The 72,089-nt window shown below is 39.1% G+C and overlaps 1 pseudogene; it reads right to left on the bottom strand.

The window, feature by feature from the left end:
- Positions 1 to 44,264: 44,264 nt before the first annotated feature.
- LOC142178155 (uncharacterized) lies at positions 44,265 to 63,763 on the bottom strand (annotated as a pseudogene).
- Positions 63,764 to 72,089: the final 8,326 nt, after the last annotated feature.

Genomic DNA, 72,089 nt, shown 5'->3' with positions numbered 1-72,089 from the left:
TGGGTAGTTTAGCATACTTGAAGGCATATCAAAGGCCATTGGCCAAAGAAGTTCATCGATTGGCTAGTTTGGGAGGTCGTCTTGCGGACTCTCGTGAAGGAGGGGTGATTGTACAAAATAGGGTTGAATCATCACTTATTGTGGAAGTTAAGGAGAAATAGTACAACGATCCATTATTGGCATAACTAAAAGTGGGGATTCATAAATATAAGACCATGGCCTTTTCTCTTGGCATGAATGATGTTCACGGTCGAAGCCAAGACTTGGCTCTCCATTGTCTGTGCTCGAGTCATGCCTTCTCGTAATGAGACAAAGGTTACACTTGAGAAGGCAAGGGTGATTTGCGTGATTATAGTGGGCACAACAGTATATGTGGGACAGCTTATTGTTGATGAGATAGCAGAGGTTGTTGCGGAAAGGACTAGGAGTTTATTCTTTCCCTCCTTGATCACTCATTTATGCTATGAGGCGGGGGTGGAGAGGAGGCCTACAGAGAAAGAAAAGAACCCCGAGAAGGTCATTCATCCATTGCTGAGAAAGGGAGCTAGGAATGCACAAAAGAAAAGAAAGATTGATGTCTCATCTCGCTCATTTGGCCAGTTTCCTGACACCATTACTGAGATGCTTGATTCTCCCGCAGATGCCACAGGGACTTGTACTGCTATTGTACCACTTGAGCAGGGACCTCTCACACTCAGGTACATCTCTCACCAGGTCTATGGCATGGAGACACAGGTCCGCCAGCTTGTAGCTGGTCTCACTTTTGGACCGTCTTGAGAGAGCACATCTATAGGTCCACCTGTCCAAGGAAAGGTTCCATCTTTGACAGATATTATTAAGGAGAAGCAAGCCATTAAAGCCAAATTCGGTAAGATTGAGCGGAGGTAGCTGAAGCAGAGAGAACATGAAAAGAAGAAGAGCAAGTTCTTGACAAAAATGAGGAGCACACTGAGGAAATTTTGTGGATCAGATGACGATGACGAGAATGATTTGGAGCTCATAGTTCCCAGTACCTCTATCTCGGAGTGATGCATTTTCAGGGATCACCTATTTCATTTTATCTTGTTTTTTTTAGTTTTATTGAGGACAATGCAACACTTTAGGTTAGGGGTTGCTCTTTTACATGTGATGATGTATGTGGAGCATGACTATTTTTTGAAAACTTGGGTAGATTGGTTAACGTTTGTAGTTTATTAGTGATATTTTGTAGTTTATTTCTAGCATGTTAGCAATAGTTTTTATTTTCTTATTTTTTTTCTTGATTTACTTGTAGTAGTATAAATTAAACTCCATGGTTTTTCTTTTTCCCTCGGTTGTTTTCCAAGAAAATAATTTGTGTCTAACCGGGTGACTTTTTCCTATGATGAATGGCGTGACAACTTTCTTAAGGGATTAGTCTTGTCAGTTTTTCTCTTTTTAGGTAATTGTTTTTTTAAAGTTAGTTCAGTAGCTAGTAGTGAATAAATTAGTTATTGGGTGTGATCTTTTTTGTCTATAAACCAACGTGTGGCTTGTTTGGTACCAACATGATTTAAACTTTGGCATATGAAGTCTTGATCTTTAAAATGAAAAATGAATGAAGTGATAATCCTTGTTGTGACTTTTAGGTTTTATTTTTGGCTCTTTGATTCATTAAATAGTGTTTTAGTCTATATATGATTTTCTTTGGGTTCATTAGTTTTAATTAGATTTTGGATTTATATGTCACTCGAGTTTGCATGTGCCATGTGTGCTGAGATTTGTTGTGAGTTCCTTTGCATTATTTGTAGTCTAGAACTTGCCCGGAATGTGCTTCAAGGAGAAATCCTAGACTAACTTGGTTTGAAAAATGATGTTAGGCCTTCCTTGGACCGTTATTATGCCTTAAATTTCCTACCCTTGCATATTTTCCCTAGTCAACCCCTTTTGAGCCTTTAAACTTTTTCTTTGGCAACCATATTACAAGCTTTAACCCTTCGTTCTTTATTGATCTATCTTTTGGCATCCTACCTCCCTAAGTACTTTGAAAGTGTAAACATAGGCTAAAAGCCTAAGTTTGGGGGTGAAGGTTGGAAAATTTGTGATGTGAAAGTTGCTTAAAAGGTGAAAGGTAATATAAAAATAAATAGTGAAACCTTCCTTGGTTTTTGAAAAAACAAATAAGTAAGAAAGAAGAAAAGAGAAGGAAAAATAAGGAGTTGTGAATAAAGAAAAGATTAGGTGTGGAATGAAAAGTGAAGAAAGGATGGAATATCTTTTTGAAGGAAGTGTGCTTTAATTGTTGCAAATTGTTGTGCTTAGGGAGGTTTTGAGTCACTCTTATCCAAATTGTGCCCTACCTTAACAAAAAAACCTACATTACAATCCTTTAAGTCCTACTTGATTTTGAACCAGGTGTGTCTACGTTAGTGGAGAAATACATGAACGGCAAGCCTATGGCACTACTTATATACATTTGAATATCTTTGTGTGTGTGTGTGTGTGTGAGAGAGAGAGAGAGAGAGAGAGAGTTAATTCCTTCCATTCGATACCCCATTTGTGTTTAAATTGCAATTTATAAGTTGGGATTCTCTCTTAAGTGTGAGGTCACATGAAGATTTGTGTTGTGAACTTAATCCAATCTCCAATTGGGAGGAATGAACAAAAGAAAATTATTTGTGATAATGAGGCAAATTTTGAAGCTTTAGTATCATGACTTGGTTACTACTTTGATGGTGTTTGAGCACTTGAATTGAAATGAAATTTGTGAGAAGTAGTTGGCAATTCATATGTTTAGGATTAATTGTTGGTACCAACCAAAGTCACTAGATTGTGTTTAATTTGAACCTTTTTGACTTGATATGATGTTTGGTATGCCATTGAGCTTAATTGATGATTTTATTTAAGGATGTTCTTAGTTTTTGAATTGCTTGAGGACAAGCAATAGTTTAAGTTTGGGGGTTTGATCAGTTGGTATTTTACCAACTAATCTCTTCTTGATACTTAAGCTTTTGTATGATTTTATTGAGAAACTAAGGCATTTATTGAGGTTTATTGGCATATTTAAGGTATCAAGTGATTTAGAGAAGATACGGAAGAAATCAAGACAAAATGAGCTAAAATGAGAAAAAGGGACTACTGCCAGTTAATGCTCTTCGCGATCGCGAAGATTCGCACGTGATCGCGTAGTCCAAGAAAATTCACATCGCGAACGCGGGGCAGTTTCTACGAATGCAAGGAAGAAAGCAGAACAGTGGCTGTGAAGTGTCATACGTGAACACAATGTTTCATTTGCGATCGCAGTTCTTTGCAGGATTACTCTTCGCGATCGCAATCTTATTTTCGCAAACGCGATTCAGCAGTCTGGGCTGTTTTGGTATTTCACGTTTTTTTACCCCCAAACCATTTAATATACGACCTAGCTCATTTGTAAAATATCTTTGGCCGATCTCTGAACATCTTTGGCTTATTTTTCAGTCTCATGACTAGAGAAGACAAGTATTGTAGCTAGGGTTCTTGCACACACACTTGTGTTTTGAAGATTTGAAGCTTTTGGTTGAGAGTTTCTTACCCATTTATGTTCATTTCTTCATTTTATTTCTTTGTATTGTATATCTAAGTATGTAATATTTTTTCTAACACTTTAATCGTGTTTATGGGAATATTCATATTTAAAGTGTGAATTAAATATCTTGTTGTGCTTATATATTGAACGATTTTTATTTATTATGAAGTGAGTTATTGTTTCTTTAATTATTCTTGTTCTTTAATGTTTCCAAAAAGATTAGCTAACCCTAGGAACCGCCCATTAACTTCGAATTAATTTTGGAAAAGATAGTTTGGAGTTGGAAAATATTAATTAATAAGAACTTGAGACGTTAACCCTTACTTTATAGATTCTACCTAGGGATAGGATTGAACTACTTGTAGCCATTTTCGGGTGTGCTTAATCTCTTAATTTTTTTAGGGATAATTCAATTAGGAAGTCTGGTTAGTCTTTGGAAGAAACTAATAAAGAATTATTACCCAAGGCTAATTAACATAAACTCGCTCATATTTGTAAAATCGTGAAATACATTAGATCGTTACTTGAGTGTAATTTTCATTGCATCCATGCTTGTAGCCATTGATCATTTTACTTTATTTATAGGTTAGTTTATATTTTCGCATAATAAGTATTTTTAGATAAACATTTCTCTAAAACTCCTTTCTAAGCGTTTGGCTCAGCATAATAAGTGATAATTCACTTACACGCCTAATCGCCTACATATTGTGTTTGTGGGATTCAACCCCGACTCATGTTGGGTATATTATATTGCATGCGACCATATCTATTTACTTTTTAGTAGTGGATTTGGACGTCATCACCCTCTCAAGGCAGTTGTGAGTCTCTTCGGTGGCATCTCTATAGGTAAAACATTTTGTTAGAAGATTGAATTCTTATAACATAGTTGTATCACACGATCTAGAGAAGAAGGAAGGACAACCATCCTATAATGCCTTGTAGCCTCATGTTCATAAGTATGGCAGGCAACATACTCCTGAAAAAGACTCTACTAGACACGGCTTGTAGACACTCTAGGACAGAACTGCTCTAATACCATGTTTATCAAGACCCAGCCTAGGGCTACGACGGATAATCGAAAAGTGTCCATCATCACTAAACCTGCTGATAATCTACTAATCATGAATATAAATTGATAAACTGAATATACATAAGCATAGCTGATAAGAACTGTACAGTCTGGAAAGCCGACAAGGCTAACACAAGCTGGCATATAAAAACATACCAACTACACTGGTGCATAGCTATAGGCCTCTAGGAGTGCTGAACTGAACGAGTACTGGATGGGAGAGGGCCCCGCCATACCCAAACTAGATGATTGTACACATACCAAAGGATAAACAACTCTGGGAGTAAGCGGAGTGACTTCAATAGCTGGTGGATGGCCTACTGATGTGGCTCAAGCGTTGATCTATCTTTTCCAGCACGACATGAAATGCAGTGCCCCATAAGGGACGTGAGTATGATACGTAGAAGGTATGTAGGGTGGAAAGTATATGTAAAGCATACTAAAGTATGAGTGTAAGCTAAAAAATTGAATATAAGTTGAAAGCTAAAAAAGAGTCTGAACTAGCAGCTGATCTAGAACTGAACCAAAGTTTAAGCTAAAACTCTGCTAAAACTGAATTACTATCTGAACTGATACTTGTCTGGTGATATGGGATATCCCCCCCCCCCAAATCAGGTAATTGTACATCTGAATAGCCTCATGTATAGTCAAGCAATGCATTGTAGCTATATACATATATAGTATATAACATGCCTAAGTGGTGTTATGGGCTATATCCTCCCAGTAGGTAAATATATAATTAATAGGCCTGGCTGGTGTTATGGGCTATCTCCCCCATCATATATTCAATAAACCTCTCTAGTGTTATGGTCTATATCCCCCTAGCATAATCAATGTAAACATGTATGAGGCATAACACACGTTGCAGCATCGTATGGACTCAAGCGATCATGAAGGAAACTATAAACGGAATCACAAACGTAATCTGACACTCGTCATCCATAAGTTGGACGGAGGATCCTATCCCTATTTTTGGGAGAAAGTGAGTATGTACATTAGATACTAAGGCTAATTAAATCATTAGAATCCCTCTATAATCAATTTAGAACCAAGGAACTCAAAATTTGTCCAACTCATCGAATTTTCAAAAACTTCAGTAGAGTTTTCCCTAAAACTGGTTGATCGCCAAAATAACAACATGCACCATAATGTAAAAAGGAATGGATACCCAGACAAGATAATAACATCAAACTAGAGGAGATCAAGTTATCCACAATAGTGTCAAACGATCGACAAAATAGAATTATTAACATAATATCGGCTCATAGTGGCTAACTTATGACATGAAAGTCTAAATATGATTTAGGAATAACTTAAGAATAAACACATGATAATTAAGCTTTTATAATCTTAAATGAAGCTATTAGGATTATATGGGGGTAAGGTATACATAAAAATATTAAAGGAACGGAACAAATGGAAGTCCTTTTGGTTTTTGTTGTGTTTTGAAGTTCCAACCTAAACTAGTTTCTTTCATACTTCACATATGAAATACATGATGAAATTTCACTTGAAAAACTCTTAAAAGATCATGAAGAATTGCTAGAACATAGCTAAACCAAATCTTGCCGAAAACGAAATGAAAACCCTATATACGTCTTGTGTTCTTGTTTCCAAACCTTGTTCCCTTTGATCCACACACATCTTTATGCTTTTATAGATAAAATACAGAGGTAAAAACCTTGCTTAGCCACAAAGCTCTTTCCAAAACTCGAGTTAAAAGGATAAAGGAGTATGGCAAAGTCTTACCTATGTCCTAAGGATCGCGTTGATGTGTTCGCTTCTTTATTTTGACTCGCGGATGATGGACTTACTTCAAAGCCCTAAGGATTTTATTGGAGAGCTATGGAAGCTATTCTTGTGCATCCATTTTCTGTAAAAATGAGGAAAAATAAGACAAATTCTTCTACTTATAGTAAGGTTAAAAAGTCAACCATATGTGTGCTTCACCGGCCCTTCTTCCGACGCTCATATCTCTTTATGCAGACGTCATATGAACGAATGGACAAGATCTTTGGAAACTAAATTTCAAGACCTTAAATTTGGTATATAATGTGTCCCCAAAAAACTTCATATAACAGAAGAAATTAATTGCTCAAAAATCATCGTTACGAGGCAAATTCTTAGTCGAATTTTCTGCAACTTAAATCCGATTTTTCTTTAAACTTCATATTCTATATCCAAACATCATATATAGTCATATTATGAATTTAAACTCATTTAAATCATGCTTTGCATGTAATTTAAAAAATATACGACATCACTAAAGTACAAGGTGTAACAAGGACAACTTCTTTTAGCATGACTTATCATTTCGTTATAACATTAATGTTATCATCAGACACTTAAAGACTAGAACATAGATTTTTTTTACATAACCATGCTAGATACATGAGATAGGAACATGGCTTGAACTTTAAAAGTATGTATATCTCGGTGTGAAGCATAGCAGAGAAAATATACATGAATCATAAGGTATGAATAAGATGTTGACTCTTAGGTTATGAACATAGAACATTGAGTTCGAGCCTATGCGTAACATGAATACATCAAATCTGAATACAATACTTTTGAGATAAGTACCACGGGGTACCTGAAAGGAATTCCTTTTGGAATTGGAACATAACATTGCTTAGACCTTATCTTACTCATTCTAAACATTGTATACGGTGAAAATCGAGCCCACCCAATTTTTCTATCTGACAGGCACCGGGGAACTCCATCGAAGGTCGGCCCCGTAGTGGATGAGACCAAGGTACGAGGATAAGGTACCAAGTTCGGGATTCGAGGTACCTGTCGAGATCGAGGACAGCAGCGATCGAGATCGAATGAGACAGACATCGAGCAAGATCGAAGATAACATAATAACGGAAAGGCAAAATATTTGTGACTGGTCAAAGATCATAGCGAAAATTTTGGAACGGATCAAATTAGGAACGTTTAATTAGCTAATCATGGGATTTTCTTCTGTAATTAGAGTTATACCATTAGTAGAATTCCTCTACTATATAAAGGGGAGTATTAACCATTTGTAAGATACATTGTTCTAACATAAAAAGCCAATATAACGCTCTCTCTTTAGCTTATACTCACTTGTTCATCAGCTTGATTTATTTTTAACTATTTTGGTATCAATCAGTTCGAGGGAACCCTAGCTCGAGGGTTGAATTTCATTTTAACACTGGTTCGCTTTACTTTATAGTTCATTTCTGTTATTAATCTTCATATTTATCAATTGGTATTAAGTGAAATCACGTATCCTTAGAACCTCATTATAAGTTTAATTGTTATCCAATTTAAAGGGTAAACAATTTGGCGCCCACCATGGGGCTAAGGATAATAGTGATTGCTTAATACTGATTCTAATAACACACGTTGCTTTACACTTGTTCTCGTAAGAATCTTTATTTTCAGGATAAACATGTCAAACTCACAAGTAATGCCTACACATGGTGACAACGACCTCGGATTTCACGGGAAAAATGACAATATAGCCGCCCTAAAAATCGAGGTGCCTAAGGCTGACCTCGAGGAAGCACCAATTGCAAATCCCGTCGATGTCAGATCACATGTCGCACTAAATGCAAATTTGGGCGTGGATCCCGAAGGTAGCATACGCAGGGGAAGTTCAATCAGGTGGTCGGGGTACGCAGGGCGGAGAAGATGGTGGAGTTAGCCTCCAATTGATATTCGAAATGTTACAGGTTCAACACCCTCTTCACAGACGGTGCCTCGAATGTGAAGGGGTCTGGGCTAGGCATCGTTTTGATGCCGCCCACGGGTAATGCAATTAGACAAGCTATCAAAACTTCCATGTTAACTAATAATGAGGCCGAGTATGAGGCCATGATTGTAGGTTTTGAGCTAGCTAAAGGTTTGGGAGTAGAGGTTATCGAGGCCAAACTACAGGTGACTCTACATCGTTTTAAAGAATGGACCCTACAGCATGTGCCTCGAGAAGAAAACAGCGAGGCCGATGCCCTTACAAATTTGGGGTCATCAGTCGAAGACAACGAGATTAGCTCGGGAACTGTCGTATAACTTTCAAGGTCGGTAATCGAAGAAGGCCACGCCGAAATCAACTCCACAAGTCTGACCTGGAATTGGAGGAACAAATATATCGAGTACCTAAAGAACAGGAGGCTTCCTCCGGATCCTAAGGAATCAAGGACTCTACGTATGAAGGTCACACGATTCACATTGGCCGAAGATGGAACACTATATAGAAGGACGTTCGATGGACCATTGGCAATATGTTTGGGACCAGGAGATACCGACTATGTCCTACGAGAAATCCATGAGGGCACCTACAAAAATCATTCTGGTGCTGAATCATTGGTTCACAAAGTCATCAAAGCAGGATTCTATTGGGCCGATATAGAAAAAGATACAAAAGAGTTTGTTCGAAAGTGTGACAAATGTCAAAGGTATACGCTGATGATTCACCAACCTGGAGAGCAACTTCACTCAGTCTTATCCCCATGGACATTCATGAAATGGAGAATGGATATCGTCAGCCATCTACCATCAACCCCAGGTAAAGCTAAATTTATTTTGTTTATGACTAACTATTTCTCTAAGTGGGTTGAAGCACAGGCTTTCGAGAAAATTAGAGAGAAAGAAGTCATAGACTTTATCTGGGACCACATTCTATGAATTTCATTATCAAATCTATGAATTTCAAAATAGAAATTGGGGGTTTTGGATATAACTTAGGAATTTCTTAAAATTGAGATTTAGACCTCGAATTGCGGTCGGATTTCAAAACAAATCACATATACGGGCTCAGGCGTGAATGGGTCATCGGAATTCGATCCTAATCTCAAATTTTGACCACGTGAGCTCGGGTTGACCTTTTGTTGACATTTTCAATTTAGTTAAAGATTAAACATTTTTCATTCGTGAGTAATTTCTAAAGATTGGTTTGAATTATTTGAACTAGATTTGACTGGTTTGGAGGCTTTGAATATGAGGGTTATTTCATGCAAATTCGTTGATTTCCTTGCGATTTACCTTGATACTTAGAATGTGAACTTAACTTGGTGGTTTCGTTCCTTACTTCGGAAAGAGGTTACTCGGTGATTCTTTACTTGTTGTTTTTTCTTGTAGTCCCTTTTACATGTCCCTATCCCGTTGTCATATTTGATTCTTTATATTTTATTTTATTATTTTCTGGTATATAACTGCACAGGTTTTTAGTAGGTATCCTATCTTAGCCTCGTCACTACCTCATCGGGGTTAGGCTCGACACTTACTGAGTACATTGGGTTGGTTGTACTTATACTACACTTCTGCACTTCTTGTGCAGATCCGGATATTTGTACCGGCAGAGTCTCGAGAGTGTCACGACCCAAAACTATGTGACCGGCACCCTGCATAGTACCTAATCCGGGTGGACCAACCCGTACAAGAATACCCAACTATATGCCTAATAGATGCATGTAGAAGTCATTTGGAAAACACAATCATTTTAAATGATTAAGACCATACATTAAACATAATCTTTAAATCCATCATCTTCAATATTTGAAAATACATAAAGATAAACATATTCCTTTTATACATGTAATATGAATAACTCTCAGTTACAACCAAAAATAATGATAATTGTCTGTGGAATATCTATGACACAAGAATAGAATAAATACTTGGGACAAATCCCAACTAGAAGAAAGTAAGATCAACATGATAGCTACCACGAAATAGAAGTAGTGCCTCACTATATACCTTGAAAATAGAGTCATCCTAGCCTCATCCGCTCATCACATACCACATCTCATCCTGAAAATATGTAAAGAAAATAGGACCCTGGAGAGGGGATCCTGAGGGCTGAGTACACCATCATGGTACTCAATAAGTGTCATAGACTCTCTCTAACTCGAGTTCCTGGGATAAATCTTTACAAAACATATGCAACCAACATTTTATATGAAGTGATAAACCATTACACAAGTTCATACTCTTTAGCATTTTAAATAAAAAGACTAGTAAAATTTAAATCATGATACAAACTTTTAAATTATTTATATCAACCCATGATTCTAATAAAATCATGCAAAATTATTTTAACTTCATTAAATAATTAAGATCACAAAATAGCACAAAATAGCACCTCTCAAGGAGGATACTCTACCGTAGTCTATACCATAAAGTGGCCATCTACGCCTACACCGGCACGTATAGTTTTATGACGACGAATATAATATATCTAAAGCCAATGTTGGTGAACACAAGTAACTCCCAAAACATTTGATACTCCAAAAATAGATCCACAGCTAAATAGCCTCAAAGTATATATGTTATCAAATCATGACATTTATAGTCAATCCAAATCATTTGAATAAAATCTAATAAGGTCTTTCCTCATTTCATATTAAGCAATTAACAAAATGATCTTTCAATCCTTAAATATGTAACAAGTGCTACTTCGAAATATAAAGATTTAGAAATATTACATTTCTCATTTTATAAAACAAAGGTAACAATAGAACTCAAAAGCTTAATACATTTATCATCAACATAAGTTTTTAATAAAACTTATAATATTTACCTCAAACATCATTTGCTAACAAGTTTTTGAAAACAAGATTTTACAAAACAACATGACACCATTCCATAAGCCGCACGATGCAAAGACCATGGTAAAATCCCTCCCCACTTGTCCCAACGATTGCGGATGCACATTTATGAACAATCTCATGTATCAAGTCAAAATATGTGTTTAGAGAAAATCCCTCAAGTAGAGTAAGTTTTAATCAACTTACCTCAACTTCAAGTTCCAAAATAGTATTATAAGGCTCCAATTCATTTAGAACTCTCAAACGTCACCAACAATCCAATATCTACATAACAACTCATATTCATCAACGACATGTTACGATAAAACCAACTAACTTGTATGTCCAACTTTACAAGTCTAGTAAAAATCGATATTCCCACCGTAGAAGTTGGTTCTTGAGTTTTTAACTCTATATCTCTTATTGCATACCCAACAATACGATATTCAATAATTGAATTGCTCACAAGATTATAAAGAATATCATTTAACTCATTTTCACCAAATCGAGACTATTCATCGTCTCTACCCACTAGTCAATCATATTCACAATACCCATCTCTAGGTTTCATCTCCCAACTCAACCAAACTATAATATTAAATCCAAATCACCTTCTATATACTTATTTATACACAATAGATGAATATTGAGTAGTGGGATTACCTCTTGAAGACAAATCTTGAAAATGTCCATTTTTGAGTCCTTGGAGGATTTGGAATAATCTAACAAATTCTATGGTTGAATCTTGTTACTAGTGGTGTTAATCAACTTGAATTATCCTAAAACTTGGATAAAAACTCACCTTATATGATCTAAAGTTAAGCCTTGGTCGAAATCCTCTTCAAAATCCCTAAAGAACACCCAAAATTTGGCTCCAAATTATCTCTCCCCGACCTAGGGGGTATATATAACCTTCCCAGGTGCGCTTCCGCATCTGGGACTTAAACGCGCATTTGGGTGCACACTTTGGGCAGTCGACTTCTTCAGATGTGCTGCCGCGCAGTCGGGCGCGCATCGGACAGTGCTCAGTAAATTGGTCATGTGTGACCTTAGGCACCTTCTTTCTGGTAACAATTTCAACTTGTTCCAAAGTACTTTACCCCACTTCTAAATGTCCTTATATCCTTTCAAACCATTTCCAGCACATGCCCATATATCCAAATGGATTTATCCATAATCGTAGTTATTGTTAGCTTATAAATAATACGATTAGTGCTTAATGACCTTCTAATGAGGCCTTTAACATTTGAAAAATTTTTGGGGCGCTACATTCTCCCCCACTTAAGATCATTAAATCCCCAAAGAACACCCAAAATTTGACCCCAAATTATCTCTCCCCGACCTTGGGGGTATATATAACCTTCCCAGGTTCGCTTCCGCATCTGGGACTTAAACGCGCATCTGGGTGCACACTTCGGGCAGTCGACTTCTTCAGATGCGCTGCCGCGCAGTCGGGCGCGCATCGGACAGTGCTCAGTAAATTGGTCATGTGTGACCTTAGGCACCTTCTTTCTGGTAACAATTTCAACTTGTTCCAAAGTACTTTACCCCACTTCTAAATGTCCTTATATCCCTTCAAACCATTTCCAGCACATGTCCATATATCCAAATGGATTTATCCATAATCGTAGTTATTGTTAGCTTATAAATAATATGATTCGTGCTTAATGACCTTCTAATGAGGCCTTTAACATTTGAAAAATTTTTGGGGCGCTACATTCTCCCCCACTTAAGATCATTCGTCCTTGAATGACATTTCATGATTGTGTTCTAGTCCAAAATCTAATACGTAAGCCCTATTTTACTTCCCAATCCTTAAGGCCTTAACATTTGACTAACTCTCTAAATTTCTAAAAATTTCAGCAGAGTTTCCTTTGTTTTTAGGCCTATCCAAAAAATTTAACCTGCCACCGAGCCACCAGAATACAACACAACAAGCCCCACACGGATCTATACATTATAGATATGCCTTAAATTCCTCCATGGGGCCTCATATGCCTCAATACAACTAAATAGCCACTCTCGGCATCACAATGATGAAATATACTACGATGAGGCAAGTCCAGCCACCATTAACAATAATGAATCAACCAACAACAACAACCCAGTATAATCCCACTAGTGGGGTCTGAGGAGGGTAGTGTGTACGCATACCATACCCCTACCCTGGGGTAGAGAGGCTATTTCCGATAGACCCTCGGCTCCCTCCCTCCAAGAACTCCCCAACTTGCTCTTGGGGTGACTTGAACTCACAACCTCTTGGTTGGAAGTGGATGGTGCTCACCACTAGAGCAACCCACTCTTGTCAAATAATAATGAATCAACCATACAAATAAAATGCTTTGATTCTCAATTCATAAGCAATGTAAATAGATTACTTACTCAATCCATAAAACTAATACATAATATTCATCGAACTTAAAATTTCTTGGAAATAGTCATACATGTAGTCGCAAACATGTATAAACTTTGAATTTTCAACTTATTGGCCACCCAAGTGGCCTCCTCAACGTCATGACCATGTCACAAAATCATATTGAAGCAATATCTTTAGTTCCCAACATACAACCTTGAATATCAAGAATCTCAACCGGTTCTTTCTTGTAAGTCAAACCATCATTCACAATATAGGAACATCCATACCAAGCATAAAATGGAATTATCTCTAAAGTTATTATCTCATATTCAACAAGAATCACACTTGTCCTATCATCAACATATTTTCGTAGTTAGGTAAATAGAAGATTTAATATACTAAAGGTAGTGACAATGTAAACTCATTTGCTTACCCCTGCTCTTTTTAGAAACCTCACACACCTCAAAGGAGTATGCTTTAACATCTGAGCCCCATTACACCTTTTTACGATTCTCTTTTAAGGATACCACGTCATATCTCTTACACCCACGTTGTAGGTAACGTCCATCCAAATAACGGCTTTTATACTTGAGATATTACATATATTTTTTCTTTCTACATCCATATTAAACTGTGAATTCACTATAATACTGAAAGTGATATTACATAACCCATTCTCTATTTTCCAGATTTTGATGAATTCATACTTGAGAATTTGATGTTATGGCGAGGATCCTATTTTATTTCACATAAGAAAATTTTTAACATAATACCCCCATAGTACATGTGTTATTCTCTGACACATTCATCCATTCGAGACTCTTGCGACTCACAATCATCCGAATCTATCTAAAATATTCCTTTATTCTTCCGAGAGCCTAACATTATATTATCTTTTCTTGATCATATTGTCACGACCCCAATTCCCCACCGAAGGATGTCATGATGGCATATAGTCTCTAAGACTAGGTAAGCCTAACATGCATGAAGAAATAGCGGAAATGATAATAGATTCTTCAAATTTAAATCATCTAGCTATCATAAAAGATCTGAACAATACCGTTGACAATAACTCCCAAAATCTGGTGAGACTGAGTCATAAGCTCAACACGAATATACCGTAAAATCCCCAATACATCATTGTCTAAATAATGAGTAAGTAGTGAAAAAACAAGGACAGAGGGCGACTTCGAGGCCTGCGAGCATCAAACAGGTATACCTTGAAGTCTCCGAGATGTATAGCCAAATCACTGATGCCTAGCCTGATATGAGGTACCTGGATCTATATAAAAAGATATGCAGAAGCGTAGTATGGGTATACCACATCGGTACTCAGTAAGTATCAAGCCTAACCTCGGTAAAGTAGTGATGAGGCTAGGTCAAGACCCCTACTAGGATAAGAAAAAGAAGCTGAACAAGTATAATACTGTCTAAGAATGGAAACGAGGAAAAATGAGGCACTGAAGAAATACAACAAGACATACCACAACTGAATTTAAAGCAATAAATGCAACAAGGAAGAAAGACATAATAAGAACATCAAGAAAACAATATGGATAGATACAAGTGAGATAAATGAGAGATAACAACAAGAATCACAACCAAGGTACCGCCTCGTAATCTCATTGCACAATCACAATCACAATCACAATCTTTCATTATACCGCCGCGTGAGCCTTTCATTTAGATAGTTTTGAAAATAATTTTTTCGAGATAGCTACATGCACTTTAGCGCATCTTATGTCGCCGCGTGGCTTCAAGTAATTCCCTTACTAGCAACACGCACATAAATCCCACCTTATGCCACCGCATGCACATTAATATGTATCCTTATACCGTCGCATGCGCATCAATATCATAACATAATCACAACTCGCACCACAAGTGTCCATATGCCACAACTTGCCAAAAGAATCAACAATACCAATGTTTCCACAACAAATAGCCCATGACTCAACCACAATGTATACAAGAGTCTCAACAATAGCAAACTGAAAGTGAATAGCTCAACAAGAATGGTATTTAAACAATAAACAACTTTGTTTCAATGTGATCACGACTTTTACAACTTCAACACCAATAACTCAGCAAGAAGCTATTTGATGAAAACAACAACTTTAAGTAAATAATTCAACAATTAAAGAAATAACAGAAAATAAGGAAGACAATAACTTCAATTAAATAGTATAAGAGCAAATAACAAGTAAAAGGTAGAACAAGTGTTAACAATGTCAAATAAGGCATGTGAGAGGAGATTAATACATGTAAGGGTAGACTGACAATGAAAAAAATAACCTGCTATGACAATTCAATTAAAGGCATGAAAAGAGTGCAAATATCCTAAACCAGTCAAATACGACATATAGCTCGTGTACCCACTCGTCACTTTGCGTACACGGCATTTACATATCACAAATAGCACAATCAACCCAAATTCTAAGGGGTAGTTCTCCCACACAAAGTTAGGCAAGATACTTACCTCAAACATAAGCCTTTTCCGCGAATATTCAACTTCGGACGGCTCGAATCTACCCAAAATAATTTTATACCATAAATACAACTATAGGAAACTATTCCGGATAATAAAGTTGTAATCTTTAAGGAAAATCAAAAGGTCAACCAAAAGGTCTACCCCGGGCAACGTACAAAATCCGAACACCCATTCAATAACGAGTCCAACCATACTGAAATTATCCAAATCCGACCTCAAATCGATCTTTAAATCCTCAATTTATAGTTTAGGAAGTTTTCACAAAATTCCCCAATTGTTTCAACTCAAAACACAAATTATATGATAAAAACAATGATGGATTCATGTAATATAATCAAATCCGAGTCAAAAATATTTACCCCGATCAACTCCTTGAAAATCCTCTCCAAAATCGCCCAAAACCAAGCTCTCTAACTCAAAAGATGAAAAGCACACGCGATCGCGTAGAACAAACTCCACCAGCTCACAAAAGACCCTACGCGATCGCGTGACTACAGACGCGAACGCGATGGAAGAACATCCCAAGGCTTCGCTATCGCAACCAACTCTACGTGAACGCGATGAATAACGCGTGCCATCCCACAGACCCTCCTTCCTCCTATGCGAACGCGATCCCCCACACGCGTTCGCGATGCACAACCGCCCAACCTTCCGCGAACGCAACCAAACCTTCGCAAACGCAAAGAGCAAAGATCGTCTTCCAGCAAATACCCTACGTGATCGCGTCCTATTCTCCGTGATCGCGAAGAAGGAAACCATAAGCTATGAAACCAGCAATCTCAACACATGCATAAATGGTTCGAACTCAATCCGAAACACACTCGGGACCCCCGTTACCCCATCCGAACATACCAACAAGTCCTAAAATATTATATGAACTCGCTCGAAGCCTTAAATAACATCAAACAATACCAAAACCACAAATCGCACATCGATTCTAGCCTAATAAACTAATGAACTTACAACTTCTAAAACTAATGTTGAAACATACCAAACCATCTCCAATTGACCTCAAATTTTGCACACAAATCATAAATGACACAACGGACCTATTCCAACTTTCAAAATTGGAATCCAACCCCGATATCAATAAAGTCAACTCTCGATCAAACTTCTCAATCTTCCAAACCTTCAACTTTCCAACTTTCGCCAATTCAAGCAAAAACAACCTACGAACCTCCAAATCAATATCCGTACTAAGTCCAAAATCATCATACGAAAATGATAGAACCATCAAAACTCCAATCTGGGGTCGTCTACATAAAAGTCAAACTCTGGTCTACTCTTTCAACTTAAGCTTCCAACTTTGGGACTAAGTGTCCTAATTCATTCCGAACCTCACCCGAAACCAAACCAACTACCCCGACAAGTCATATAACCATAATATAACATAGAGGAGGCAATAAATATGCAAATGGGGATAAAATACTCAAAACGACCAGCCGGGTTATTACACATATCAATAACACACAGTTTATTTCACTGCATTCACAATAATTGCAACTAGATTGCCTTCAAATCCTATAGATAATTCATCATAACTAATAAGTCCACTTCGTGGAAAGTTATCCAGTCTCCACTATTATGAAGCTCGTGAAATGCCCTAGCTATTGATTTCTGAACGTCGATGTCATTTCTCCCGTTCTCTTACTTTAAGAATTTTCTTTTTATAATCATCATAATAACACCAACCATAGACCTTCAATGCTTGGTCATTAACGTGATCCTGATGATATTTACATCCTTTAAGGATTGCTACTCCCTTCCAACATCGTGCCCTTCTTCTTCTTTTTTAAGTGACCACGTCTTAATTTACATAACTCATTCCTTGATTAGGAATATACTTTGAAAATATTTCCCTATTTCATCTCGCACTAAGTGTGCACACATGACACTTTCATGTTTAACTCTCGAAACTGGTGTTCACATACTCAACTCAGGTTCATACCCGACCCAAACTTCTAGGACATCATTCGAACCATTCGTTCGTTCATTAATAGCTTGTTTGAAAAATAACGTTCCACCTTTTTAACTTCCATAACAAAATATCGTACCTCTTCCACTTACAACAAATTTGTAACCTTGGTACAACCTCTCTTGTTCTTCTTGTACTTTGTCTTCTCTAGAAAAATATTTAACAAATTCAACTTGCCCCCCTTTTTTCTCCTTCGGGTATGTAATATCTCTCTTTTACAACCCATTACCTTATGGTAAAAATCCATGCCCGACTCTCCCCCAATTAGGAGTAAGTCCATTCTAAAGCCTTTGCGTATTGTCTATAGACTTTATAAAGTCTTTTTACGGTAAGTAAACTTGTCTTGACCACTTACATGCCCACCTAGATGTTAGGGATCATTTATTTCTAAACCATGAATCTCATCTCACAATTTCCACTTCCGAAAAAACTTGATTACACTTGTTTTACCTTCTAATTCCGATAATAGAATGAAATTGATATGCTCATCTGAGCTCACTTGGTTCTTTTCCTGTTTAAGTACCATGATGTTCCCTAACAATAACTTATGTTGCCAAGTGTCATCTTCCTCTGCTCTTACAACAGTAATAAGATTAACACGTTATTCATCTATATCCATACAATCTGTGTAACCATCTTAACGTCATGCTCCTTAGTCCATGCTCAAATATACTTTCGGTAAGTACAACTCTATTGCGCTTTTCATCAGTCCATACTCACATATTTTCTACAAGTACCACTCTTTTATGCCTCTGAGTCCATGCCCAAATATGACATCGGCAAGTACGAATCCTTGGTGCCCTTGATTCCATGCTCAACCATCTGAACAAATACAACCCTTCACGATAAATTCGTATATCATCTTCGTGAAAAATTTTATAGTGAATCATGTTTTCACAATAATAAATGCAAGCAACTCACCATTTATCTTTATATGCCACATAAATTTTTGAACCACATCCACGTATGCATTCTCGGGGCATACCCCTACTATCCATAAAATTTAATATGTAGTTACACCATGAGGATATTCGCATCTTATAAGATACCCTTAGCCTCATTCCCTTTTAGGATGCATGAGATATTGCTACATATGATTGAACCACTTGAATTTCTTTGACTCCTGAAATGTATCATTATTGTTCTCCATCTCTTTAACCTTAAGTCATTCCTGTAATATTTACAACCCATCAAAAGCATTTACTTAGCCTCGTACATCATCGAACACATTCAACCTCTTTGCACATTTAACCAATATTCAAGCGCTCTATTGACATACTTAAGAGAGTTTTAGGGCATACTCTCAAAACTTCATCTTTCACGAATATATTAACGTTAAAATGATATATTCCCCATCTAGACAAGTTAAGTGTTGTCCTTCCATGACGGCTTTTCTCTCTAAACAATCTATGTTACTCCTTTAATCTCTGAGTTAATGCCTCTTGTACACTTTGTACTTTGGCATGTATTTCACTTATCCATTTAGGCGTCTTTACATTGTTCACATGTATATCTATACTCGTTATTGATAATTTATGTCATCCAAGTTACCTTGAGCATTTGAAAAAGTACTTTAATACTCTACACATGTCGTTTGCTAACTCATGTGGTATGATAGTGATTACAACCTGTCATATCAAGTATTCATCAAATTATTATTATCAGAATATGCTCATGATCATGCCTTTACTGTCTCAATCATGCCTCCTTTCTATTAGTCATACTAACGCTTATTATATAGGCTTTGATGACTCACACTCCTTTACCAACAAAGTCTATATCACCTTTCGATGCTCGTTACAAAAATCTTAAAATACAAACATCTTTAGTCAACACATGACTATCTTATTCTATCATCTGAACTTTAGCAATTTCATGCACTACTCATCCTTCACCTCTGGTGGTCATCAGTGTGACTATACACCCTTGCATTGAGCAATTTATACATATCCCCTGGCCATATCTTCTTAAGATGCCCTTATTTGTTTCTATAGCACTAACATTCTTTGATTCCGGATATCAAAATGATATTTCCTTCTCACCTTTCATTAGACATGTCATTAGCTCTGGGCTAATATTTTCAATCAATGATTGTCCCATTTGGGATGCACACTCTTTCTTTCATTCATAACCATAACCTCTATATTCACGTTGTAGACTACCAACATTTTCTTACTACCCCTCCAGTAGCTAGTTTCATTACTTGAATCTCAAGCCTTATGCTTAGCATTCTCCTTTGCTAATCTCGTCTGAATTTCGATACAGATTGAAAAATCTCTTCTTGCTTTAAGATTTAACGCACGATCTAGAGTAAGAATAAAGGAATAAGATAATACTACAATGTCCATGTTCCCTTCCCGATATGGGTGTAGTGCACATCACACCGATAAGGAAAACTTTACTAGACACGATTCCATAGACTTCCTAGAACTCGAATTAGAACCTAGTGCTCTGATACCAAGTTTGTATCTACCCAAAACTACGTAACTGACACCCGGCATACTACCTAATCTAGGTGGACCAACCCGTATAAGAATACCCATCTATATGCCTAATAGATGCATGCAGAAGTCATTTTGAAAACACAATCATTTTAAATGATTAACACCATACATGAAACTTAATACTTAAATCCACCATTTTCAATATATGAAAATATATAAAGATAACAATATTCCTTTCATACATGTGATATGAATAACTCTCAGTTACAACCCAAAATTTGATAATTGTGTATGGAATCTCGATGACAGAATGATAGAATAAATACATGGGACAAATCCCAACCAGAAGAAAGTAAGATCAACATAACAACTACCACGTAATAGAAGTAGTGCCTCACTGTATACCTTAAAAATAGAGTCATCCTAACCTCATCCGCTCATTATATGCCACATCTTATCCTGAAAACATGTAAAAACAAAGTGGGACCCTAGAGAGGGGGGACTGGGGGCTGAGTACACTACCATGGTACTCAATACGTGTCATAGACTCTCTCTAACTCAAGTTCCTAGGACAAGGCTTTACAAAACATATGCAACCAACATTTTATATGAAGCGATAAAACATAACACAAGTTCATACTCTTTAGAATTTTAAATAAAAAGACTAGTAAAATATAAATCATGATACAAACTTTTAAAATATTTATATCAACCCATGAGTCTAATAAAATCATGAAAAACCATTTTAACTTCATTAAATCATTGAAATCACTTTCGGCTCCTTAGGCCTAAACATAACAAAATCACCATTTACCTTTCACCGGGGGTACTATACCACCACCGGCACAAGAAGATCAACTAGGTTATGTACCTAACAGCAAGTATCATATACCCTACTTTCTCAGGTCATCTCATCGCGGTGCCATACGAATCGGGTCAATCATGCTATCAATAGCACAAAATAGCACCTCTCAAGGAGGATACTCTACCGTAGTCTATACCACAAAGTAGCCATCTACGCCTACACCGGCACGTGTAGTTTCATGACGACGAACACAATATATCCGAAGTCAATCTCGGTGAACACAAGTAACTCCCAAAATATTTTATAATCCAAAAATAGATCCATAGCTAAATAGCCTCAAAGTATCTATTTTATCAAATTATGACATTTATAGTCAATCCAAATTGTTTGAATAAAATCAAATAAGGTCCTTCCTCATTTCATATTAAGCAATTAACAAAATAATATTTCAATTCTTAAAGATTTAGCAAGTGCTACTTCGTAATATAAATATTTTAGAAATATTATATTTCTTATTTTATAAAACAAAGGTAAACAATAGAACTCAAACGCTTAATCCATTTATCATCAACATAAAATTTTAATAAAACTTAAAACATTTGCCTCAAGTGTCATTTTCTAAGAAGTTTTTAAAAACAAGATTTTACAAAATAACATGACACCATTTCATATGCAACACGACACAAAGACCATGGTGACATCCCTTCCCTCTTGTCCCAATGAGTGCGGATGCACATTTATGAATAATCTTATGTATCAAATCAAAACATGTGTTTAGAGAAAATCCCTCAAGTAAAGTAAGTTTTAATCAACTTACCTTAAGTCCAAGCTCCAAAATAGTACTATAAGGCTCCAATTCATTTAGAACTCTCAAACGTCGCCAAGAAGTCAATATCTACTTAACAACTCATATTCATCAATGATATGTTATGATAACACCAACTAAGTCAAGTATGTGTTCAACACTTAGGTCCAACTTTACAAGCCTAGTAAAAATCGATATTCCCACCATAGAAGTCGGTTCTTGAGTTTTTTAACTCTAAATCTCTCGTTGCATACCCAACAATACGATATTCAATAATTTAATTTCTCATAAGATTATAAAGAATGTTATTTAACTCATTTTCACCAAATCAAGACTATCCATCGTCTCTACCCACTAGTCAGTCTTATTCATAATACCCATTTCTAAGGTTCATCTCCCAGCTCAACCAAACCATAATTTTAACTCCAAATCACCTTCTATATACTTATTTATACACAACAGATGAACATTGAGTAGTGGGATTACCTCTTGAAAACAAATCTTGAAAATATCATTTTTTGTGTTCTTGGAGGATTTGGAAGAATCTAACAAATTCCATGGTTGAATCTTGTTACTAGTAGTGTTAATCAACTTGAATTAACATAAAACTTGGATAAAAACTCACCTTGTATGATATAAGTGAAGCCTTGGTCGAAATCCTCTTCAAAAGCCCCAAAGAACTCCCAAAATTGGATCCCAAATCATCTCTTCCCGGCCTAGGGGGTATATATAAACTTCCTAGGTGCGCTGCCGTGCAACTGGGACTTAAACGCACATCTGGGCGCACACTTGGGGCAGTCGACTTCTTCAGATGCTCTCTCATGTGTGATGTCGCGCAGTCGAGCATGCATTGGACAGTGCTCAGTAAATTGGTCATAACTTATAGTACAAAAGTCCAAATGATAAACGGTGTAAGCCATTGAAAACTATACAAAAAGTGTTTTAATTTGATAGGCTGAACCAGTGTAACTCAGTATACACATAGAGATATAATCGTTTCAAGTTAGGTAATGTGTGACCTTGGGCACCTTCTTCCTTGTAACAATTTTAACTTGTTTCAAACTACTTTTTCCCACTTCTAGATGTCCTTACAGCCCTTCAAACCATGTCCAACATATGTTCACATATCCAAATGTATTTATCCATAATCGTAGTAATTGTTAGCTTATAAATAATACGCTTAGTGCTTAATGACCTTCTTATGAGGCCTTTAACATTTTGAAATTTTTTGGGGTACTACAGAGAGGTACTTAGCAGATACCAGGTAGTGATTCAAGGTAGAGTTGCATTCTGTTCACAGGCCTTAGAGTCACTTTCCTAGTTCCCATATATTGTTTTCATTTAGTTTTGGACAGTGTTGTATTTCCTTTCAATACATTTTATTTAGTATAATCTAGAAGGTCGTGTACTTGTGACTCCATATCTTGGGATATTCGTGTTAGATTTTGGTTTTATACTTGTTGTGTTTGTATCAGAATTGCCTTTGCGCTCTGTTATTGTTCTATTGTCAGTCTTTTATAGTGGTTCTTCCTATTTATCTATTATGTGTTGGCTTGCATAGCAAGCGGTGTTAGGCGCCATCAGGACCGCGATTGGTTGGTATTTTGGGTCGTGACAAGTTGGTATCATAACATTAGGTTGCCTTGGTCTCATAAGTCATGAGCAAGCTTAGTAGAGTCTTGAGGGTCTGTATGGAGACGTATGTACTTATCTTCTAGAGGCTATAAAGCTTTAGGAAAATTTGCACTTTCTTCCTTTCTTTATCATACAACTTTGTTCTATTGCTCAGTTCTAATCATTCTTCTCTTATTCTCTCATAGATAGTGAGTACATGTACGGCATCTACAGTTGATCAGGAGCCGGGGCCCAGGTTGTGCCACAACTAGGGGTAGGGACCGGGGCTGAGATAGAGCCAGAAGTAGGGGCAGAGCTCAGCCTAGAGCACGCGCAGTGGCACCTGTAGTTGAGTCTAAAATAGAGTAGTATAATGAGATATTTGTTCCGACCGAGCTAGTAGGACCAGCTCAGGTCCCAGATGGGTTCATTGCTACCCCAATGCTCTAAGATGCCTTAGTCCGCATGGTTGATCTTATGGAGAGTATGGCTCAGGCCAGTGTGTTTCCTGTTATTTCTCTAGCTGGGGGAGGAGCCAAGACTCTCGCTACTCACACTCCAGAGCAGATGGCTCATGGGTATCAGACCCCAACAGTTCTACAAGTTGGGGCAGTTTAGCCAGTTATTGCTACACAGCCTGGGGAGAGACCCACGATGTCAGCTGAGGGGCTGAAGATGTTGGACATGTTCACCAAGTTGTTTTCCCCTCACTTTAGTTTTGCACCTTCTAATGACGTGCATCTTTTGAGGACCCCCAGGATTTATTAGACCATTGCCATGAGATATTGCACAACATGTGTATAGTGGAATCCAACAGAGTTAATTTCATAATGTTTCAGATGCATGGTTCTCTCAAGAGGTGGTAGAAAGTGTATGTTCAAGGCTAGCAGCAGGTTCACCTCCTCTCACATGGGCTCAGTTCTCACAGTTCTTCTTAGAGAAGTTCGTCCCTTCACTTAGAGAGAGGACTTCCATAGTCAGTTTGAGCACCTTCAACATGGTAGCATGACTATTACTCAATATGAGACTAGGTTTGTGGATTTGTCATGACATGCAGCTATCCTGATCCCTACTGAAAGGGAGAAGGTGCAGAGATTTATAGATGGTCTTACCTACGGTATCAGACATCAGATGGCCAGAGACACCGAGGATGAGATTTCTTTTACTCGGGTTGTGGAGATCGCCAGGAGGATTCAGCGCATCAAGGGTCAGACTTGGGAGACGGCCTCTAATAAGAGGCCTCATCATTTTGGAGGATTTAATGGTGCCCCGTCTGGAGGCAGGGGTTCTTTTGGTAGAGGCCATCCTATCATGCCGGTTCAATCATCTCTATATGTCACCCATAGTGCTTCAAGATGTCACGATGCTTATGGATCGCATCCCGAGCAATTAACATACAGTGCACCTTCAGCTCTAGTTAATGTACCTCTGAATCAAAGTTATCAAGGTGGTTTTTTAGGTCGACAGAGATAGTTCTAGGGTCAGGAGTCATGTCGGTCAAGGGTTTGTTATACTTGTGGGGATCTGAGGCATGTCGTGAAGTCTTGCCTCATGTCACAAAGTAGCATGCCACATTAGGGTACTCATACCATGATTCCAGCACCAACGGATTCACCACCTGCACAGTCTGCTAGAGGCAGGGGTCAGGTAGCATGAGGTGGTGGTCAAATAGTTAGAGGTGGAGGCCGGTCAGGGAGAGGTCATCCCAGAGTTGGAGGACAGATTAGTTGGGCTCAGCCCCATTGTTATGTATTTCCGGCTAGACCTGAGGCGGAGTCATCTAATGCAGTTATTACTTGTATTATCTCAGTCTATCATAGAGATGCTTCAGTATTGTTTGATCTGGATTCTACATATTCTTATATGTCTTCACATTTTTCTTTGCATTTGAGTATGCCTCGTGATTCTCTTGATGTTCATGTTTCTGTGTCTACACCAGTTGGATATTCTATAGTAGTTGATCAGGTGTACAATTCTTGTGTAGTTACTATTAATGGTTTTGATACTGTATTTGATCTTTTATTGTTGAATATAGGGGATTTTGAGGTTATTCTTGGTATGGATTGGTTGTCCCTATATCACGCTATCTTGGATTGTCATGCCAAGACTGTGACTTTAGCCATGCCGGGGTTTCATAGATTTGAGTGGAGAACGACTCTCGGTCACTCAACTAGCAGGGTGGTTTCATTTTTGAAGGCTCGATGTATGGTCGAGAAGGGTTGTTTTGCATATTTGGCTTATATCCCTGATTCTAGTATGGAGGTTCCTTCTATGGATTTGGTTTCGATTGTGAGTGAGTTTCTGTAAGGCCCTGTAAAATTTTCACCAAGGAATTTAAGGTTTTGTGGTGCCAAGGTAGGCTTATGTGTTTGAAGGTAGTATTTGGCAGAAGAAGGCAATTCTGTGGTCAAGTCCGCGACCGCAGAACCATTCCGCGGGCAGCATACCCATCGCGGAGTTGAGTAGAAAAATAGTTGAATTTTGAAGGTTGTTTTGCTGTACATTATGCGATCGCATATCTATTTCGCGTCCGCACTTCTGTCGCATATTTGGCATGAAGAATTTCTGAGGGTGATTCTGCGGTCCATTTCGCTGCGGCATAACCGGTCTGCGGACTGCAAACCTGCCGCAGACTAGTCCAGTCCAGCCCAGTTTTTGGTATTATTTCTGCGGTCTATTTTGCGGGCCGCAATTCTGTTTGGTCCACTCTGCGACCACAGAGTTGAGTTCGAAGGTTCCATTTTCTATTTTTATAACCCGACTCCATTTCTATTAAAAGCTTTTGGGGCTTATTTTGAAGGCAAAATCTGATGTTTTAGAGAGAAGTGAGAGTATCTTAGAGAGAGAGGGAGAAGACCTAGAAATTCTAATCAGCCACTCTTATCCCAATCTTCAAGAATCATGGAATCCACTCATTAGACCATCATCTATCCGGGTAAGTCCTTCTCCTAAACTTTCATGCAAGGTATTATGGCTCTAAATGTGTTGTAGAGTTGGAGATAGTACATTCATGTGGCTATAGGTGGTAGTATATGGGGTTGCTAAACTATTTTGGGTAGTCTCTTGTTGAAATTGGTTGAGGGAGGAAGGTATTACCATTGTAGAGCTTTGTAGTCGATTTTGCATAATAGGTATTTGATAAAATTCCCAAGAGACTTATGTCATGAGAATCCTTCTAATTATTATCCGATTTTTGTTATCTTCCTATAGATTGAGGTTGCTAGAAGTAATGGGACATTGTAGTAATCTAAGGAAAGCTCAATTAAGGTATGTTGGCTAAACTTCTCTCTTAGAATCGAATTTCATGACGTTCCCATAAGTGTCAAGTATGGTTGGCCCAGGTTTCTAATTCCCATGTTCCGAGTTGTTCCTAATAAATTCGATTATCGCAAATAAACGAAGTGTTGAAAGACGTATATACTCAAAATATGTTCTAATTGCTCCTATCTTATCATGATCTCTTTCGAGAATGTGTTCAAGTATGGTTTATGTATTAAAATGTTATAACTTCAATTCATGTTTCAAATAAAAGATCATTTGTAACGATCCAGTCGGTCATTTTGAGAATTTAAATCCCGTTCGGTGGTATAAGGCCCTGAGCAGCTTCGTATTATGTGTATTGACTTGCGTGCGTGGTTGAATTCAGTTACTGGATGATTCAGAGTGATTTGGGGCACTTAGTCCCTAAAACGGAAGCTTAAATCTTAGGATTTTGATCGTAGTTGGAACTGTGTGAAGATGACTCCGGAATTGAGTTCTGGCAGCTCTGTTATCTCCGTTGGGTGATTTTGGACTTAGGAGCATGTTCGGACGGTGAACTTAAGGTCTATAGCTGATGTAGGCTTGAAATGGCAAAAATTAAATTTTCGGAGATTTTAACTGGAAGTGGACTTTTTTATATCGGGGTCGGAATGCGATTCCGAGAGTTGGAACAGCTCCGTTATGTTATTTGGGACTTGCCTGCAAAATTTGATGTCATTCTGGGATAATTTGATAAGTTTCGGCACGAGTTTTAGAAGTTGGAAGATTTGGAAGTTCATAAGTTCGATTTATGGTGTGATTCATAGCTTCGTCATTGTTTGATGTGATTTGAGACCCTGATCAAAACCGTGTTAGATTATGGAACTTGTTGGTATGCTTGGACGGGGTCCCGGGGGGCCCAGGTGTGTTTCGGACGAGTTTTGGATGTTTTTCTTGGTTTTGAACATGTCTGGTTCTGGTGTTTTCACACCTGCAACACTTTGGAGCGCAAGTGCGGCTCAACTTCTGCGTGATCCTGGTTTCTTCTGCGGTCATAGTAGCCTAGAGGCTTGCTCGCTTCTGCGGAGGCCGGCACGCAGGTGCGAAGGCCGCTTTTGCGGTCCAGCGATCGCATCTGCGAAGAAGCTCGCTTCTGCGCTTCCTTTGGCGTTTCTGCAGGGCCGCTGGTGCGACTTTAATTCCGTAGATGTGGATCATGTCCTGGCTAGCTGAGTTCGCAGATGCGAATAATTTCTCGCACATGCAAGACCGCAGATGCACTTCCTTGTCCGCAAATGCGAAAGTCCTGGGTAGAATCATATAAGTAGAGGGTTTGGCCATTTTCTTCATATTTTGAGTTTTAGACTTTGGTTTTGGGAGCCTCTTTGTGGGTTTTTCAAGAAAATCGATTAGGTAAGTATTCTTCGCCTAGCATTTATTATATTCCATGATTTTATCTATATTTTTATCATTTAGTTTGAGTTTTGAGTTGAGGAAAATGGAGGATTTTGAAGAAACATTTCAAATGACAAATCATGATTTGAGGGACGAAATGGTATCGGAATTTGATAAATTTAGTATGGTTGAACTCGTATCGGAATGGGTGTTTGGGTTTTATGAAATTTGTCGGGTTCCGAAGTGCGGGCCCGGGGGTCGACTTTTGGTTCGATTTTTAGATTTTGATAAAGATTGAGGCTTTATGATCTTGAATAGTTTCTTATGAGTTTTATTTGTGCTTTGAAGTTATTTTGGTTAGATTTGAGCAGTCCGGAGGTCATTTCACTCGAGAAGTTCATTTTAGAGTATCGGTTTGTCTTCTTTGAGGTACGTATCTTGCCTAACTTCGTGTGGGGGAACTACCCCTTAGGATTTGAGTCTTCTATGCTAATTGTAGTCCGGGTATGCGGGGTCACGAATACGTACTCGGACTTATTTGTGGAAAATTGGCCTTTTAGGGTTCTTAGGTCCTTGTATTCACTGAATATGCAGTTGTTCTCGTTATGATTACGTTTCTAAAGTGCTTGTTTCACTTCTACCTACTTTTATTAGAATTAATTGCTTCATGATCCACTCTTGGTATTCATTTGATTCATATTTGCCTTAATTGAAATTGATATCTCTTCTATTGCCATGTTGTCTTTACCCTAAGTGCTTATCTTTATTTGAAGTTGTAGTTATCCCTTTTGTAAATGTTCACCCTTAATTGAGGTTATGGTTATCTTTCCGCTGCTTCTTCTTAGCTGAATTTGTTGCATCTCTTTCGTAATTGTCCAAACTTAAAAGAAGCTTAGATATCCTATGCCTTAGTTGACTTGCCCTTATTTGGAATTATTTGACTCGTGTTAGTTTCTTGTTGTTGAACCGTATATTGTGAGATCATTGTTACATATTATTTTCTTCCCTGTTGAGTTGTTCTTATTACGCCTAGTATTCTTTATTATGGCTATTCCTTGCAAACTAGTTTTACCGTTTCTTGCGATTGAAGGTTCTTGAGTTGATTTACTTGTCGTACCTTATTTTATTATCATTGTTGTTGTTGTACTTGTTGTTGTGATGCACGAGATTTCTGTCGTGCGGTTGTTGTTGTGATGCACAAGGTTTTTGTCGTGCAGTTGTTGTTATTGTGATGCACGAGGTTTCTGTCGTGCGAGTGTTATTAGGTTGCATGAGGTTTCTGCCGTGCTATTGTTACTATTGATATTGCACATATGGCATGACAAGGCGGGATATATATATATGTGGGTTGCGCATGTGGCGAGACAAGGTGGAAACATTATTATGCGTGTGTGGCGAGACAAGGCGGGCATTCACTTTACTATTGCACACGTGGCGAGACAAGGTGGGCTATGTTAGGGATTGATTTGTGATGATTTATGATGGCCTGGGGGCATTCTTGTTGTTGATATTTGTGTAGTGGTACACTTACCTGTGTGAGCTTTATCTTGTGAAAGTTGTGAGAAAAGATTCTACGTGTTGTCCGTTCCTTTTCTTATGCTTACTAGATGGTATGAACTATGTTAGGACACTTGCACAAGCATACACGTAGTTAAACACTCTTATCGGTTAAGAGGTTTTCTTGATATTGTTGAGTATAGATGTACACCCTTGTTACTTGCCTTCTATGTGAGAATGGCTCTATTTGGCATGTGAGTCGTCAGTGCGGTTATGAAGTGTAATGAGGACACAGGATGCCAAGTGTTAGGGTTCAGTTATTGAGACCCGTGAATTTTGATTAGCCCGAGGTTCGGTACCTCGTGGAGTTTATTGACTAAAATCTGATGTGAAAGTGGTCGTTGTTGTGGAGTTAATACTTGTCCCTTCTTTATCTGTGATTTTTGGATTTAGGTTATGTTTCCATTCATTCTTTTGTGTCATTATTATGGTATTCCGCGGATAATTGTTGTTTTCCTTTCTTATTGCAATTACCGCATTGTTTGCCATTTCGCGTAGTCTTTTTGTAGATATCATACTTTGTTGTTCCTATACTTATACTTGTTTAGGTTATTTAGTCTGGTAGGTGTCTTGACTGTTCCTCGTCACTACTCCACTGAGGTTAATCTTGATACTTGCTGGGTACCGTCGTGGTGTACTCATACTACACTTCTGCACATTTTTGTGCAGATCCAGGTATTTCGAAGTCAGCTGATCATTAGCTAGTTGTGCAGACTATTGTTGTGGAGACTCAAGGTAAACAAGTTGCTTCGATCACAGGCTTCAGAGTCACCTTCTGATTTGTATTCATACTGTCATTTTATTTCAAATAGTTGTATTTAGAAAATTGTAGCAAACTCTGTAGAGCTTATGACTTGTACTACCGGTTTTGGGAATTATAAATTTTATAGAGATTTCTATTTCAAAAATTGTTAGATGTTATTTAATTGTTGTTGTTATTCAGTAAATGTTAGGCTTACCTAGTCCCTAAGACTAGGTGCCATCACGATACCAAACGGAGGGTAAATTGGATCGTGACATCATTATGCTTAACATGGAAAGAAAACCCAATGTTCTTAAGACCCATATTGCTCATATACATATCAAATCTCGATTTCCAAATGCTCTTATTGTTGATAAACTATGACGATGTTTAGAAGTGAAAGAAGTGAGAGTGAGATATAAAATGTGTCCATGGTTGTTGTAACTAGAGCGTATGATTTGAATTTGTGTTTCCATCGTAAATCACCATGATCTCCCTTATGAGAGTTTCCGATGCGTTTTGAGTTCTCATTTACCCATGAGTTGAAACTGTGCATTGCCTTTTTAGAAAAGCATTTCAAAATTAAATGGTGTATTACTCATTTATGATTTTTAACTTGTGTTGCGATTGCAAGTCATTTTGCTCCATACTTTGGAAGAAAATCTATTGTGTTTAAAGCCTTCATTACTAATGAACTTAAAGTTATGATTTCCGAAGTATTCTATATGTTGATGTTTATGATGATGATCCTTGAAAGTAAAGAAATGAATGTGTGGAATATGAGAAACGGCCATCGTGCCATGAATGAAGAATCATATGTATGGCCAAGAGAGCCAATGAGATAATGATGTTGTGAGTGGTTGAAAGTACTAATGAAGCGATATATGGTGTGAAAGGTTATGAGGTGAATGTATTTGTATTTCTGTTTCCTTTGTATGCAAAATAAAATATTTTTGGGAGTATTATTAGCGAGCCGAGGAAGGGTGGGTCGTAAGGCCCACACCCGAAACTACACGTCCCAGTGTAGGAGTGGATTGTGATTATTCCCCTTAATTGGGATGAGATTGATGTGTGGAGATTATTCCACTTGATTGGGATGAGATTGTTGATAGCCTTGGATTGGAAGTCGACCCACACCACATATGTGGGAAGACGGCATAGCCGATCGGGTGGAGATTAGATGCCATGTCACGCGCATGGTGGTTCCTACTCTTTATAACACCCTTGTTTCGCATCACATGTCAATCCACATTGTTCGTGAAGAGATGACCAAGCCGATCGGTCCTGATTGACTCCGTGCTATAAACACGGTGGTATATCGGTGCTAATGATCTCCCAACCAAAAATAATATTATTTTCGTATTTTGAAAATTATTATGTTTTTACTTGGCATTTGGATATTATTGATTCTTACTTGCTACTTCCATGGTTTTCCACTTCTTATATTGGCATTCTATTTCGAAAGAGGACATTTAGATTCACATACTAGTACTATTCCACATGTAGTAACGTCCCTTTTTGCCTGGGGCGCTGCATCTTCAATGGATGCAGGTGGTTCATCAGCGGGCAGCTTTGATCCTCGTTAGCAGTTACTCTCTATTCAACAGGTTTTGGTGAGCCCTACTCTGTTCCGGGCCTGATGTCACTTGATGTTGTACTTTGTGTTTTGAGGTATAGCCGGGGCCTTGTTGCTGGCACTTCCATACTACTCTTATGTTTTACTTAAAGGCTCCATAGACAGGTTGTGGATGGTGTATGTTGGGTAATGAACTAGAAGTGTTGGTATTTGGCAAATATGTTTTCCTCGTATCTACAAACTTGTAATATTTTGGAAATTATAAATAAATATCCTTTCAGTAATGGGAAAAGAATGTGGAACGGTTTAATTTTCTCATGTCCATCTCTTGTTACTCATTCTTATATTGTTAATGGGAAAGGTTGGGTAGAAGGCATCAAGTAGTCTTGCTTGACCGGGGTATCTCGGTTGGGTGCCGATCGCGCTCCCTGAGGTCAGAGGGAAGGTGGGTAGGGGTCGGGGCCGTCCTAGAGGTGGAGGCCAGGAAGGTGGTGCTCCAGCTAGATTCTATGCTTTCCCGGCCAGACCAAATGCAGTGGCCTCAGATGCCGTGATCACAGGTATTATTTCTGTCTGCGGTAGGGATGCTTCGATATTATTTGATCCAGGGTCTACCTATTCATATGTGTCATCTCTGTTTGCTCATTTCCTGGATGTTCCTCGAGAGTCCTTGGGTACCCCTGTTTATGTGTCCACTCCAGTGGGCGGTTCAATTATTGTGGATCGTGTCTATCGGTCCTTCATTGTTACATTCTGTGGTTATGAGACTAGGGTGGATCTTATGCTGCTTGATATGACCGACTTTGAGGTCATCCTGGGCATGGACTAGTTATCTCCATATCACGCCATCCTTGATTGTCATGCCAAGACTATTAACTTTGCGATACCAGAGTTGCCTAGATTGGAGTGGAAGGGTTCGACTGTCATCACACCTAGTTAGATCATTTCTTTTATGAAGGCTCGACACATGGTCGAGAAGGATTATTTGCCTTATCTAGCTTATGTTCGGGACACTACCACAGAGACTCCGGTGATCGATTTAGTACTCGTAGTCCGGGAGTTCTCCGATGTGTTTCCTTCTAATCTTCCAGGCATGCCACCGATCGTGATATCGATTTCTGCATTGATTTGGCTCTAGGTACCCAACCTATATCTATCTTACCGTACCGTATGGCTCCGAAAGAGTTGAATGAGTTGAAGGAACAGCTTGAGGAGTTGCTAGCAAAGGGGTTCGTCAGGCCAAGTGTATCGCCCTGGGGTGCACCAGTGTTATTTGTGAAGAAAAAAATGGGAATATGTGGATGTTCATTGATTACCGCCAGTTGAACAAAGTTATCATTAAGAACAAGTACCCGTTGTCGCGGATTGATGATTTGTTTGACCAGTTACAGGGTGTCAGGGTGTTCTCTAAGATCGACTTGAGATCGGGGTACCATCAGTTGAAGATTCAGGATTTGGATGTTCCGATGACCGCTTTCCGGACTAGAAATGGCAATTATGAGTTTTTAGTGATGTCCTTCGGTTTGACTAACACCCCAGCGGCATTTATGGATTTGATGAACAGGATGTTCAGTCCATATATTGATTCGTTCGTCATTGTCTTCATTGATGACATTTTGATCTACCCGTGCAGCATGGAGGAGCACGAGCAGCATTTGAGAGTGGTGCTTCAGACCTTGCGGGAACAGAAGCTATATGCTCAGTTCTCCAAGTGTGAGTTTTGGCTAGATTCTGTAGCATTCTTGGGGCATGTTATATCAGGCGAGGGTATTAAGGTGGATCCCAAGAATATTGAGGCAGTTCAGAGTTGGCCTTGTCCTACTACGGCGACTGAGATCAGGAGCTTCTTAGGGTTAGCAGGTTATTATCGCCGGTTTGTGGAGGGATTCTCATCTATTACAGCACCTTTGACTAGATTGACCCAGAAGGGTGCTCCGTTTCGTTGGTCCGATGATTGTGAGGCAAGCTTTCAGAAGCTCAAGACAGCTTTGACTACGGCATCAGTTCTTGTGTTGCCCTCCGGTTTGGGGATATATACTGTGTATTGCGATGCTTCACGTGTTAGTTTGGGTTGTGTATTGATGTAGGAGGGGCGAGTTATTGCATATGCTTCAAGTCAGCTGAAGCCTCATGAGAAGAATTTCCCTGTACATGATTTGGAGTTGGCTGCGATTGTTCATGCTCTTAAGATCTGGAGGCCTTATCTTTTGGGGTGTCCTATGAGGTTTACATCGATAACCATAGCTTGCAGCATTTGTTCAAGCAGAGGGAGCTCAAATGACAAATGCAGTGGCCTCAGATGCCGTGATCACAGGTATTATTTCTGTCTGCGGTAGGGATGCTTCGATATTATTTGATCCAGGGTCTACCTATTCATATGTGTCATCTCTGTTTGCTCATTTCCTGGATGTTCCTCGAGAGTCCTTGGGTACCCCTGTTTATGTGTCCACTCCAGTGGGCGGTTCAATTATTGTGGATCGTGTCTATCGGTCCTTCATTGTTACATTCTGTGGTTATGAGACTAGGGCGGATCTTATGCTGCTTGATATGACTGACTTTGAGGTCATCCTGGGCATGGACTAGTTATCTCCATATCACGCCATCCTTGATTGTCTTGCCAAGACTATTACCTTTGCGATACCAGAGTTGCCTAGATTGGAGTGGAAGGGTTCGACTGTCATCACACCTAGTTAGATCATTTCTTTTATGAAGGCTCGACACATGGTCGAGAAGGATTATTTGCCTTATCTAGCTTATGTTCGGGACACTACCACAGAGACTCCGGTGATCGATTCAGTACTCGTAGTCCGGGAGTTCTCTGATGTGTTTCCTTCTAATCTTCCAGGCATGCCACCGATCGTGATATCGATTTCTGCATTGATTTGGCTCTAGGTACCCAACCTATATCTATCTTACCGTACCGTATGGCTCCAAAAGAGTTGAATGAGTTGAAGGAACAGCTTGAGGAGTTGCTAGCAAAGGGGTTCGTCAGGCCAAGTGTATCGCCCTGGGGTGCACCAGTGTTATTTGTGAAGAAAAAAATGGGAATATGTGGATGTTCATTGATTACCGCCAGTTGAACAAAGTTATCATTAAGAACAAGTACCCGTTGTCGCGGATTGATGATTTGTTTGACCAGTTACAGGGTGTCAGGGTGTTCTCTAAGATCGACTTGAGATCGGGGTACCATCAGTTGAAGATTCGGGATTTGGATGTTCCGATGACCGCTTTCCGGACTAGAAATGGCAATTATGAGTTTCTAGTGATGTCCTTCGGTTTGACTAACACCCCAGCGGCATTTATGGATTTGATGAACAGGATGTTCAGTCCATACATTGATTCGTTCGTCATTGTCTTCATTGATGACATTTTGATCTACCCGTGCAGCATGGAGGAGCACGAGCAGCATTTGAGAGTGGTGCTTCAGACCTTGCGGGAACAGAAGCTATATGCTCAGTTCTCCAAGTGTGAGTTTTGGCTAGATTCTGTAGCATTCTTGGGGCATGTTATATCAGGCGAGGGTATTAAGGTGGATCCCAAGAATATTGAGGCAGTTCAGAGTTGGCCTTGTCCTACTACGGCGACTGAGATCAGGAGCTTCTTAGGGTTAGCAGGTTATTATCGCCGGTTTGTGGAGGGATTCTCATCTATTACAGCACCTTTGACTAGATTGACCCAGAAGGGTGCTCCGTTTCGTTGGTCCGATGATTGTGAGGCAAGCTTTCAGAAGCTCAAGACAGCTTTGACTACAGCATCAGTTCTTGTGTTGCCCTCCGGTTTGGGGATATATACTGTGTATTGCGATGCTTCACGTGTTAGTTTGGGTTGTGTATTGATGTAGGAGGGGCGAGTTATTGCATATGCTTCAAGTCAGCTGAAGCCTCATGAGAAGAATTTCCTTGTACATGATTTGGAGTTGGCCGCGATTGTTCATGCTCTTAAGATCTGGAGGCCTTATCTTTTGGGGTGTCCTATGAGGTTTACATCGATAACCGTAGCTTGCAGCATTTGTTCAAGCAGAGGGAGCTCAATTTGAGGCAGCGCAGGTGGCTTGAGTTACTGAAGGATTATGATATCACCATTCTTTATCAGCCGGGCAAGGGGAATGTAGTTGCGGATGCCTTGAGCAGAAAGGTAGAGAGTATGGGTAGCTTGGCATTCATTTCAAGAGAGGAGAGTCCCTTAGATTTGGACATTCAGTCCTTGGCTAACCGACTTGTGAGGTTGGATATTTCAGAGCCTAACCGAGCTCTTGCATGCCGTTGCCCAGTCTTCACTATTGGAACATATCAGCACTCGATAATTTGATGATCCGCACTTGTTGGTTCTCAGAGAGACAGTACTACCGGGTGGTGCCAAGAAGGTTACTATCGGCGAGAATGGTGTTCTGTGACTCCAGGGTCGCCTATGTGTTCCTAATGTCGATGGCTTGAGGGATAGAATTCTAGAGGAGGCACATAGTTCTCGGTATTCTATACATTCAGGTGCTACGAAGATGTATCGCGACCTGAGGCAACATTATTGGTGACGGCAGATAAAGAAAGACATAGTTGAGTATGTTGTGAGGTGTCTAAATTGCCAGCAGGTTAAGTATGAGCACCAGAGGCCAGGTGGCCTACTCCAGAATATGACTACACCTGAATGGAAGTGGCAGTGTATTACTATGAACTTCGTAGTTGGGTTGTCGCGAACCTTGTGGAAGTTTGATGCAGTGTGGGTCATTATCGACAGGCTGACCAAGTCGGCACACTTCATTCTAATTGTGACCACATATACTTCAGAGAGGTTTGCCTAGATTTATATTCAAGAGATAGTTCGGTTGCATGGTGTGCCTATTTCCATCATATCAGATAGAGGCCTTCTGTTTACTTCGCATTTCTGGAGGGCAGTATAGAGTGAGTTGGGGACCCGGGTAGAGCTCAGCACAGCATTTTATCCACAGACCGACGGGCAGTCAGAGCGGACAGTTCAGATCTTGGAGGACGTGCTCAGAGCGTGTGTGATTGACTTAGGAGGGCAGTGGGATCGATTCTTGCCTTTGGCCGAGTTTGCTTACAATAACAGTTATCAGTCCAGCATCGAGATAGCTCCATTTGAGGCTTTATATGGTCCGCAATGTCGTTCTCCCATCGGATGGTTTGAGCCTCGCGAGGCTAAATTATATGGTACTGATTTGGTGAAGGATGCCTTGGAAAAGGTAAAGTTAATTCAGGAGCGACTTCGCACAGCACAGTCCAGACAGAAGAGTTACGCGAATCAGAAGATGCGTGATTTATCATTTATGGTGGGCGAAAAGGTTCTCTTGAAAGTCTCGCCGATGAAGGGGATCATGAGGTTCGGGAAGAAGGGCAAGTTGAGCCCAAGGTTTATAGTCTCATTTGAGGTGTTGAGATGAGTTGGGGAGGTTGCTTATGAGCTTGCATTACCTCCCAGTCTATCAGGAGTTCATCCGGTCTTCCACGTGTCTATGCTCCGGAGGTATCATGCCAACAGGTCATATATGTTAGACTTCAGTACGATTCAGTTAGACGAGAGCCTGGGTTATGTAGAGGAGCCAGTTGCCATTATTGATAGGTAGGTTTGCCAGTTGAGGTCCAAGAGGATCTCCGCGGTAAAGGTTCAATGGAGGAGCCAACCAGTCGAGGAGGTGACTTGGGAGTCCGAGGAGGACATGCGGAGCAGATATCCATACTTATTCAGCACTCCACGTATGATTCTAGACCCGTTCGAGGACGAACGTTTGTTTAAGAGGTGGAGAATGTAACGACCCAACTGGTCATTTTGCTTTCTAGAATCTCGTTCCCCCAAATAAGACTCTATGTATGTGATTTTACTGTTTTATGACTTGCGGGGATGGTTAGTTCAGGATTGGGAAGGGTTCAGGTTGAAATCGGAATACTTGGTTCCATGGTTTGGCTTTAAAAGGCTAAGTTTGATTTCGGTCAACATTTTGAGTAAACGACCTCAGAATTGGGATTTGACGATTCCAATAGGTTCGTATGATGATTTCGGACTTGGGCGTATGTTCAGATCGGGTTTGGACGATAGCGTTTCGGCGCCTAATAGTGAAAGTTGACTATTTGAAGGTTTTAAACTTCTTTAAATTTGGTTTAGAGTAGGTTTTGGTGTTATCGAGGTTCGTTTGGGATTCCGAGCCCAGGAATAGTTCTGTATGGTGATTTAAGACTTGCATGCAAAATTTGGTATCATTCCGGGTAGTTTAAGTATGTCTCGGCGCGCTCGGAGTAAGTTGAAGAACTTGAAGTTCCTAAGTTGATTCAATTTGGTTTGAGGTGTGATTCTTAGTTTTGATGTTGTTTCATGCGTTGCGAGGGTTCGAGCGAGTTTGTTTAATGATTTCAAACTTGTTGGTATGTTTGGCGGGGCCCCGGGGGGCTCAAGTGTCAATTGGACTAGGCACAAACCAAGTTTGGACTTAGGGGAAGCAGCTGAGGCACCAGGCTTCTGGTGTAACCGCACCTGCGGAGGGCTAGCCGCAGGTGCGAGCTCGCAGAAGCTGCCCAGAAAGAGCAGCCTAGGAACCGCATATGCGGGTGGGCGTGCGCACATGCGAACTCACAGGTGAGATAGAAGAAATCGCAGGAGCGGGCCAGAGGTCTGCAGAAGCAGAAGTAGGCCACTGGGCCAGGGCCGCATCTGCGATGACTTTTCCACAGATGCGGAGCCGCAGAAGCGGCCAACCCTCCGCAGGTGCAAAAATCATAGAAGGTAGAACCTCATTTAAGACCGGACTTAGGCATTTTTAGCTCATTTATTTCAATCCTTGGGCAACTTTTGGAGCTCTCAGAGAGGGGTTTTCACCTAACACTTTGAGGTAAGTAATTTCTACACAATGTGAGTTAACTACATAGATTATGGTAGATTTAACATGAAAAATTTGGGAAATCATGGGTATAGATGTAAAATCTAGGTTTTTTATAAAAATCCACGAAAATGGTTATGGAATGTAGTGAAAATCATATATTTGAGTTCGTGAGGTTATGGGTAACAACTTTCTTCAAACATTTCTGGAATCCGGGCATGTGTGTCCGGGAATGAATTTTAGAAATTCTTCATTTGGGATTGGGTAATCACTTTAATAGTTAGAATATGAACTTTTGAGCACGTATTGATTATTTTATATAACATTTGACTAGTTTCGAGTCGTTTGGCACTGAGTTGAGGGTTTAATTCACAATTGTGGACAGAAAAGTAAGCTTTGAGACGAGGAAAGTCTCTTTTCTAACCTTGAAAGAGGGAATTAACCTCATTGGTGAATTGAATTAATATGGGCTTCTAATTGTGGGGGGCTACATACGCACGGGGTGACGAGAGTCCGTACGTAGCTACTAACCATGCTTATGTCCGGGATAGTTTAGGACCCAAATCATGTTATACTTGCGATGTTTGCACCCTACTTGTAATTTAAGTGCCTAAACCATATTGGAACTTGATAAAGGAATTGTAAAAGGCCGAATTTTATTTACTTGAGTTTTGGACGGGTTACTTGACCGTTAATGAGAATTTGTGTTTTCTTTGAATATTAGCCTCTTAATAGTCTTTGAATCGGTTGTTTATAAAGTATTTTCTCTTTTTATGGAGCGGGCCGAACGCCTCGGTAATAGATAGATGCATTTATGGTTCGTGTCGTTTGACCCTCCGCAGTGCGCAATTTATATATTTGTATGTTGGATCGGGCCGTACGAACTCGGCATAATTCATGCGTAATAATTCTTGGAGCCCAATTGTAATTGATATTGTTTCGGCTTGAGAGATAAATTTGTTAAATGATGGAAATTAATTTGGGATTTACTAATAGTCAAAGAATTGTTTAAATATTTCTTGTTATAGAGTTTTCAGCTATATTTCTATAATCCATGCTTAATTATAATTTTGGTATTTATTGTTAGCCCATAGTAAGTGTCGAAGTCGACCCCTCGTCACTACTTCTTCGAGGTCAAACTAGATACTTACTGGGTACATGTTGTTTATGTACTCACGCTACACTTCTGCACTAATCGTGCAGGATCTGAGGCAAATGCATCTGGCTATCAGTCCGGCGTGCATCCTTGATTTCTTCGAGACTTAGCGGTGAGCTGCCTTCCTAGCCTTTTCTGCAGCACCCGAAGTCTTCTTTTTGTTTTTACTTTTTGTCTATTTCACTTCAGACAGTAGTGTAGTATTTATGTATATTCTACTAGTAGCTCATACACTTGTGATATCTGGTCTTGGAGATCATGCTAGTAGACACGTGATGATTTTTGGATATTTACTCATCTCATTTGCTCTTAAAATTATTTATCTCTCATTTTATTTAAACTTTTATTTCCTATGTATGCACTAAATAAAAATCAGCTATTTCTAAAATGTTAAAAGAAATAATCACATGGTTAGTTCACTGTTGGCTTACCTAGCGGTAACGTTGGGCGCCATCACGACCTATAGGAGGAATTTGGGTTGTGACACAATCCTTGGTCAACTCTAGCAACATAAGCTTTTAAAATGAGACTAAGTGTCCCAAATCCATATCAAACCTTTTTTAAACCAAATTAACCATCCTTGCAAGTCATAAAATAACAAATAAACATACGGAAAGCACCAAATAAGGGAACGAGGCTCAAATACTCAAAATGACCGGCTAGGTCATTATATTCCCCCCCCCCCAAACAAATGTTCGTCCTTGAACGGGTTTAGAATAATACCTACAATGCAAAAAAGATTGGGATATATTCTCCACATATCATGCTCGGTCTCGCAAGTCGCTTCCTTGACCGGTTGACCTCTCTACTGGACCTTCACCGATGTAATATCTTTAGACCTCAACTTCTGAACCTACCTATCCAAAATGGCCACCGACTCTTCTTTATCAGCCAAATTCTCGTCTAACTGCACTGAACTGAAATCCAACCCATGTAACGTGTCTTCATGATACTTCCGAAGCATGGAAACATGAAATATCGGATGAATTCCCGACAAACTGGGTAGCAAAGCAAGCATGTAAGCCACCTCAACAACTCTCTCCAAAACCTCAAATGGACCAATATACCAAGGACTCAACTTTCCCTTCTTCTTAAATCTCATCACGCATTTCATAGTCGAAACTCTAAGAAGAACCTTCTCACCCTCCGTGAAAGCCACATCACGAATCTTCCTGTCAGCATAACTCTTCTGCCTAGACTGCATTGTATGAAGTCGCTCATATATCAACTTCACTTTCTCCAAATCATTCCAATATGTGCCCAATAACCTAACCTCGCAAGGATCAAACCAACCAACCAAAGAACGACATCGCCTCCCATATAAGGCCTCATCCGGAGCCATCTAGATACTAGACTAATAGTTGTTGTTGTAGGCAAACTCTGCTAATGGTAGAAACTGATCCCATTGGCCGCAAAAATCAATAACACATGCTCTCAACATATCCTTAAAGATCTGAATGATATGCTCAGGCTGCCCATCCACCTGTGGGTGAAATGCAGTACTCAGCTCCACCTGCGTGCCCTACCCATGTTGAAGAACTTTCCAAAAGTATGATGTAAACTGAGTGCCCCGATCCGAGATTATAGAAACAGGCACACCATGCAAACAAACAATATCTATAATGTAGATCTGAGCCAACTTCTCTGAAGTCTAAGAAATTATAAACCAGAATGAAATGTGCCAACTTGGTCAATCTGTCCACAATGACCCAAACAACGTCAAATCTCCTCAAGGACCGTGGAAATCCTACCACAAAGACATCCACTCTGGTATATCTAACCTCTTAAGAAGACAACCTGGTCTCTACTGCTCATACTTGGCCTGCTAACAATTCAAACATCGCAAAACATGCCCAACAATGTCCTTCTTAATCCTCTGACACTAATATTGTTGCTTCAAGTCATGATACATCTTTGTAGCACCTGGATGAATAGATACCTCAAACTATGAGCCTCTTCAAGAATCAACTCCCTTACACCATCCACACTAGGTACACAAATCCAACCCTAAAGTTGCAATATGCCATCATCACTAGTAGCCACCTCCTTAGCACCACCTCGCAACATTTTGTCCTTAAGGACAAGCAAATGGGGATCATCACAATGATGAGCCTTGATACGCTCAAATAAGGACAACTACACAACAATATAAGCAAGAACTCTACTAGGCTCAAAAATATCCAATCTCACAAATCTGTTAGTCGAACCTGGATCATCTATAGCCAAAGGCCTCTCCAAGATGGAATAAATGCCAAACTCGCCATACTCTATGCCTTCCTATTCAAGGCATCCGCTACCACATTAGCCTTACCCGGATGATACAAAATAGTGATATCATAATCCTTCAACAACTCCAACCACCTCCTCTACCTCAAATTCAAATCCTTTTGCTTGAACAAATATTGAAGACTCTGATGATCAGTGTAAAACTCACACTATACACCATCACAAGTAATTCCTCCAAATCTTGAGCGCGTGAACAATCGCCGCCAACTCCAAATCATGCACTGGGTAGTTCTTCTCATAGGGCTTCAACTAGCGTGAAACAAGGAAATCACCTTACCGTCCTTCATCAACAAACACCCAAGGACAACACATGAAGCATCACAATATACAGTATACATCCCCGATCTTGAAAGCAATATCACAACTAGAGTTGCAGTCAAAGCAATCTTGAGCTTCTAAAAGCTCTCCTCACACTCATCAGAACACATGAAAGGAGCGCCCTTCTGGGTGAACTTGGTCAATGGAGCTGCAATAGATGACCACCCTATCACAAAGTGATGTTAGTAGCTATCCAAGACTAAGAAACTCATGATCTTTGTAGCGGTAGAGAGTCTGGGCCAACTTTGAACTGCCTCAATCTTCATCGGTTCAACCTTGATCTCACCAATAGACACCACGTGGCCCAAGAATGCCACCAACTCCAACCAAAACTCACACTTAGAGAACTTAGCATACAACGTTTTCTCCCTCAAAACCTGGAGCACAATCCTCAAATGCTACTCGTGCTCCTCCCTGATACAGGAGTGCACCAAGATATCATCCATGTACACAATCACAAATAAAAGGCTGGAACACACTGTTCATCAAATGCATGAAAACTAATGGGGCATTAGGCAAGCCAAAAGACATCACCAAGAACTCATAATGCCCATAGCGAGTCCTGAAAGCGGTCTTAGGAATCTCAAAAGCTCTACTCTTCAACTAGTGATAACCCGATCTCAAGTCAATCTTCGAGAACACCTTGCCACCTTGAAGCTAATCAAACAAATCATCAATTTGAGGCAATGGATATTTTTTTCTTGATAGTGACCTTGTTCAACTACATGTAATCAATACACATCCTCATAGAACCATCCTTCTTCTTCACAAACAACACCTGCATACCCCAATGAGAAATGCTCGGCCTAATGAATCTCTTATCCAACAACTCCTGCAAATGCTCCTTCAACCCCTTCAACTCAGTTGGAGCCATAGGATGTGGTAGAATAGATATAGGTTGAGTGTTCCACACACAATCAATACCGAAGTCAATATCCCTATTGGGTGACATTCTCCGTAGGTTTGCAGGATATTCATTTGGGAACTCCCTCATTACTGGGACTGAATCAACAGTAGAAGTATCAACACTAACATCTCTAACAAAGGTCAAGTATGCCAAATACCCTTTCTCAACCATCTATTAGACTTCAGAAAAGAAATCACTCTACTAGGAGTGTGACCAAGAGAACCCCTCCATTCTAACCTTTAGCCAACGTCATGGTCTTAGCGTGACAGTCAAGAATAGCATGATATGAAAATAACTAATCCTTACCCAAAATCACATCAAAATACACCATACTAAGTAACCAAAGATAAACCGTAGTCTCATGACCCCTAATAGTAACCACACAAGATCGATATACATGATCCACCATAATAGAATCACCAGTAAGTATAGATACATGAACAAGAATATCAAGAGAAATATAAGCCATATCCAAATAAGGAGTAAAATATGATGACACATAGGAAGAGGTAGACCTCGGATCAAACAACACAGAAGCATCTCTATGACAAACTGAAACCATACTTGTAATCACAGTATCTGAGGACATCACCTCTAGCCTACTCGAAAAATCATAGCATCGAGCCTAACCACCGCTTGTCTGACTACCACCAACCTGGCCTCCCCCCTCTAGGACGACCTCTGGCTGCATGTCCTCCCCCTCTAGCTGACTGGACAGGAGATGAAGTAGTTGGTATGGGGACCACAAACTGAGAAATCGACGAAGTTGTGCCTCTAGCAAGTCAGGGAAAATGCCTCCTCGCATAGATGAACTCTCCACACTTAAAGCAACCTCTAGATGATGGAGGTTGAGGAACCTGAATCTATCCCTGATGTACCGAATAGCCACTAAAAGAACCCTGAATAGATGGAGCACAATATGAACTCACTGGGAGAGCACTGAAAGAGGACGAAACTTGAGTGCTATAAGATGATCGGTCCACAGCACCACGGGCTCCATGCTATGTGAAATGAGTTGGCCTACCATGATGGCCTCTACCGAACTGACCTCTACCTATAGATGAGGTACCACAGAAATAATAGAACAATGTGGCCTCTTATCCCTCATCAGAGCCTCTCCCCCCTTGACTACGGATACGCTCGATCCTCCGAGCTATCTCCACAACCTAATGAAAAGTAGTCCCAATCTCTAACTCTCGGGCTATAGCAGTCTTGATACCATAAGTCAATCCGTAAATGAATTGCCTCACCTTCTCGACCTCGGTGGGGATCAAAAAAGCTGCATGACAAGACAACTCTGTGAACCTCATCTCATACTTAGCCAATATCATGCATTCCTACTGAAGGCGCTCAAACTGACTCCTCAACTCATCCCTTCTGGTGTGTGGGATGTCCCTCTCGAGAAACAAGTGTGAAAATTAAGTCCATGCGAGTGGAGATGAACTAACTGGCCTGCCTAGCTCATAAGTTTGCCACCATCTACTAGCATCCCTTCTCAACTTAAAGGTAGTGAAGTCCACATCATTAAACCCTACCAAACCTAAATTGTGAAGCATTTGGTGGCATCTACTTATAAAGTCCTGAGCATCCTCTAAAGTGTCACCATCAAAATGAGGAGGATGTAGCTTCTGAAACCTCTCAAGCCTATTCTTCTCCTCAGTAGTCATAGCATTCTCAACTAGCTAGCAATACTCTTGGTGTTTGAAACATCACTGTAGCCTGCTCCAGAGTATGAGTAACAGAAGTCTAAGCTCCTCCTCAATCTTTAGATATGGTTGGGCCCACCGGAACCACTCCAGCATGATCCAGGGCATCAATAAAGCTGACTATCTTGTCCATAGCCTCTTGGAATATCGATGTGGCAATAAAAATCATCTAGATGTAGGGGTGCACCGGAGCCTCCATATGCTCATCCATAATCTGATCCTTGACCTGATCTGTAGGTGGATCCGCTGCAACTGTCCTGGTGTGTCCATGGGCTCCGGTGGATTCTCCACCTCTAGTTGTGATTGTACGTCCCCTAGCTGGAGCCTTGGCCCTACCTCGATCCCTACCTCTCCTAGCTATGACCGTTGGTGCTGCCTCTCCAATACCTATTGTTGTTGCTTATGTGTGCATTCTCACCATCTATGAGAGAATAGAAGAGAAAATTTTAGACTCAAGACAATAATCAGGACATGATGAGGAATCAAGAAAGGGAAGTTTCCTAAAGCCATGTAGCTCTAGCAGATAGATACTGACATCTCTGTACTGATCCACAAGATCTACTAGGCTTGCTCATGACTAGTGAAACCCTTAGAACCTATAGCTCTGCTACCAACTTGGTCATGATCCAAAATCCCACCAAAGGTAGTGATGGCGCCTAACCTGCTTGCTAGGCAAGCCAACACCCAACAGCAATAACAAAAGTCAACTTATTAAGTTATTAATAGAGTAATGATAAAACATAAAAGTGGAAACAGTCTCAAAACCAATAATAAGATACAAATATCTAAGACAGGGTCTAAGCATGACCACAACTGTCTAGCAAAGCCCAAAACTCGTTATCACAACATCACGAGCATCTAATAATAAGAGTATATTATGTCTAACAACATAGCAATATCTGTCTGAAAAAAATAAAAGATAGAGCTAGATAATTAAGGGAGTGGGCCTCCGTGTGCAGCGGATCGGACAATAAGGCAGCTCACCATGAAGTCTCCTAAGAAAGTCTATATATAGTAGGATGGGTATGAATGGTACCGGCCTCAGAATCTATACAAAATGTGCAAAAATGTAGTATGAGTACAAAATCAAAATGATTAGTAAGTATCAAGTCTAACATCGAAAAAGAAGTGACGAGGGTTCACACTTACTACTAGTTTAATAAGCAAGTAAAAGCATTAAACAGAATAATTACTAAGGCATGATATCATCAAATAGGTACAAGGCAAAGGCACAATAATATTTGATATTTAGACATATTTTTCAGGCAAATAAGGTACTAAACAAGTCAATATCTCAATTTATTCCAAAATCATGATATAAACCAAATCAATATGTATATATAAGAGCTACTGCATGAATCTAGAATGCATATGCATTCTCATGATCAAATCCAACACCTCACAATACCACATCATACACCTGACACTGGCCAAGGGTCAAACTAGAACCAATCTAGGCGCTTGCGCTCACATGGCCCAAAGTAACATGAGTAATCACTTGACTCTGAAGGGACGAACCTATCCAAGTGTTGTTGCAATGTGAAAACCGATTAACTGATAATATTGAAGTCCATAATCAATATCCGCTTGGTCCTTAGTGCTAAAATTCTCAACTTTCCTCAATATACAACTCTCCAACTCTGATAAAAGAATATGAGATGATGTAATAAAGACGCACCAGGATAAAATAATATAACACGGATGAATATTAACATGAATAAGAGATAACTATGGATAATCATGTAATTCAACTTTCTATAACAATTCAATTTGTTCATTTATGATTCTTAAGCCCGATCATAATATCAAACACGAGCAACAAGAGCCAATAATCACTAATCATAAGTCAAATAAGGCAATTGCATGGATATGGCTAAAATAGATAACCCAACACGGTGAAATAAGTCCATCAAGTTCAAATCAACAAGTGATAATACTAACATATTCTCTAAGCATGACTTAAGATTCATCACATAGTCAAAGAAATCAATGAAGTTTGGATAACAATTTATAAAGTATCAACAAGGCATAATATAAGCCTAACTCTAACCGGCTATAGTCATAACCTAACCATGCATATACGCTTGTCACCTTGCATATAAGATGCACCTAAATCTAATAGGAAATAGCACATAAATTGCCTACGGGGAGAATTCTCTGTTACAAAGATAGACAAGCGGCTTACTTCTACCCGATAAAAACTTCAACCTTCCAAAACAACTATTCCTTTCAAATAAACCTCCAAACACCTCAAATCTAGTCAAATACAACTCAATAACATCAAATAATGCTACAGAAATGCACTCCAACAATAAAATTTTAATCTTTAATCAAATACCAAAAGTCAACAAAAGTCAACCCGGGCCCCCATGGTCAAAACCCAAGTCAAGGGGTAGATCCTAACTGCCTATAACCCCATGAGTCCGACAATATAATTAGATTCCAAAACTGAGTCAATATCAAACCTCAAATCCTCAAAATTCACCCTCTTAAGTTGTAGAAAAAAAACCTCAATTTATCCTTCAGAATTTCATGATTAAAGTGTATAAATCCATGGGGATTCAAGATATATAGTCAAATTCAAGTGAAAATTACTTACCCACAAAGTAGTGATGAAAATCTCCTCAAAAATTGCCTCTTATCGAATTCCAACTCTCAAAATAATGAAAAATGAACTAACCCCCGAAATATATGAAGTCTACTAGTGGTTCCGCATTTGGGGACAAAATTGCCGCATCTGCAACACCGCATTTGCGGTCTAAGGCTCGCATCTGTGAGCTTCTACCTATCTAGTCTCCCTTCGCATTTGCGCCACCACTATCGCATCTGCGACTCTGCAGCTATGCATATTCCCCGCAGGTGCGACCATTCATCTACACAACAAGGTCCACACATGTGGACTTCCAACTCAAGGCCTGCTCCTCACATCTGCAACCATATACTCCACAGGTGCGACCACGCACCTGTGCTCCCTCTTCCACAGATGCGGCCAATCACAAGGCTACATCACCTTCACAAATGTGTCTCAGCCACAGCAAAAGTGACTTCGCACCGTTGTTCAGGATTTCGTAGGTGCGATGCACTATGTAATGACCCAAATCCTACCTTAAGGTCGTGATGGCGCCTAGCCAAACTTGCTAAGCAAGCCAACTCGCATTCAATAAAATGAAGTCTATTTTCTTAAATTAATATCAATATAGCGTAAATAAAGACACTAATAATCCAAAACATTAACAAAATTTGATAAAATCATAAAACGGCATAAACACAGCAAACATCGCACAACCCCAAGACTAGGTGGTAAAAGTACATGAGCTACCACGATTAGAGAATATGTATGAATACATAACCAACTGCCTTAAATACAAATATACAGGAATGATAATAGAACAGGGACTCGGAAACTGTGAAATAGATCTATGAAGTGCAGCTCACCCTAAGTCTCTGTGTGAACGCCAAACTTAGTCTGAAACTCTGCTAGGACCCACCTGAGGACCTGCACAAAAAGATGTGCAGAAGTGTAGTATGAGTACACTACAATCGATACCCGGCAAGTATCAAGACTAACCCCGAGGAAGTAGTAACGATTCTCAAGTCATATGATACTCACTAGTAGAATAGCATGTTCGATAAATCAATACTGGCAATATAATATGAAGTGCAAAAATAATATCAACAAATCATCAAATAGAAGAGAAGGCATAGGAAATATCATGATGGACGAAATTCCACAGTTTATGAAAATACAGTACAAAATTTCAATGAAGATGAGTACAGAATTAACATATTACTTTCGTCCCATCACAGCAATTGTAAGGCCCCGTAAAACTTTTGCCAAGGGATTCAAGATTTGTGGTGCCGAGGTAGGGTGATGTGTACGGATGTAGTAGTTAATCTTCAATTTTGCCAATTGAAGAATGCACTAAGGAGTAGATGGAAGCTTTTAGCAGAAGAAGGCAATTCTGCGGTCTGTTTCACAATCGCAGAATCATTTCGCAGGCCGCATAATAATCGCAGAGTTGAGCAAAAAGTTTGTTGAATTTTGAAGGTCATTTTGCAGTCCATTCTGTGATCGCATATCCATTTTGCGGTCTATATTTTCCGTCGCAGATTTGGCATGAAGAATTTTGTTGGGTCATTCTGCGGTCCATTCTGCGGCCGCATAAGTGTTCTGTGGACCGCAAACCCATCGCAGACCGGTCGAGACCATCCTAGTTCTTGGCATCATTTTCGCGGCCCATTTTGCGGGCCGCATATCTGTTATGCGATCCATTCTGCGACTGCAGACCTGAGTTCGGAGGGTCCATTTTTTAATTTTTATAACCCGGCCCCATTTTAATAAATAGCCTTAGGGGCTCATTTTGAAGCAAATGTCTGATGATTTTAGAGAGAGGTAAGAGTATTTTAGAGAGAGAAGGAGAAAACCTAGCATTCTAATCACCCATTCTTGCACCAATCTTCAAGAATCAAGGAAGCCACTCACTAGACCACTATCTATCCGGGTAAGTTCATGTCCTATACCACCCATGTAAGTTATTCTAGGGTCTAAGTATATTGTGGGGATTGGAAATAGGCCATGCATGTGACAATAGGTTGTAGTATGTGAGATTAATGAACCATTTTGGTTAGTTTCTTGTTGAAATTGGTTGAGGGAGGAAGGGATTACCATTGTAGAGCTTTATAGTCTATTTTGCATACTAGGTGTTTGACAAAATTCCTAAGACAATTACACCATGAGAATCCTTATAATTATTATCCGATTTTTGCTATCTTCCTATAGATTGTTATTGTTAAGAAGTTTTGGGACATTGTAGTAACTTAAGGAAAGCTCAAACAAGGTATGTCGGCTAAACTACTCTCTTAAAATTGAATTCCATGATGTTCCCGTAAGTTTCAAGTATGGTTGGCTCAAGTTCCTTATTCCCATGTTTCGAGTTGTTTCCAATAAATTTGATTGTTTCGAGTAAGCAAGTGTCGAGAATTATGTATTCAAAATGTGTTCTGAATGTTCCTATCACATTATGTTATCCCTCGGAAATGTGTTCAAGAATGATATGTGTATTTAAATGTTATGGCTTGAGTCGTGTTTCAAATGAAAGTCCATTATGCTTAACTTGGAAAGAATACTCCATGCGTCTAAAACTCCAATTGCTTATATATGTACCTAAAGTCTTGATTTGAAATGCCTTGTTGTTGATAATCTATAAGGATGCTTGAAAGTGAAAGAGGTGGATTGGAGATATAAAGTGTGCACAACGAGCCAAGAATGAAAGTTATACTTGTGGTCAATGGTGACAAGGAAATAAAATGATGTGAGAAAGGTTATGAAATAAGCCTTGATTCAACTGTTCCAAACTGACTTCTAAAATAGGATTGACTAAAAGGTTATATACCCGAGTCAAGCTCAAATGTGGTTATTTTAACTAATGCTATGCTTTGTAAGTATTTTCAATGTGTTTTGAGCTCTTATATCTTCATGAGTTGAAATTGTGCATTGCCCTTTTGGGGAAAAGTATTCCAAGAATAAATGATGTGTTACTCGTTTATGATTTTAACTTGTGTTTCGATTGCCAATCATTTTACTCCATTTCTTGGAAAGAAATCCATTGTGTTAAAAGTCGTCGTTACTAATAAACCTAAAGTTGTGATTTCTGGAATATTCTATTTGTTGATGTTTATGATGATGATCCATGAGAGTAAAGAAATGAAAATGTGGAATATAAAATACGGCCAGCGTGCCATGGATGAAGAATCATAAGTATGGCCAAGAGAGCCAAGGAAATAATGATGTTGTGAATGGTTGAAAGTACTAACGAAGCTATATATATAGGGTGAAAGGTTAAGAGGTGAATATAAAATATATTTGTACTTTTGTTTCCTGTGTGTGCAAAACAAAAATATTTTTGGGAGTATCATTAGCAAATCGAGAAAGGGTGGGCCATAAGGCCCACACCCGAAACTATACGTGCCGGTGTAGGGGTGGATTATGATTATTCCCCTTATTTGGGATGAGATTGAAATATTGATGTGATTGTGATTATTTCCCTTAATTGGGATGAGATTGATATTAGTTGTGAATTATAAAGTCAACCCATACGGCATATGTGGGAAGGCGGCCTAGCCGATCGGGTGGAGATCGGATGCCATGTTGCGCACATGGTGGTACTACTCTTGATAACACCTTTTTTCACATCGCATGTCAAACCACATTGTTCGTGGGGAGATGGCTTAGCCGATCGGGCGTGATCAGACTCCATGCTAAAAACACGGTTGTATATCGGTGCTAATGATCTCCCAACCAAAAATATATATTATTTTCGTATTTTGAAAAATGTTATGTTTTAACTGGGAATTTGGATATTGTTGATGGTGACTTGTTGTTTCTATGGTTTTCCCTTTCTTATATTGGCATTCTATTTTGAAAGAGGACATATAGCTTTACATACTAGTACTATTCCATATGTACTAACGTCCCTTTTGTCGGGGGCGCTGCATCTTCAATGGATGCAGGTGGTTCGTCAGTGGGCGATTTTGATCCTCGTTAGCAGTTACTCTCTATTCAGCAGATTTTGGTGAGCCCTATTCTGTTCCGGGCTTCATGTAATTTGACGTTGTACTTTATGTTTCGAGGTATAGCCGGGGCATTGTCGCTGGCACTTCCATACTACTCTTCTGTTGCACTTAAAGTCTTCGTAGACAGATTGTGGGTGGTGTTTGATGCTGGTATTTGGGCAAACATATTCTTCATCATATCTATAAACTTGTAATATTTTGGAAATCATATATGAATATCCTTTGGTAATGGAAAAGATTGTGGAACAATTGACTCTTCTCATGTCTATCACTTGTATTGGTTCTTATATTGTTAATGGGCAAGGTTGGGTAGAAGACATCTAGCAGGCTTACTTAACCGGGGTATCTCGGTTGAGCGTTGATCGCGCTCCCCGAGGTCGGGGCGTGACAGCAATAATATTAGAAATGACATCCAAAACATAATATAATCTCAGCAAGAATAATCCCTAAAACGATCACGTACAAAAACATCACTATACCAGCCTCAAGAAAATATGTGCTAAAATAAAGTAAATGCCCTCCTTGTCTCACCACACGCGTATTAACAATTCATTACACCTTGTCTCGCCACATTTGGAAACTCGATATAACCCACCTTATCTCGCCACATGTGCAATATCAATAATAATAATAGCACGGCAAAGACCTCTTGCCAATACGCAAACAATCCGCCCAACACGTCTACATGTGCCACAACCATGATAACATAACATGCCAACAATTGTCATCAAGAAATAAACACACAATCTGCCAACGCAGTGCACAAGGACATATCAATACAAAAATGCAGATGGATGTTCGACATATAAGTATGAATTTAGTCGATTCAATTTAGCAACAATCTCACAAACGCCCAACTTGGCTAATTTAGGAAATAAAATCCTAAAACATGATCTCTAGCATTGAAAAATAAACTCAAGTAATCATCTAAGTGAATACACGTAGAACAGAGATCTCTCAATCAAACTAAGGCAATAAGAGCAACCTCGAGTCAAATCCGGTCATAAACCACACATAGCACTCGTGTACATGCTCGTCACCTCATGTACACGTCATTTTTCACATAACACAAATAACAATTGAGGCTAAATCCTGAGGGGTATTCTCACACACAAAGTTAAGCAAGATAGTTACCTCAAACAGGCCAAATCAGTACTCTAAACATCCCTTCATGCGTGAATCAATATACGGACGGCTCGAATCTAGCTGAAATAACTTAATAATATCAATAAAAGTTATATAAAACAACCCCAAACGATAAAGTTGTGATCTCGATTCAAATATGAAAAGTCAACCTCGGTCCCGCATCCCAAAACCCGACAAAACTCACAAATTCCAAATACCTATTCCAATACGAGTCCGACCATACAAGTTTTATCCAATTCGGAGTCCAAATTGGGGTTCAAATCCTGTATTTACACTTTAGAAGTTTTTACTAAACTCCCCAATTTCTTCACTTAGATTCATCATTCAATTGCTAAAATCAAGGTTGGAATCATGAATAATAATCAAATTCGAGTAAAAACACTTACCTGAAACCATATCATGAAAATCCCCTCAAAATTCTCCCAAATTCGAGCTCCCAATCTAAAATGTGATAAATGAAATTAAACCCTCGCTCAAGATATATTCTGCCTAGCACTTTCACTCCCGTGGACCATAAGTCGCTTCTACGACATTGCATCTGCGAAAAACTATTGCAGAAGCGGAATCCACTTAAATCCTAAGATTTCGTTTCTGCGGACCAATACCTCGCACATGCGGAGCCGCTTCCGTGGTCAAGGATGCGCATATGTGCCATCACATTTACGCAAGGTCCTTCGCATCTAGGGACCAAGCTGTCTTACTCCCATCTTAGCATCTGCGGCCAACCATCCATATTTGCGGACTCGCACCTGCGGTTCTGACCTCGTAGGTGCAAAAACATCATAACATAACTGCCCACCAAGGCCAAAATGAGCCGAAGCTTATCCGAAACTCACCCGAACCCCTCGGGATGCAGTCCAAACATACCACCCAATCCCAAAACCTAACATGGACTTACTCGAGCCTTCAAATCACACACAATTATGTCAAAACCATGAATCGCACTTCAATTCAAACTTAATGAACTAATCCAAATTTTTGAATTCCAAACTTATGCCAAACATGCTTAAACAACTCGGAATCACCCCAAATTTTACAGACAAGTCATAAATCACCATATGAACCTATTCCAAGGCTCATAATCCCAAACGGACATTGATAACCACAAAGTCAACTATAGGGCAAACCTATGAACTTCTAAACCTCAAACTTACAGCTTTCGTCAATTAGAGCCAAATCAACAACCTCTGAATCAAAATCCAGACATACGCCTAATTTCAAAATCACCATCCAGTTCAAACTGAACTATAAAAACTACGATCCGAGGGCAAATACACAAAAGTCAAACTTTGGTCAACAGTTCTAACTTAAGCTTCCAAACTAGGAACTAAGTGTTCGAATTCAATCCAAAACCTTCCCGAAACCAAACCAACCATCCCCTCAGCTACATAATAATAAATGCACCTATGGGAAGCATCATATAGGGGAAGGGGCTCAAATACACAAAACGACTGGCCGGGTCGTTATATTCTTCCCTCTTAAACAAACATTCATCGTCGAACAAGTTTAGAGACACACCTGAAGTGCCAAAAAGATGAGGATGTCAGCTCTGCATATCATGTGCGGTCTCCCAAGTCGCCTCCTCGACTGGTTGACCTCTCCACTGGACTTTCACCGACGCAATGCTCTTCGGCTTCAACTTTCGAACCTGCCTGTCCAAAATGGCTAACAGCTCCTCAACATAAGCCAAGTCCTTGTCCAACTGCACCGAGCTGAAATCTTACACATGTGATGGATCCTCATAGTACTTCCAGAGCATGGAAACATGGAACACTGGATGAACTCCTGATAAGCTAGGTGGCAGAGCAAGTCTATAAGCCACCTCACCAACTCTCTCTAGAATCTCAAAGGACCAATATATCGAGGGCTCAACTTTCCCTTTTTCCCGAACCTTATCACACCCTTCACGGGCTAAACTTTGAGTAGAACCCTCTCGCCTACCATGAATGCCATATCACGAGCCTTTCTATCAGCATAAAGCTTTTTCCTGGACTGCTCTGTAAAAAGTCGCTCCTGAATCAATTTCACCTTCTTCAAAGCATCACGAACCAAATTAGTGCCCAACAACCTAGCCTCCCCAAGCTAGAACCAATCAACTGGAGAACGACATCGCCTGATAACAACAAGGTCGGGAATCCAAATTAGAGTAAGAATTTGAAAAGTAAATGCGGAAGCAATAACAATAAGGAATTGAACAACTAGAACTAAAGGGCAGATTATAAAGGATATGAGAAAATTCAAGGAAAGAATTCCAAGAACTTCCAAGAACGCAAGTTCTATAGCATTGACAAGATCAAAGCAACAACGTCTTGATTTATTGAAAAAATCAAACGCCTTCACTTAAAAGCAAATCAAAACAATAGATTCAGATCTTGACCGCTTTACGAGTAACTTAAGACAATAATTAATAACTAGTATTAATCTCCTTCTAAGAATACCACAAAGAAATCAAAGATATCACAATAGAGAAGTAATCTTACTACCTTGAACTATGAACTAGTAAAGGTTGAAAGATAAATCTCAAAGCACAAGTAACAAAGGTTCAAAAGAACTCTCAAAGTATGATATACTTAATCAATAATGAAGTGTCTCAATGAATGAGAAGAACTAAATATTTATAGGAGTACTAAGGCACAAAAAGTCCTTAAAATTAGGTAGGGTGGTTGCTAAGGCATAAAAAGTCATTACAATTAGGTAGGGTGGTTGCTAAGGAGTAAGAAAAGTCATTACAATTAGGTGAGGGCGGCCAAATCCCTTTGGGTCAGATTTGGACCTTAAAACTACTAGTTTGGGCTATTGATTTGGACTCCAATTGGGCTCCCTTTGAAACACCCCCTTTTGGACCTCTTTTTAAGCTCATTTTGAGCCCCTTTGGTGGACTTCAAGGGCTGATTTGGTGGCCCAATCTTCCTTCTCTTGAACTTCAATTTGGATCACCAAATAATTGTAAAATTTGGATAATTCATCTACTTTGGGCTTGAGCTCTTCCTCTACAATTAAAAGCTTCTTTATTTGCCATGGAAGTCCAGCAACCTTAGAGTGCAACTCTTTAGCTTGAGATCTTATAAATGGCCTTGGAGCTTCCAAAACTCTATCCTTGTCCTTGATGCTATCATTCCCCTCTTCTTGAAAAGAATTCGTCCCCGAATTCGATCCTACATCAAACAAAGACAAGTCAGCAACATTGAATGTAGCACTTACTTGGAACTCACCAGGTAGGTCCAGCTTGTAAGCATTGTCTCCAATCCTTTCAAGGACTTGAAATGGGCCATCTCCTCTAGGGTGCAACTTTGACTTCCTTTTGGAGGGAAATCTCTCCTTTCTAAAATGAACCCAAACTAAATCTCCAGGTTTAAAAATAACTTGTTTTCGACCCTTATTCTTTCTCAAGGCAGTTTGCTCATTTTTCTTCTCAATTGCTAGCCTTGTTTGTTCATGAATTTTTTTCATCATCTCAGCCTTTGTCCTACCATCAAGATTAACAATATTATTAGTAGGTAATGGTAATAAATCAAGGGGAGTGAAGGGATTAAAACCATAAACAACCTCAAAAGGAAACATACCTGTAGAAGAATGAATTGTTCTATTGTAAGCAAATTCAATCATAGGTAAGTGAGCCTCCCAAGAAGTTAATTTACCTTTCAAAACAGCCCTCAACATGTTTCCTAAGGTTCTATTAACTACTTCAGTTTGTCCATCAGTTTGTGGGTGACAAGAAGTAGAAAACAACAATTTAGTGCCTAACTTCCCCCAAAATACACGCCAAAAGTGGCTCAAAAACTTAGCATCCCTATCACTAATAATAGTTCTAGGTATACCATGCAATTTGACAATTTCTTTTACAAAAAGATCAACAAAATGTGAAGCATCATTAGTCTTTAAACAAGGAATAAAACGAGCCATTTTGGAGAACCTATCTACCACAACATATATACTATCCTTACCATACCTTGTTCTAGGCAAACCTAACACAAAATCCATAGAAATATCAATCCAAGGTGAAGTAGGAACAGGTAATGGCGTGTAAAGACCATGTGGTAACACTTTAGATTTAGCTTGTTTACATTCCAAACACTGTGCACACATTCTTTCAATATCTTTTCTCATTTCAGGCCAAAAGAAATTTTCAGCAAGTATGTCTAGCGTCTTTGGGACTCCAAAGTGACCCATAAGCCCCCCAAATTATTTTCCTTAAAGAGAAACCCATCTTGGAGGTTAAACCTCTCAAAAGGACCCAACTTACAATCTGCAAAAAACTTGCCAAAATCAACATCATTAGCATAAAGTCCCTTGATTTGATCAAAACCCATCAATTTAGAAGTCAGGGTAGAAACTAAGACATACCTTCTTGAAAGTACATCCGCAACAGCATTCTCTTTCCCTTGTTTGTAAGAAATTACATAAGGAAAAGTTTCAATGAATTCAACCCACTTAGCATGCCTTCTACTAAGCTTACCTTGACTCTTCAAGTATTTCAAGGATTCATGGTCAGTTTTAATGACAAACTCTCTTGGCCACAAGTAATGTTGCCATGTGGCTAAAGCCCTTACCAAAGCATATAGCTCTTTGTCATAAGTGGAATAGTTCAATGTGGCTCCACTCAACTTCTCACTAAAGTAGGCAATAGGTTTAGAATCTTGCATCAAAACAGCACCTATTCCTTTGCCAGAAGCATCACATTCAATTTCAAAAGATTTAGAAAAATCAGGCAATTGTAACAATGGAGCAGAACATAACTTTTCTTTCAACAAGTTAAAAGCATCATCTTGTTCTTTTCCCCATGTAAAAATCTTATCCTTTTTAATAACTTCAGTTAAAAGAGAAGCAATGGTGCTAAAGTCTCTCACAAACCTCCTATAAAAATTAGCAAGTCCATGAAAACTCCTAACTTCAGTTACACTCTTAGGTTTTGGCCATTCTTTTATTGCTTTAATTTTCTCTTCATCAACCTCAACTCCTTTAGAACTAACCATAAAACCCAAGAAAATCACACGATCCACACAAAAAGTACACTTTTTAAGATTAGCAAATAAGAGTTGCTTTCTAAGAACTTCAAAAACTTGTTTTAGGTGTTCTACATGCTCTTCTAAAGTGTTAGAAAAGATCAAGATATCATCGAAGTACACCATAATAAATTTTCCATAAAAATCCTTAAAGATATGATTCATTAATCTCATGAAAGTGCTAGGTGCATTAGTCAAGCCAAAAGGCATAACTAACCACTCATAAAGCCCATATTTGGTCTTAAAAGCAGTTTTCCATTCATCTCCAGGATTCATTCGAATCTGATGGTAACCACTTTTTAGATCAATTTTAGAAAAGATTTTGGATCCATGTAATTGATCCAACATGTCATCAAGACGAGGAATAGGATGTCGATACTTTACCATTATCTTGTTGATTGCTCTACAATCCACGCACATCCTCCAAGTTCCATCCTTTTGGGTACCAATAGGACGGGAATAGAGCAAAGGCTCGTGCTCTCTCTCACAAAGCCTTTCTCAAGCAGCTTCTCAACTTGCCTTTGAAGCTCTTTTGTCTCTTCTGGATTACTTTTATAAGCAAGCCTATTTGGGATTTGTGATCTAGGCACAAAATCAATTTGATGCTCAATGCCACGTAAAGGTGGCAATCCATTAGGAATATCTTCAGGAAAGACATCTTCAAAATCCTGCAAAAGAGAAGAAATACTACTTGGCAAAGAAGAAGTTAGTAACTCAGAATTAATCAAAACTTCTTTGTAAGTAAGTAGTATTATGGGTCCCCCCTCTTTTCTTGCATTTAAACACTCTTTGGCTTTTATATAAAAACTCTCTTTTTATATTTCCTTAGCCTCTTTCCTCTCACCAAGACTTTTATTTTTTTCATTCAAGCCCCTTTTTATCTCTTCTCTCAAATTGTTGCCCTCTCTCTTTCTCTCGGCCATCTCTCTTTTTTTCTAACTCTTGGCCTTCTTTCTTTTCTTTTTCCTCAAGATCACTTTTTATCCCTCCCCTTGGTTTTTCCATTGTTTCCCTTAATCTCTTTTGATCTTCAAACACTTGAGAAGGAGATAAAAGTGCAAGAGTAAATTTTCTGCTATTTAGCTCAAGAGAATATCTATTCTTCCTTCCATCATGAAAAATATTCCTATCATACTGTCAAGGACGACCCAGTAAGATATGAAAAGCTTGCATAGGGACTATGTCACAAAGAATATCATCCTCATATCTACCAACATTGAATGAAATCATACATTGTTTGTTTACCTTTAGTTCACCACTATCATTTAACCATTGAAGTCTATAGGGAGTAGGGTGTTTCATGCATGCAAGTCCCAATTTTTCCACAAAGTATGAACTCACCACATTAGCACAACTACCACTATCAATGATAATAGAACAAGTTTTCTCCTTTATCCCACACCTAGTATGGAATATATGCTCCCTTTGTTCTTCACTATTGCTTCCCAAGTTGATAGTCATAATTCTCCTAACTACCCCAATCATGCCATCATTAGGTAGTTCTATATCATCATCATTAATCACATCTCCCTCTTCTTCTCCCTCACTTTTTTCACTCTCATATCCTCCATCTTCTCTAAGAATGATGTTTCTTCTACTTGGACATTCATGCATCATATGTCCCCTTCCTTTACATTTATGACACTGAATAGAACTAGAAGGTGTAAAAGGTTTAGTGTTAAAGGTTTTACCTCCCTCTTTGTCCTCAAATTTACCTTTATCCTTGTCTTCTTGAGGTTTAGAAGAACTCTTCATCTCTTGATTCGACCATGGCTTCTTGGAGATGGTGTTTGACCGACCTTTCCATGAGATAATTTGCTTTCTTTTATTTTGATTTTCTACCTTTACAGACAAATCAACTAACTCATCTATTGTTACATATTGTTGTAATTCTACTACATCAGCTATTTCCTTATTTAAACCATTTAAAAACCTAGCCATTGTAGCCTCTTCTTCCTCCATACAGTTAGCTTGCATCATATCCATATCCATAGCCTTAAAGTACTCATCCACAGACATGGACCCTTGCTTCAATGTTTGAAGGCGTTGTTGTAGCTCTCTTTGAAAGTGTGATGGTATGAATCTCTTTCTCATCACCCTCTTCATCTCAGCCCAAGTAGCAATTGGTGCTTGTCCTTCTTGCAATCTATCCCTAGTAAGCTTTTTCCACCAAATAGCACCATAGTCAGAAAACTCAACAATTGCAAGTTTAACCTTCTTACCCTCAGAGTAGTTGTGACAGTCAAAGATGGCTTCAACCTTTCTCTCCCAATCAAGGTACAAGTCTGGATCCCTTGTTCCCTTGAAAGATGGCATCTTCATCTTTATACTGCTTGTATTATCATCTTCTACTCTACCTCTTTGTCCCCTCCTATCTCTTCCCACCCTATCAAAATCAATATCATTAAAATCATCTATAGGGTTTTTTTGATTTACAATGGGAGCAAGGGGTACATTTCTCCTAGCTTGGGGCCTAACATTATTTTTTCTTCTAAGTTCAGCTATTGTATCATTTTGCTCAGCAATTGTGTCCCTCATCTCTTGGAGTTGCAAATTCCACCTTTCGAATTGTTGATGCATAGCTTGCAAGGTAAAATCATTTCTTGATTTGATTTCGGCCTCTTGAAGAACCCTTCATTCATCATCACTACCTGTATGTGATATCTTAAATAATTAAACTGTATTAGAAAAATTGAATTTTTTTCTCAATTATTCTCACACACACTTTGCCTTTTTTTTCTCTCTCGAAATAACCTTTGAACAAAATACTTTGTAGATTTATAGTTAAACCTAGCTCATATAAAGTTCTTAGTAGTAAAATATAGATTTTTGGGGAACAAATGAAAGAAGAACCAAATCCTAGAACTATTAGGCTCAGTTGAAACAAGACACAAACAAAAAAGGAAATGATTATATATTTAGATTAGAAAGAGTAAGAAAACTTAAATTTTTATCTTATCTTTGAAATCGGGGATCCCCTCTTCTTGTTTCCTTTAATAGTTTTTGGAAACAAATTAGATACAAAAGAAAGTTCCTGGAGAGCAAGCAATTTTTTTTTTTAAAATTGATTTTCGTTTTTTTTGTTTTTATTTTTAACTTGTTTTGTTTTTGCTCTTAGTATTCAAGAAATCCCCAGAATTATGAAGAACGAAACCTTAATAGAACCGCTCTGATACCACTTGAAAACGACAAGGTCGGGAATCCAAACTAGAGTAAGAATTTGAAAAGTAAATAGAAGGGTGATATCATAGTCCTTTAGTAGCTCTAACCACCTCCATTGCCTCAAGTTTAAGTCCTTTTGCTTGAATAGTTGTTGGAGACTCTTGTGATCCTTGACATCTCACAACATATACCATTAAGATAGTGCCTCCAAATCTTAAGCGCGTAAGCAATGGCTGCTAACTCAAAATCATGCACTAGGTAGTTCTTCTCATGGGGATTCAACTGACGCGAAGCATAAGCAATCACCCTACCATATTGCATCAATACACACCTAATGCCAACACATGAAGCATTACAATAAATTGTATATGAACCTGATGCTGAAGGCAAAACTAGAACTGGAATTGAAGTTAAGGCAGTCTTGAGCTTCTAAAAGCTGTCCTCACACTCGTCGGACCACCTAAATGGGGCACCCTTCTGAGTCAATATGGTCAAAGGAGCTGCGATGGATGAAAACCCTCCACGAAGCGGCGATAATACCCAGCCAAACCTAGAAAACTGTGGTTCTCAGTAGTGGCAGAAGGTCTAGGCCAACTCTGAACTACCTCAATCTTCTTTGGATCCACCTTAATCCCCTCACTGGATACCACGTGACCCAACTAGCCAAAACTCTCACTTAGAGAATTTAGCATATAACTTCTTCTCCCTCAAAGTGTGGAGCACGATCCTCAAGTGTTGCTCATGCTCCTCCCAGCTATGAGAATACACCAAGATATCATCAATAAATACAATAACGAAGGAATCAAGATAAGGCTAAAACATGTTGTCCATCAAGAGCATGAACGCTGGTGGGGAATTGGTCAGCCCAAAAGACATTACGAAGAACTTATAATGGCCATAAAGGGTCCTAAAAGCCGTTTTAGGAATATTCGAAGCTCTGATCTTCAACTGATGGTACCCTGATCTCAAGTCAGTCTTCGAGAATACCATAGCACCCTAAAGCTGGTCAAATAAATCATCAATATGCGGTAGTGGATACTTGTTCTTGACAATAACCTTGTTCAACTACCTATGGTCAATGCACATCCTCATAGAACTATCTTCATCTTCACAAATAGTACCGGTGCACCCCAAGGTGACACACTAGGCCTGATGAAACCTTATCAAGCAAATCCTTAAGATGTTCTTTCATTCTTTCAACTCAGTTGGAGCCATGTGGTATGGTGGAATAGATATGGGCTGAGTGCTCAGCACCAAGTCAATACAAAAATCAATATCCCTATCGGGTGGCATGCCTGTTAGGTCTGCTGGAAACACATTTGAAAACTCTCTCACTATCGGAGCTAAATCAACGGTAGGAGTATCAGTACTAACATCCCTCACAAAGGCTAAGTACGCCAAGCACCCCTTCTAAACCATCTCTTGAGCCTTCGAATAAGACACCACCCTACCAGGAACGTGACCCAAGGAACCTCTCCACTCCAACCTCGGCAACCCCGTCATAGCCAACGTCACGGTCTTAACGTGATGATTAAGAATAGCATGATAGGGTGACAACCAATCCATGCCTAAAATCACATCAAAATCCACCATATGAAGCAATAGAAGATCAAATCTAGTCTCGTAGCCCCCAATATTGACTAAAAAAGGACGATAGACACGGTCCACCATAACAAAATCCCCAACGGGCATGGACACATAAATATGAGCATCCAAAGAATCACGAGACGTATCCCAATATGAAGCAAAATAGGATGACACATACAAATAAGTAGAACCCGGATCAAATAAAACTGATGTATCTCAATGACAGACCGAAACAATGCTTGTAATGACAGCATCAGATGCGACTGCCTCAGTCCTACCAAGGAAAGCATAACAACGGGACTAGCCTCCACCTATAGGATGCTCTCTACCCGCATGTCCTCAACATCTAGCTGGTTGTGCAGGTGGTGTAGCAACTGGAGTGGGAACTATAGCCTGAGTACCTTGCTGAGGTATACCCGCCCGGAGTTTGGGACAATCTCTCACCATGTGCCTAGTATCCCCACACTCAAAGCAACCTCTCTACTAATACGACTGCAGGAACTGTCCGGGATGACTGGAGTAACCACTGTAAGAACCCTATGCCGAAGGTGCACTGAAAGATGACTACCTGTTACGAGTGCTCTGGAACCCATGGATAACTGGAGCACGTGAAACCTGAAGTGCAGACGAAATTGGTCAACCGACAAAACCTCTACCATGACGCACCTTGAACCCAAGATTGGGACCAGTAGATCCTCCAGGTCGACGAGGCTTATTAGACTCCCTATCCTCCCTTTTTAGACTGCGGATGCGCTCTAACCTCCTAGCAATCTCCACAACCTGATGAAACGGAGTCCCAGTTTCTAACTCCCGTGTCATCCCAAATCTAAGTATGTAGGCGAGTTCCTCAATAAATCTACGGACTCTCTCTCTCTAATAGTGGAAACCAAAGCAGGTGCATAACGAGATAACTCTGTAAACCTCATAGCATACTCAGACACAGTCATACCCCCTTGGCGCAACTGCTCAAACTCGGTGCAGAACTCATCCCTACGGGTCTATGGAACAAACTCTCTCAAGAAAAGATCAGAGAACTAGGACCAAGTAAGTGGTAGCTGGCCTACTCGCCTCATAAGTCTGCCACCATCTATATGCCGGCCCCGTCAACTGAAAAGTACCAAGGTCGACCCTGCTCTACTCCACTGCACCCATAATACGTAGAATGTGGTGACACTAATCCAAGAAATCCTATACATCCTCAGAAGCCCCTCCACTGAACTAGGGAGGATGGAACTTCTAAAACTTCTCAAAACTCATATGCCCCTCAACTGACACAACTGGCCCTACCTCGGACTGAACTGCAACTATTGGTTGTACAGGCACAACACCCGAGGGTCTGATAACCATGACCCGGCTGCTCTCGTGTACAAGACGGCGGGACTTTGAGCTCCTCCTCCAGCCCGTGAAGTAGCTAGTACAACTAGGATCGCTACTCTAGCATAGACGGGGGTGTATGATCATCCGATCTAGTAGAGCGTGTCCTCACCATCTGTGAAAGAATAGAAAGACAAAAGCTCAAACTCTAAAATCAACAAATCTGCACTATAATGAATAAAACAACAATAACAACAACATACTCAGGCTAGTCCCACAAGTGGGGACAATAAGGAATGAAAGAAGTGAAATTTTCCAATTAGTTCTGTAGCCTCTCGAATATATGTATAAATGACTCTGTACTGATCTACAAGACTCTACTAAACTTGCTCATGACTCGTTAATACAAAAATAAAGGAATAATATAACAACAAATCGGAAACTATGAAATAGATCTATGAAGTGAAACTCACCCTGAGTCTCTGTGTGAACTTCAAACTCAGTCCGAAACTCTGATAGGACCCCCCTGAGGATCTCCAAAAAAATATATGCAGAAGTGTAGTATGAGTACACCACAATCGGTACCCAGTAAGTATCAAGACTAACACCGGTAAAGTAGTGATGAGGTTCAAGTTATATGATACTCGCTAGTCAAATAACTTGTTCGATAAATCAATAACTATCAATATAAAAGTGGAAAAATAATATCAACAATTCATTAAATATAAGAGAGGGCATATGAAATAGCATGACGAACGAAATTTCACAGTTTATGAAAATACAAAACAAAGTTTCAATGAAGAAGAGTACAATATTAACATATTACTTTCGTTCTATCAAAGAAATAATATCATAAATGACATCCAAAACATCACATAATCTCAGCAAGAATAACCCCTGAAACCATCACGTACAACAACATCACAACACCAGCCTTATCTCACCACGTGTGCTAAAATAAAGTAAATGTCCGTCTTGTCTTGCCACACGCATATTAATAATTCATCCCACATTGTCTCTCCACATGTGCAAACGCGATATAGCCCGCCTTATCTCGTCACATGTGAAATATCAATAATAACAATAACACGGCAAAGACCTCGTGCCATCACCCAAATGATCCGCCCAACACATCAACATGTGCCACAATTACAATACATAACATTCCAATAACTGTCATCAAGACATAAACTCACAGTCTGCCAGCACAATGCGCAAGGACATATCAATAAACAAATGTGAATGGGTGTTCGCCATATAAGCATGAATTTAGTTAATTTAATTTAGCAACAATCTCAGAAACGTCCAACTTGGCCAATTTAGGAAATAAAATCCTAAAACATGATCTCTAGCATGGAAAAGTAAACTCAAGTAATCATCCAAAGTAAATACACGTAGCACATAGATCTCTCAATCAAAACAAGGCAATAAGAACAACCTCAGTTCAAATCCGGTCATAAACAAAACATATCATTTGTGTACACGCTCGTCACCGTATGTATATGTCACTTTACACATAAAACAAAATAACAAGTAAGGCTAAATCCAAAGGGGCATCCCCCCCCCCCAAGTTTAGGCAAGATACTTACCTCAAACAAGCCAAACCAGTACTCTAAAAATCCCTTCCCGCATGAATCAATCTTCGGACGGCTCGAATCTATCCAATAACTTAATAGTATCAATAAAAGCTATAGAAAACAACCCCAAACAATAAAGTTATGATCTTGGTTCAAATATGCAAAGTCAACCCAAAATGTCAACCCCGAGCCCGCACCCCAGAGCCCTACAAAACTCACAAATTCTAAACACCTACTCAATACGAGTCTGGTCATACAAGTTTAATCCAATTCCGATTCCAAATCGGGGTTCAAATCTCGAATCTACACTTTAGATAAGTTTTAACTAAAATATTTCCAATTTCTTTACTTAGATTCATCATTCAATTGCTAAAATCAAGGTTGAAATCATGAATAATAATCAAATCCGAGTCAAGACTTACCCCAAACCAAATCGTGAAAATCCTCTCAAAGATCGCCCAAATCCAAGCTTCCAATCTCAAAATATGATAAATGAAATTAAACTCGCGCTCAAGATATATTCTGCCCAGCATTTTCGCTTTCGCGGCCCATAAGTAGCTTCTACAACACCGCATCTGCAGAAAAGCATCGCAGATGCAGAATCCATTTAAGTCCCAAAATTCCTCTTCTAAGGACAATACCTCGCACATGCAGACCCGCTTTTGCAGTCAAGGATGCGCATCTGCGCCAATGCATTTGCGCAAGGTCCTTCGCATCTGCGGACCAAGCTGTCTGCCTCCCATATCCGCATCTGAGGCCAACCATCTGCATTTGCGGACTCGCACCTACTGTCCTGACCTCGCAGGTGTGAAAACATCATAACATAAATGCCCACCAAGGCCAAAATGATCTGGCGCTCATCCGAAACTCACCCGAGCCCCTCGGGACCCAGTCCAAACACAACACCCAATCCCAAAATATAACACATACTTACTTGAGGCTTCAAATCACACAAAATAACATCAAAACCCCGAATCGCACCTTAATTAAAACTTAATGAACTAATCCAAATTTTTGAATTCCAAACTTACGCCGAACATGCCTAAACAACTCGGAATGACCCCAAATTTTACATACAAGTCATAAATTACCATACAAACATATTCCAAGATTCGGAATCCCAAACGGACAATAATAACCACAAAGTCAACTATGGGTCAAACCTATGAACTTCTAAACCTTCAAACTTTCAACTTTCGCTAATTAGAGCTAAATCAACCCAGGAACCTCCAAATCCAAATCCAGACATACGTCTAAGTCCAAACTAATCATCCAATCCTAATGGAACTATCAAAACTTTGATCCGAGAACAAATACACAAAAGTCAAACTTGGTCAACACTTCCACATTAAGCTTCTAAAATAGGAACTAAGTGATCCAATTCAATCCAAAACCTTCCCAAAAACAAATCAGCTATCCCCGCAAGTCACATAACAATAAATTCACATATGAAAATTATCAAATAGGGGAACAGGGCTCAAATAGACAAAACGACTGCCAAGTCATTACACATTAAAACCCGAACTACCAATACATACCAAAATACACTGGAATCATTCCGAAATACCCCTCCCCTCCCCGGACCCCGTCCAACCATACCAGCAAGTCCCTATACCTAATTCAAACCTATTCAAGGGCTCCAAACACCATAAATAACATCAAAACCAAGAATTGAGGTTCAAAGTCCTTCTCTTAAGTTTCAAAGATTCCATTTACCAAGCACGTCCATATTATACTTAGACATTCTGGATCACAACCAATATTTGCACAAAAGTTTCACTCAACTAAATGAACTTATTCAAAGTCTTGAAATACCAATAGGATCCCGATATCATCAAAGTCAACTCCCCGTCAAACCTATGGGCTCTCCAAACTTTCAAATTGCCAACCTTCGGGAAATAGATCCAAAACTTTTCAGAAACCTCCAAATTCAAATCCGAACATACGCCTAAGTCCAAAATCACCATATGAACCTATTGAGACCATCAAATCACCAATCCAAGACCGTCTAAGCAAAAGTCAAACCTTGGTCAACTCTAGCAACTTAAGCTTCTAAAATGACACTAAGTGTCTCAAACCTTCCCGTAGCCAAACTAACTATCCTTGCAAGTTATAAAATAACAAACCAACATACGGGAAGCATCAAATAGGAGAACGGAGCTCAAATACGCAAAACGACCGGTCGGGTCGTTAAACAGACTCAATCTCGATTTGGATCTTTACCTTCACATGTACCTCCTACTAGTATGGGTGTCAATGGATATTTCAAAACCAAATAAACCGATCGAACTGTACCGCACCGAACCGATTTTTAGGTTTCTTTTAATAAAATCGCAGATTCTTATATAAATCTACAACCGTACCGATAATTAGGGTAGGCTTTTTATTTTATAAAAATAAACCGAAAAAATACCGAACTGTACTAAATAATTTTATATAGGAAAATATATTTATATATTAAATTTAAAATAATAAAGCATTAAATTTCCTTGGGCCTTAAAATTATGAAAATGGTTACAAGCCAACAAATAATTAAAATCAAAATCCTAATTTCCCAAACCTATTATGCTACTCTTACTGAAACTAAATTATTTTCAGTATATTCACTAGCAAGACATAAAGTATTCTAACGATTATGAGTAGCAAACTAAATGTATTGATAATGTTTCCTTTCGTATGATTTAGATTTATCTTTTTGAATATTTAATCTTCTATAGGCTTTATTCTTGAATCTCAGCTTAGTTAATATCTTTCTACTCGTGTGATTTATCTTTTCTTTGTCTTTGCTTAGTTTCTTTTACGACAGTGTAGAATTGTTGATGGATTTATACTCTAGCCACCTTTCATGTTTCTTAATTCATCACTATTTAAACAATAAAACTATCTAGAGAGTTTTGCTAAGTCCTATAAAAGTATGTATAGTATTGTATTTCTACTTTTATTAGTGACTTTTACATGACCTTTTAAAAAATACCGAAAATTAACCGACCTGTATCGATACCGAAGAGAAACTGACATAATTGGGACGGCTTCAAAAAGTCTAATTTTAGTTATACATAATAGAATAACCGAAAAATTGGTATGATGCAAATTTTATAAAATAATCGGCCGAACCGAACCATTGACACCCCTACCTACTAGGGGTAAGGTTAAACACGCCAAAGAACATAACTTGCATGGCTATTTTTTACTCTCGATAAAGATGCATGTGTTGCAACTTGTAACAAATGTAATCATCATTTGCACATGGGACGAGTGGAAAAGCAAGTGGGACGAGGGGTTTAAGGAGACACTAGAAAACTAAATACAAAGATATATAGATTCAAGCTCAAATATATGTCGAAGAGATACCGAATCCTAATGGCACTTCTGGCGCTCCTACTGGATCTGGCTAGGGTTCTAATTATGTCAAACAATAGTTTAACCTTGTTGATGATTTACAATGTCCCTATAACAAAGAAAGAGATCATGAAAATATAGCAAAAATGGACGCTATCTGTGGCGTACCTTTTACGTTTCCTTCCCAACCCGCTTTTGAGCATTATATACAAGACTCACATAATTCCGTTGTCACGACCCAAGTTCCATAATAGGTCAGGTTGGCGCCCAACTATGCTGCTAGGCAAGCTAACGCGTGAACTATCCATTTTAAATTTTTAAAATCAAGAATTTCATTAAATAAATAGAATAAAATCTAGCACTCATAGAAACATGTGCTTTTCTTTACCAAATTTCCGAATATAAATAAATCATAAAGTGATGTGATAATAATAACATGAAATAAAATAATGAACATCCACTAGAAACCCCTAAAACCCGGTGTCACAAGAGCATGAGCATCTACTAGAACAATACAACACTACCACAACATATGTCTGAAATATAAAATAGACAAGATATGATAACTGAATAAGATGGAAACTCTGTGTGCTGCGAATCGTAGCGTAGAATGCAGCTCGCATAAAGTCCCCTCAGCAGCTGCACCAATGCGCCAAGATGACCACCTAATATACATGCCTCAGTACCTGCACATTCAGTACAGAAGTATAGTGTGAGTACGTAAATCAACGCGTACCCAGTAAGTATCTAGCCTAACCCCGAAGAGGTAGTGACGAGGGGTCGACATTGACACTTACTAGTGGTCCAATAAATCAAATATAATAAGGTAGACAAGTATGAAACATGGTAAGTAAACAGTGATAACATATATAGGCAAATAATACGGGCTACAACTGAATAGTGAACACAAAGTCCTTAATTATCGGATACCTCCTCAAATGGAATACATAATGGTCAATACCAAATCACCGGTCACATCTCAAGTCAGGAAACTCATGAGTATGCGGACTCCTTATCAAGTATTTCGCACGATTCTGCTGAGGCGAGTGGCCTAATCCCATAAGAGTGTTTCATAGAACTGCCGAGGTGAATGACCCGATCCCATAACAGTGTGATACATAATCCTACCGAGGCGAACGACCTGATCCCATAAAAATATGATACATTATACTGCCGATGCGAACGACCTGATCTCATAAGAATATGTTACTCTACCGAGGTGAACGCCCCGATCCCATAAGAGTATTTCTGAGGCGTTCAACCTGATCCCATTAGAATATGAAACTTTGATGGTTCACTAACCCTACTCACGAATATACGTGTGAATTATAAAATTCAAGAAAAACTATCGGACGAATACGCACAACACAGAAGAAACTGTAAAGAAAAGTACAATTTTCACGGCTAATCAAGTAGCTCATCAAGTATCTTAAATCGCAAGTATGATACTATATGCGAGTCTAGTCTCAAGCTAAATGTAAATTAAAGCATTTAAATTGGCAAGAATAACTCAAATAGTATAATTAAAGTATGGCGTGAGTCTAAGTCTACCCGGACATAATCAGGAATTCTAGTATAAACACGGACACTCATTACCTCATACGTACGTAGTTTCCACAACATATAGCACATAATAAATAACACATATGAGCTAAATCCCCCCTCATAATGTTAGACGAGAGACTTACCTCGCTCCAAAATCCGATAACCGGCTCCAACGCCTCTCTAACTCCTCAAATCGATGCCAAACAATCCGAAACTAATCAAACAACGTGTAAACCAATCAAAATATATGCCAATACTCGTAATTTAATAATTTATAATAATTCCCAACTTAGCTCGAAAAGTTAACATAGTCAACCACAGGGACCACGTCCAGGATTTTTAAAATTATCAAAAATATATATTACCCATAACTTATATAATTTATATCCAAAAAATCATCGAATTTCGTCCATGAATTGACTCTCAAATCAAAGATTTGTCATTTCTCAACTTTGGGGCTCAAAATCCTAATTTTTACAATCCAAATATGAATAAAAATAATAACCAACAGAAATAATCATGGAAAACATCAAAATAAAGGTTGGATATTTACCTTCTTGTTGAGACGAGAACAACGCCACGAAAATTACTTCAAACGGAGCTCTAGAACTCAAGATATACTCAAATTACTAAAATGTTCGATATGCCCATTTAAAACACTACCCAGGTGATTTTTATCACCTTTGCGGGACACCTTCGTGTTCGCGAAGAGAATTTTTTTGTGTTGACAGGTCAACCCAAATTTCCTTCTTCGCGTTCGCGGAACCTCTCTCGCGTTCACGAAGAACAAAAGTTCGCACCAGAAACCAACAATCTTTTTCGACACGGAAATGGATATAACTCTCTCATACGACCTCGAAATTCGACGATTCTTGTTGCTATGGTTCCTTAATTACGATACAGATCTAATGGTTTAGGCTAATCACAAATTAAATATCGTTTTCTCAATATGGTACCCTTTATGCCCAAAGAAACGATGCTAAGAGCGCGACACAACCCAAACACATCTGATGCCTCCGGAACCCCGTCCAATTACACAAATCATTCCCAAAACATAGCACAAACCTACTCGAGGCTTCAAATCACACCAAACAATATCAAAACCATGAATCACAAATCAATCCAAGCCTAATGAACTTTTAAACTTCTAAAACTCATGTCGAACAATACCAAATCTACATGCAAGTCCCAAATGACACAACGAACCTATACCAACTTCTGAAAGCACAATTCGGATCCGATATTAATAAAGTCAACTCCCGGTCAAACCTATCAACCTTCTAAATCTTCAATCTTTCAACTTTTGCCAAAAGCATCAAATTAACCTACGGACCTCCAAATCCAAATCCGGATATACACCTAAGTCCAAAATCATCATTTGGACATAACAGAACTGTCAAAACTCTGATCCGAGGTCATATACTCAAAATTCAAACCTTGGTCAACTCTTCCAACTTAAAGCTTCCGAATCGAGAAACATTCTTCCAAACCAACTCTG

This window comes from Nicotiana tabacum, chromosome 24, assembly GCF_000715075.1.
Source record: "Nicotiana tabacum cultivar K326 chromosome 24, ASM71507v2, whole genome shotgun sequence".
In the NCBI taxonomy this organism is placed as follows: domain Eukaryota; kingdom Viridiplantae; phylum Streptophyta; class Magnoliopsida; order Solanales; family Solanaceae; genus Nicotiana; species Nicotiana tabacum.
Note: the sequence above shows the minus strand (reverse complement) of the source record. Positions and strands in the feature narration are given on the sequence as shown.